This window comes from Lepisosteus oculatus, chromosome 16 (genome assembly GCF_040954835.1).
Source record: "Lepisosteus oculatus isolate fLepOcu1 chromosome 16, fLepOcu1.hap2, whole genome shotgun sequence".
Classification (NCBI taxonomy): domain Eukaryota; kingdom Metazoa; phylum Chordata; class Actinopteri; order Semionotiformes; family Lepisosteidae; genus Lepisosteus; species Lepisosteus oculatus.
The window spans coordinates 18,260,605-18,331,732 of record NC_090711.1 but is presented as its reverse complement, the minus strand read 5'-3'; the positions used below and the strand labels follow the sequence as shown (position 1 = coordinate 18,331,732).

The following is a 71,128-nucleotide window of genomic DNA, read 5'->3' as shown; positions in this document are numbered from 1 at the left end:
CTCTCCTGCCTTTGTGCCTTCCCTTTCCCCTTCCGTCTCAGCCTTCCCACCGTCTGCCACTCGTTCTCCTCCACCCCTTTCCCAGGGCCTCCTTTGGCTTTGGCCTGGCCGTCCTCTCCACCGTCTCCCGCTTCACTGTCCTCTGCCCCGCTCTCCCCTGCTGCCAGGCCTACACCTTCATAGAAATCTTTGTTAAAATTGGCATTCCTACGACGGCAGTCCCGGTACAGATGTCCAGTGACGCCACACAGTGAGCATTCCTTGATTGGGCAGTGCCGTGTCTCATGACCCCGTTTGTTACACTTCCTGCATTCCGTTACCTTGCAGTCGGCCTCCCGGTGCCCATACTCCCGACACTTGCGACAAAAGACCGGCTGATTCCCGTAGTACAAGTACCCCCTACCTGTTCCGATCGCAAAGGTGGCAGGCGGATGGGCGAATCCTCCCGGGGACCTGGGGTCTTTCCGCAACTCGACGCGGTATTGCCTCTTCCCTGTCCAGACCCTACGCCGATCTATAATGAGCTTCGGCGGCTCCAGGACTTCCACATAGCGACTGAGAAAAGTGGTGACATCACAATCCGGCATAAAAGGATCGAACATGTGGAGAATCACCATCCTCTCGTTGTCACTCTGCAACCCCACACACTTATAGTTCTCCAGCTTACCGTCCCTTTGAGCCGCTATTACCTGCTCCGTAGCATGGTGGTGCCCATTCTCCGTCACAAAGGAAAGATCCATGAACCGCAGCACCCGATTCCCCTGTAAACATTTAATCTCCGGAACTTCCAACTGCAAAATACCAAACAGTACCTCTTCCTCGAAGGCGTCCCTTCCCGGCTTCTCCCCATCCGCCTTCCAAATGAAGCGGATGGTCTTGCGGATGTTGGGACCCTCCTCCGCCTTCCTCGCTGTCCCGGGGTCCGCAGCCATCGCAACGCAGCCTTTCCGGCTGCCGAAGCAGCCTACTCACCAAAGCCGGGGTCCAAAAACGTCCAATCCAAAACGCAATCCAACCGTAATCCAAGTGAAATCCAAGGTCCGAAATCCAGGCAATCCAATAGTGCAGTCCTCTCTGGCAGTCTCCTCTCCGGCGTTCTCTTCCACGGTCTTCTGGAGTTCCCTCAGCCGCGGTCAAGCCACGTACCAAGATCGCAGCCAAAAGGCCGAGAAGCGATGCCCACAAAGGCGCAGACCGACGCGCGGGCGTTCCGCTGGCGCACAGTGGCGCAGGCCGACTCCTCTGGAGCCCGGGACCCGCGCAGCTGCCGGCCTCCCTGCAGCCAGAGGCCTGCCGCCGGACTCTGCTCCCCCTCTCTTGCCTGCCTGCCTTCCTGCCAATCCCGTGCAGGGGTCCTGCTCTTTGATATTCTGTCAACGGCCCGACGACGACTGCAGCCGCAGGGGGCGCCAGCCGACCGGCCTCCTTAGCTTAGGCCCCTCCCACCGGCAGCAGCTGTGCCCAACCGCCTGCAAGCGAAAGCCGAGCGCCAGCACCTGCGGGCAGAGGCAAGGGGCAGCTCTCTCTCGGGAGGGAGGGACGGGGACGCACACACGCCTGCCTGCCTGCCGAAAAAAAGGAAAGAAAAAAGGTGGATATACTTAGTTTTTTGGAGGGAAAACGCCCAGCTGTCGAAAGGGGCCCGCCTGCAGGGACGGGCACGCACGCACGCACGCACGCACGCAAGCAAGCCACGCCTGCCTCCCTGGGAAAAGGCTGAAAAAAGTTTTTTGGAGGGAAAATGCACGGGAGCCTAAAAGGGGGCCGGCCTGCTTGCCCAGAGAGTCGAGACGCGGGAAAGCGCACAGAGGGAGCACGGGAACGGAGAGGGCGAGTGAGAGACACACAGATGGACGAGAGACGAGACCCGAGAAGAAGGAGCTCCAGTCCACCTCGCTTGCTTGCTTGCTCGCTCGCTCGCTCGCTAGCTAGCTACGTCTGTCTTTTCACCGCTGAGAGAAGGTGGTGCACCGCTCCCGGAGGCGCTGCAATACCGGGCCGATGCGTGGAGAGGACGGAGCAAGCTCCTGATCCAGCTCCCTGTTCCAAAAATCCGTTTAATATGTGGTCCCCTGATGGGGGACATATCAGATATTAAACTGATAAGAACAGATTTTTTTTTTATTTTATATAAAACTAATCAATAATCAGAACTCACTCACACCGCACTCTCACAGCCCTACACCTAACTCAGTTCCCTAACACAGTTCTTTCCATCGCTCTTTCGCCGCCGCAAATCCCCACTTTCGCACATCCCACTTCACTCTATTCCCTATATCATTCCTCACCCTCCACACCACAGCACCCACTCATCCATGCACACCATGCTTCACCAATTCATTCCTATCTTGCCACACATACGCTTTTACTAAACTAATCAGCAGCCACACCAGAAACCTCTCATTCTGTTTCCTAACACCCTTCACCCCTTTTAGCACCATTGAATAATTTAACCTTTCTGTCGTGAAAAACGAAGACACCCAACGTGCACACTCCCCCCACACCTGTTGCACAAAATCACACTCCCAGAATGCATGCCTCACTGTCTCCTCCTTGTGGCACTGCTGCCGAGGACAAATCATCTGCCTTGTTAAGCCGTGTCTGTATAACTTTTCTCTCACGGCCAATCTATCCCACACACAGCCAGTTTAAATCACACAGTCTGTTATCCAGAGGCTTTGCCTGCGTTCTTATCCAGACTTCTCGGGGCACCCCCGGTACCGCAAGACTGCTATCCTGTCTCAGCATCCGGTACATCAATCTGTGATCCAGCGAGGTAAGGTCTTTCTTCACCGTTGGGTGCACTTTCAGCCAGTGCACTGCATGCCTGTAGTGCAAAGGCAATTTCTCGGCCTTGGGCGTCAGGTTTGTCCATTTCACCAGATGCTTCATTGCGTGGGAGAACCATAACCTAACAAAGAAAAAACAAAGGTGCGCCGGGTCTCCGCGCAGCATCACACAGAGGCTGGCAACAAAAATACAATCCAGTTTCAGGGGGATATCCGGGACTCCTCTTCCCCCATCTTCCACCGGCCTATACATGTCCGATCGTCTTATACATTCATACCTGCCGCCCCACACAAAGGTGAACACGGCACGAACCAGCTCTTTGCGCATTCTAGCCGGCAGGGGATAAACCACCGCCAGATGGATCAGCAAAGGCATGATCTCCGCCTTTAACACGACCACCTTCCCGAGGAAGGACAGGGATCTGTTTCGCCAAAGCCCCAACTTTTGTGTCACCTTCTTCATCTTGGCCACCCAATTAAGGCGGGCAGCTTCTTCGGGGTGAAACAGTACTCCCAGGATCTTAATGGGTTCCTGCACCACCATCAGACCCCCAACCGTGTCGCTCCTGTTTCTCCAAGTACCCCAGTACTTGATTGAGCTCTTATTCCTATTCAGCGTGGCTCCCAGACCGTCTTCAAATTCCTGTGCTACACTGAGCACCCTGGCCAAGCTGAAATCTGAGTTTAAAAACAGGGTGATATCGTCAGCGTAGGCGATTACCTTTACCTGCCTCCCTTTGCTTCCTGGAACTATAACGCCTTCTACTTGTTGGTCCATCCGTATACGCTCCAGGAACGGCTCTATGTACAGATGCAGCCATTCAAAATGGGTGAGGTATTTCACGGCATACCGCGACACGCCCACCGGGTAATCACGCGGTATCACGTGTGTCACGTGACTAGCTATCCGGCGTCGCCTTGTAAAACCGCCAGGGGGAGCTTAACCTCTCATGTACAGCATTCGAGCCTTTAATTTTGAACTGTGTATTACAGCATGTTAATCATCAGTCATTCAAATGTTGGTATATTTTATGAAAGCAAGATTGCTCAGTTGGACAAAAGTACACAACCTACCTTTATCAGAAATATTTATGCATCAAAGCCTTTACTGAAGATATTACTAATAGTATTAATAATGGATGACTTTGGACAAGCTGTATACTCAAAGTATAATTTCTTTAGCACATTTGTACAAGCACTTGGAATCTGTCCAAGCCATACTTTGTCAGGCATTTTGTTTTACTTCAATGGGCATAAAAACTTCCTTGCTTTTAACAGGGCGGTTCATAATTTCTAACTATGAAAATGATTTAAAATGCGACACCTATCACGAAAAGAAAAAAATACACACCAGTATTCCATTTCTCCCTAAACATTTTAAGCTTCGAAGTCTTTAGCTAACGTGATACCGGAGTCAACAAGCATACTTTTAGAATTTGATTAAAAGGGAATATAATATGGAATCGCGTATCTCAAGAATTTAATAACGGTATGATTATATCCGTGTACTGCGGCAGGGCTGTTTCGCCTGCCTGCTTATGCGAGCTGTCTTGTAGCCTACTGGTCTAGGTGCGTGACTACCAACTGGCAGGTTGTGTGTTCGAATCCAGCTGGTGCTGGACCTTTCATTTTTATTTATTTATTTTTTAATCGCGTAACATAAACATATTACCGTATGCAAACTGTACTGTATACAATATGTATATGTATATTTAATGTCTTAACTGTGCCCGTTTAAGTATTGAATATTCATATCTAATTTTACCACTGAAGGGAAATCTTAACATAAACATACAGTATATGGCTGGTCTCGGTACTTTAAAGAAAAAAATACACACCAGTATTCCATTTCTCGCTAAACATTGTAAGCTTCGAATGAAACCACTAAATAAAGACATAAATATAGAAATCTTAAGATTTGTTTTATTTAATGTTGGTAGCAGGATGAACTGTCAGAGTGTATATTTTGTCGCAAAGTTGCTACAAGATGTTAACAGTGAAAAAGGTATTTAGAAATGAGTTATTTCAAGATGAAAAAGAAAACATACACGAAACATGGTTTCATTACGACCAGAATCGGTCTTGAGATATTTTTAACTTGATTTACAGTATTTGAGAGGTATGTCTTAACACCTATACTACAGTGCTTAAGTACTGCTCACGTATATGTTTCTAGGTTTATATTATGCATTTCATACGGTCAAATTACTTTTGAGCAACTAATAAGAAGCGCAAAACGGTATGCGTTTTAGTTTCGTTTTGTGCTGGAACCCGTGGATTGATTAGACATATCAAGTACATACAAGTCATTTTTTTAAATGTTGTAGTTCGTCTTGAAAAAATGTTACGAGTACATCATCTATCAACAATTACACAGGTTCTGTTTCCATATTGTGGATTTTGGTTAGGTATTATCAAATCCAGTGGCGCTGTGTGTTACTTTACTGAGTCCCATGTCACATGGTCTGTGATTGAAACCTGTAAAACTGGTTTAATTCGTCACAGCCAGCACTCTTCAGGTGTGAGGGTCTTCTGCTCAGAATGAAACGCTAAAATGTTTGTGTATATTCTAATGGTAGTGGGGGCAGGGTGTGTGGGAACAGGTTTGGTTGAAATTGCATTGGAGATCTATGTTCTTCACACCTGAAACATTTTCTCTGAAAGGATTTTCTTCGGAGTTTAACCGATCTTGTTACAGCATGTTACAGTTTACTATTATTAACCATATTAATTTTAAGTGCTTAATGTAAAATCTTGTAAAAATATATTTTCATTGTTCAAATATACATTAAGTCTGACTATCATATAATAAGTTAAATACAAAACTAAAGAAAAAATAGGGTTAAATATAATTCAAAATATTTTGCTAACAATGTTAACTGTTTATGAATAATAAAATGTATTAACTAAGGAGTAGGATGGCACAGTTGTTAGTATGTTTTTTGTTTTGTTTCTTTTTCATAAATACAACAGTAGTACCTGATGTCTCAGTGGCTTTCAAAATTAAATTATGCATGCAAACCTGTGAACTAGAAAGATAACTAAGATTTTAATACTAATTAAATAACCGCGGGCACTTCCCATCCCCTCTACATTCTCGGAGTAGAACAGACTAACCTTCTAATGAAAGACGGTCCACCCCCCACGGACAGGAAAAGTGCCCACAGGCACTTAAACTTAATATGGTCAGTAACATGGTAAGAAGGAGCACGTACAAACGTTTTCGAAATAACCACATGTAAGACTCTGATCCTAAAAATGTTTAGGGAGAAAGTGGAATACTGGTGTGTATTTTTTCTTTAAACTACCAATACCAGCCATATACAGTCTGTAACGTAGGGATTTCTATATGTCTTTATTTAGTGTTTACATTAGTGACAAAGGCTAAACTTTTAGCTTCAGTAACGTGTACATATCTCCCCTTTTTATAAAACGACTTGGTTGAAAACTGTTCCAGAGCCACTGTTTCATCAGTGAAAAGTACATCATGAAATGCCTCTCCCTGTTCAATCCACTGGAAAAAAGAAAAGGAGCATAAAGCTTCTGATGGTCATAAACGATATTCATTTAGGAGCAGCATCAGAGGTATGTTTTTAACTGCACTGCATTGGAGAGAATACCATAGTGTATTTTTTTTTTACTCCCTGGTGGAAACTGGCTTCCAGAAGAATCAGTATGGCTCAGAGATTAAATAAAACTTCACAGACATTAACGAAGAGCATAACGCGTGTACTGTATACACTGCAAGTACAACCCAACTCTCTGCAGGAGTGCTGGCTGTGACGAATTGAACCGTTTCACGGGTATTTTCAAAGTAGGAGGCGAGATTTCCAGCGAAAGACACCCCCCCCCCCCCTCAAAAACCCAGTAAATACAGTACTTACTAGTTAAAGGCTAGGCTCCCGACTACGGTGAAAGGAACCCTTCTTTCATTAGAAGACAATGAACATATTTTAGCCCTGAATGAATTAATAGCAAACATGGTTTACATAAAAGACATTTTTCCAAGAAAGTTTAGCCTTTGTCACTAATGAAACCACTAAATAAAGTCATATATAGAAAAATCTTAAGATTTTTAAAAATACATGACTTTGCTAAAATTTATTTGAAAATAAAAACAATTACAACCGCCAGGGGAGAGAGAGAACAGGGGAGGGATGTTGGTTTTGCATAAGGGGCGGGGCTATGGAAAGTAGGTATGTTTGGGAATGTGTAGTTATATGTTCTGGCTGTTTGTGAATTATCGTTGTTGAGTATGGAGTGTTGAGGTATTGATTTTGTGTAATGCTTTATGTTGAAAATTGAGGTGGATTTTGTTTATGATAAACAGGATAAACTGGGATGGGAGAAAGGTTTGGTTTTGCATAAGGGGCGGGATTATGATAATTGGAGGACTTTGCGAGTGTAAAATGGTTTGATATATTTGATTTTGTATTGTGGTTGTTATCTATGTTTTTGGTTGGTATTATGTTTATATGGTTGTTTTTGTTGGTTGGTTGTTATTATGGTTATTAATAATACGATCTATAGTTGAAATCTGAGCCTAAATAAAAAGAAAAAGCAAGTGATTAGGTTTATGAGCAATCTAATTACTTATTCGTTTAAAAAGCTATATAAAATAAAGTTTATTATTAATTTGCTGGACAGAGCGGTGAAGATTATTATGCATAAGACAAAGATAACGATCCTGATCAGTTTAGAAATCTGTGTACGCTGTAAGGTTTTTACTTCTTAAACTTTTAAAATACACGTTTAGAATAGAAAGAAATCCTCTTCCTGGTATAGCAAACCAGCACGTCTTTTTTCTCCAATCAGAGGGGTGTCAGATGGTGTCAGCCAATCACCATTCTGCGTTGGGTAGCAACGGGTGACTGTTCTCAGGTGGAAGATGTAAACAGCTTAATGTTCGTGTTAAATAATTTTTTTAAATTAAAATTCATTCTATACAGCAATCGCATATTTGGGTACCGTTTCATAAAACTTTCATGCTTAAAATGTTTAGGGAGAAATGGAAGACTGGTGTGTATTTTTTCTTTAAACTACCAAGACCAGCCATACACAGTACAGTTTACATACATACAGTAATGTTTTAAATTAATATTGTTTATGACCTTCAGATGCGTTATGCTCCTCTTCTTTTTATGCTCAGCTACTAAAATTTCCCTTAAGTGGTAAAATCCATATAAATATTCAAAACTAAGCGGATTAAAATGTGCACAGTAAAGACATTAAATGATTAAATCTATGCACTACCAACCAATGCACCACGAGTGCCCCTGTCGGTCATTTTGGCCAGCCAATCACTTGCCCTGCGGTACCCTCCGGTGCCCCGCGGTGGCTTGTGGGTAGGTTACCGTACCGCGGGTTTTTACCACGCATTTTGAATGGCTGCATCTGTAAAGGACATAGAGCAAGGGAGACAGAGGGCACCCCTGCCGTACACCACACGTAACCGGAATTTCACCTCCTACCCACCCGTTGATGCTGACGCGTGTCTCCACTGACCTATACAGAGTACGGATCCACTTGATAAACCTTACACTCACCCCCATTCTCGCCAGGATCTCCCACAGAGCCCCGTGGTGGACCCTATCAAAAGCCTTGTTTTGATCCAGATTCACGAGCATCAAAGGCAGTCTTCGTCACTCACCCATCATCTCTTATCATCTCTTATCTCTTATCAGCTGCAGATTCCAGTCCATCCGCCTTCCAGCCACTGCACACGTTTGATCTTCCCGCACCAGGTACGCCATGATGTTCCTTAGTCTCCTGCTCAAAACTCTAGCCAGAATCTTATAATCCGTGCACAATAGCTGTAGGGGTCTCCAATTCTCAAGATTGGCCTTATCGCCCTTATTTTTATAAATTAAGGTCAATACGCCCGTCTTCATTGAGGGGCTCAGCTCACCCAGTTCTAAAATCTCCTTAAAAACCCTCAGCAAAGCAGGCTCCAACTGCTCCCAAAAAGGAATATAAAACTCGACGGACAGACCATCGACACCTGGAACGGTGCCCTTCCGCAGACCCAACATGGCCGCCTTTATTTCTTCAGATGTTAAAGGTTGGTCCAGATCTTTCTCCTCCCAATTTCTGATTCGCACCTGTGCCATCAATCTTCTACGCACCTGTTCGTCCACCTTCTTCTCGGAAAAAAGAGCCTTGTAGTAGTCTGAAGCGCACTCTATCAGGCCGGTAATGTCTTCAGTCACCACCTCATCCCTCCTCACCAGTTTCTCTATATAGATCTTTTTCTGTTCCTTTACACGACTGAAAAACTGGACTGAGCACTGCTCGTCATTCTCTAACTGGGTGCCCCTCAGACGAAACAAAAAATCTTTGGCCCGCCGCAACCATTTCTCCCTCAGCAGTGTACGTACTCTGATAGAGCCCCTCAGATCGAACTCCCCACTCCGGTTAGCCTCCATATAAATCTGATTCAGCTCCTGCTGAAGCCTGGTCAGTTCCTCCCGCTCTGCTCGCCTTCGGGCCGCACAGAAATCAATGGTGACTTTGGCAATGACCCTCTTACAGCTCTCCCACCACCCAACTGCAGTCTTAAACTTCCTCCGCATTCCTACAAGATGACCTAATAGGCGCACAATCCTGACCTGGTATTCTCTGTCATCTAGAACCGTTTTGTTGAGTTTCCAGAAACCAGCTTTAAAGCCATTTTTTTTAACTTTAAAGGTCAGCACCAACAACGCATGGTCCGAAAACCATGTAGGTGTTATAGATCTATTCTGGATCTCCAACCTCAGGCCATGAAAAATGTAATCCAGACACCTCTGCACCCTCGATTATCCCATGTGTAGTGTATAAGCCCATGAAAACCATCTTTTAATTTAAACCCTCTGGTGATTTGTAAAAGTGAGCTGACCCCACCACCCTGTGCGTCCGTCAAATCTATATTAAAATCCCCTCCCACTATCAAACCCCTATTCGTGTAGAGACAAGGCTCTAGATCTTTCAGGAACTCGCTCTGCAGCCTTGTCTCCGGGCACATACACACTCACCAATCTCAACGCCATATCTCTCCATCTGCCATCCACCACCAAAAGTCTGCCAGGGACAATTGTACTGGTATCACTCGCAATAAAATCAGGGGAGCCACAAAGGACACCTATCCCTGATGAGTGGACCCCTCCTACACTCCACCATGATTTTCCTTTTTTCCAATCTTTCTGGAATAGGTCCACATCCCTATTCCCTGCCAAGTGCACCTCTTGGAGAAAACAGATGTCTATCCTTCTTTCAGCTATCTCAGAAAAGACAGCCAACCTCTTTTCTCTGTTTTTCAACCCACGCACGTTAATAGTAGCGATGGTAAACGTCATGATGGGCCGACAAAGCTCTCACCGTCCATTCCATCCGACTCCGACGACAAGCTGATGGACCCAAAGCCATAGCCAGGACTATCAGGCGTCCATGACCCTTGGTAGGCGGCCCCCGCCCCGTCCTCCTGCTCCATCTCTTCTTCCGTTCTTCCTGGCGCGTCTGGTAGACACGAGGCCATAGGGCTCCCGTCCTCCCCAGGCCTGTTTAACACAGAAATCATGCCATACGACTGCGATGGCCTCACCTGCTGTCCTGGTGGCAGGGAACCTTCCGTCCCCTCAAGGTCAGCTTGATCTTCCGGTTCTGACCTTGGACCCTCCGAAGGGGGGATCCCATCAGGGTCACTGCCTCCGCTATCCTCTCCTGCTGGTGCCCCTTCTTTTATTTTTGCCTTCTTACCTTCAGCACTGGCAAGTTCCTCGCCTTCCACCCGCTGTCTTTTGGGGTGAGCTTTCTCCCTATTCGTATCCCCCTCCTCTCCATCCACACGCACCTCAATTGCCTCCGCCTCCTCCATTCTGCCAGATTCTTCCTTTATTCCCTCCGCTTGCTCCTCTACCTGCACCTCCACGTGCTCTTCCAGTGACTCCTCCACCACTCCTGCTGAAGGTGCACCCTGAGGTGCCTCTTTCTCCTGCACCTCTGTATTCCTGGTCTGTACTTCACCTCCTCTCACGTCCTGAGTCACCATACCCTTTCTGCGGTTCTTCCTTCTTTGCTTCCGCGCCTCCCTGCGCCCCAGCTCCCATCCAGAACCTGTTTCCTTTTCCTCCTCTGACTCCCCATCCACTACAATCCCCGAGGCCGGGCCCTTCTTCGCAGCCACATATGCAAGGTCCCTATTCCGGCAAGCCTTATAGAGATGATCGTCCTCCCCACACAGTGAACATACCTTTTTTCTGCAAATCCTCTTCGTATGCCCGTCCTCACCACATCTTGTGCACCGAGTTGTTCTGCAATCCGTTTCTAGATGGCCTACCTCGTGGCATCTCCTGCAGAAAGGGGGCTGATTCCGATAGAACATGTAGCCCCGGCTTGCCCCTAGTGCAAACAACGCCGGGGGATGTGAATAGCCCCCTTCATGATCCCTGTTGGCTTTCAGGGTCACCTGGTACTGCCTCCTCCCTGTCCAGTAACCATTTATATCGTTAATCCTCTTAAGACCATCGACCGACTCGGTGTGCATTTCTAGAAAGGCTGTGACATCATCATCTGAAAGGTACGGGTCATACATATGCAGAATTATCCAGCGCGTATTATCTGAGGCCAGTCCTATGCACTCAAAAGCCTGCATCCATCTCCCATCCTGTTTTTCAACACAATCTGCTGATACTTTCTTGTAAGTCTTCTCGTCCACAAACGAGACATCGAAGTACTTTTCTATCCAATTTCCCTGAACACATTGAACTTCATAGTTTCAAAGTGTCCATCGGAATCCGCTCCACAAGCATATCCCTCCCGGTCATGTCGCAGCTCGCCTTCCAATAAAAACGTATTGTCCACTTCAGGCTTGGCTCTTTTCTAGGCCATCCCGAAGGTGGCCCGGCCCGGGGCCCGCCGTCGCTCGCTGCTCCTTCCGCTCCCTCCGCTCCAGCCACAGAAACCCACTCCGCCACCAACTCCGCTCCAAATCCTCTCCTGGCCAATCCACGAAAAAAGGTATATCCGCTCTCCTCTCCGCTCTCCAGCCGCTCCTCCGCCGCCCTTCTCGTCCTCTGACAAAAAGTCTTGCAGCTGCGGTCAAGCCACATACTACAAGATCTTAGGCCAAAAGGCCGAGAAGCGATGCCCACAAAGGCGCGGACCGACGCGCGGGCGTTCCGCTGGCGCACAGTGGCGCAGGCCGACTCCTCTGGAGCCCGGGACCTGCGCAGCTGCCGGCCTCCCTGCAGCCAGAGGCCTCAAAGCGGGACTCTGCTCCCCCTCTCTCTTGCCTGCATGGCTTCCTTTCCTGCCAGTCCCGCGCGGGGGCCCTGCTCTTTGATCTTCTGTCAACGGCCCGACAACGACCGCAGCCGCAGGGGGCGCCAGCCGCCCGGCCTCCTTAGCTTAGGCCCCTCCCACCGGCAGCAGCTGTGCCCAACTGGCTGCAAGCGAAAGCTGAGCGCCAGCACCTGCGGGCAGAGGCAAGGGGCAGCTCTCTCTCGGGAGGGAGGGACGGGGACGAGCGCGCGCACGCGCACACACGCCTGCCTGCCTGCCTGCCTGCCTGCCGAAAAAAAAGAAAGAAAAGGTGGATATACTAAGTTTTTTGGAGGGAAAACGCACGGGAGCCGAAAAGGGGGCCGGCCTGCTTGCCCAGAGAGTTGAGATGCAGGAAAGCGCACAGAGGGAGCACGGGAACGGAGAGGGTGAGAGAGACAGACACACAGACACAGAGACACACAGATGGACGAGAGACGAGACCTGAGAAGAAGGAGCTCCAGTCCACCTCGCTTGCTTGCTAGCTACGTCTCTTTTCACCGCTGAGAGAAGGTGGTGCATCGCTCCCGGAGGCGCTGCAATACCGGGCCGATGCGTGGAGAGGACGGAGCAAGCTCCTGATCCAGCTCCCTGTTCCAAAAATCCGTTTAATATGTGGTCCCCCAGATGGGGGACGTATCAGATATTAAACTGATAAGAACAGATTTTTTTTTAATGCAAAAGTATAAAACTTAATTCAAAAATCCATAAACAGAGTCCAAGACATTAAACATAACCACCATACATCATTTGAAACAAAAAACAGGACTCAACACAGAATTACACACATAATTCTTACAACAGTACTAAACCCTTCCACCTCTCCCGGGCAGCGTGATATCCCCATCTCTGTGTATCTCTTTTTATTCGGCATTTTATTTCATGTAGCAGTCTCTGGTAGACACTGTGCACCGTTATTACTTTCCCCTTTTTAATCAAAATGTCCCGAGCCGTCCACATCTCTGCTTTAATCATACTTATCAACCATAGTAAAAAGTTGACGCTGCCCACTTTGCCCCCCCCCCCCTTTATGCCATAGAACACAACTGCCATTGAAACACTAAAAGATTCGTCCAACAGCATAAAGAAGCGATTACATTTCTTCCAAACTTTTTGCGCAAAACCACATTCCATTAAAGCATGTTTAATTGCCTCAGGACTCTTACATCCCTCTTTTGGACATGTTGCAGACCTTGTCAATTTGTGCTTATAGAGCACTTCTCTAACCGGCAATCTTCCCCACACAATTCTCCAATTGAGATCAATAAACTTATGGTCCAAACCCCGTGGCTGGATTCGGGACCACACGGCTTCTTTTCCCCTCCGCTCTGCCGGAACCTTAGTTGTCTCTATTATTTGCTGGTATAAGCATCTGTGTTCCAGTAATATTGAGGTGTCCCCCTTGTCCCAATATTTCTTCATCCACCCTGTTGCATGTTTATAATACCAGGGGAGGTCTCCCCCATGTGGCACTGCATTTGACCATGTCACCAACATTCTCATATGCTGTGCCAGCCAAAATCTCACAAAATATTGATAAGCGTGGTTCACTGGTGAGTTCAAAGCAACACACAGGTTAGACACATAGATACAGTCCAACTTCATTGGAAAGTCTGGGACTTCTCTGCCACCCTGTTCTATTTGTCGAACCATATCTACTCTTTTAACGTATTCGTATTTCCCTCCCCATATAAAACGAAACACCTCACCAACTAAAAGACGTCTATACCTTGCCGGCAGTGGGTACACGTAAACCAAATATACTAAAAGCGGTAAAATGTCTACTTTCAAGATTAAAACTTTCCCAACTAGGGTCAGCTTTAACTTGCTCCATAAGCCCAGCTTCTTTCTGACTTCCTTGATTCTAAAGGCCCAGTTACATTGCCCTGATCCCCTCCACAAGAAGTCAAGACCCAAGATCTTGATAGGTCCTGTACATAATCTGAAGCCACTAGCCCACTGTTGTGATATCTCGCTAGAGCCAAAAGCCTTCACCACCGTACTTTTCTCTGCATTTAAACAGGCGCCCGATGCTCTCGCAAAGACTTTAAAAACATCCAAAGCGAAGGTTAGACTAGATGTTGTGCCTGCTAATAAAGTTACATCGTCTGCATACATGGTTAATTTGACTCTTTCGCCTCCGCTCCCAGGCAAGATCAAACCATCTATTCTGTCCTCTCTTCTGATTGCACATGCGAAAGGCTCCATGTAAATCGCAAATAACAAAGGCGAGAGAGGGCAACCTTGCCTCACTCCGGCTTTCTGATTGATAAAATCTCCTATCCAACCATTCACTACCGCTCTGCTACCCACGTCGTTGTATAGGGTTCTGATCCAGCTGATCACAATAGGTCCAAAACCTAAGTTCTCCAAAACCAGCCATAAAAATTTGTGCGAGACCCTGTCAAAAGCCTTCTCCAGATCTAAGTTAGCTAATAATAGAGGAACCTTCCTCTGTTCAGCCCATGATACAGCATCCCTTAATAACTGCAGGTTCCACTTTCCCGACCTCCCTTTCACTCCACTAGTCTGGTCCTTGCCTATTATACTCGGCATCACCTGAGCTACACGATAGACAAGCGCTTTTGCCATTATCGTATAATCGGCGCATAAAAGCGTTAGGGGTCTCCAATTTTTCAAGGACGTACGGTCTCCTTTCTTAAAAATCAGGGTTAAAATGCCTTCCCTCATAGACTTACCCATACGTTCCTTGCTAAAAATCTCTTTTATTAATTCCAAAAGAAAAGGACCTAAAATTCTCCAGAAAGTGCCATAGAACTCTACTGGAATTCCATCGACCCCCGGCACCTTCCCCTTTTTCAGAGACTTCATCGCCTCTTCCAACTCAAGCAGTTCAAAAGGTCTTTCCAACTCAGCTTTCTGTTCTTCTGACAGGGTTGTCTGCAAGTTCCGAAGTATCGTTCCCACTGCTTCCCTTTCACTTACCTTTTCCGAAAAAAGGTTCCCATAAAAACTAGATACTTCTCGAAGCATTCCCTCTTGGTCTTTAATCTGTCCACCACCAGAGTCAGAGACAGCTTGTAATACTCTTTTTCCTGCCTCTTTCGAATCTTATTAAAGAAAAAGGTAGAACATGTCTCATTTTTCTAGAAACTCCACCCTCACTCGGAACAGAAAATCTCTTGCTCTCTTCTCATAATATTCCTTTATCTGTTTGACAAGAGTTGTGACTTTTTCCTCACTAGAGGGCGCTGTTCCATTTCCACTGTTATAGGCTTTCTCCAAATCCCTCTCAAGATTCTCTAATTCCTCCTTCTCCTCTCTCCTCCTCTCCCTACAGTATTTCCTGGAGATCTTTCCTATCAAAGTCTTGGCTTCTTCCCAGATCTCTACCAGAGATTTGTCGTTCGGTCTTTTATACAAAAACCTTATTAAAAACCTTTCCATCTTCTTTATGTACTTCGTTTCTTCCAGGATCGAACAATTTAGTCTCCAGACCCCTCTTCCAAAATTAATTCCAAAATCCACTATCCCAACATTCACAACACAATGGTCAGAGAACCATACTGGAGTGACTTTAACGATTCCCACCTTGATTGTGCTGGATACAAAAACATAGTCTAGTTTTCTGCACACACCCCTTGTGTTGCTCCAAGTACATCCCACTTGGGATGGGTTACTCATTTTATGACTGTCCTTCAGATTGTACATTCTTAAAATATGCTTTAGCTTTCGGGCATCCCCATCCTTCTCATTATCGATATCAATATTAAAATCCCCACCAATCACTACAGTTTTGTTTGTCACACATAAAGGACCCAGATTAGTCAAGAAGTCTCTCCTTTCCCTACTTGCAGCTGGTGCATACACACACACAAACCTACCGTCTATCCCGTTAACCCTCGCATCCACACACAACAACCTTCCCGGCTCACTCACCCTCACCTCTCCGCATTCCGTTTGAGGGTTCCCGAACAGGATCCCTACCCCGGTAGAGTTTACCTTACCAATGCTCCACCTTGAGGGGCCACGGTCCCACAAGGCGGTCAGCATCTCCTTATCTCTTTCGTCCTTGATATGTACCTCCTGTAAAAAACAGTCGGTTTCAAATCTCTGATGTACTCAAAAACAGCCACCCTCTTAGCCCTATCCCGCAGCCCTCGCACATTGATTGTCAATATGCTGCTCATAGGCTAAAAAGGCTAAGTCCAGGCTTTTTGGGCTCTCCCCTCACCCTCTTTGATATAGGCCTGTAATTCTGATCCACATCTAATCACCTCCTCCTTCTTACCTTTGAGACTCATCCCCAGCACTTCCCTTCCACTATGATCAAAAATGGGCTTAACACTGCTGAACTGTCTGAGAATGTCCTTGATTTTTTCAAACCCTTTTGGGTATCTCACCCCCTCCCTGTACCATGTAGTTTGCTTAAGGAAAGCACTGGTGGTCTCGATATCAAGCCTCCAGAGGCTTCCTGTCTGCCACACCTTCCGGCATACCTCCTCATACCTCCGCTGGCGTTCTTTCCTAGCCAAATCCCCCGCCTCTTGGGTCTCCCTATCCTTAATTAGGTCCACCAGAACCTGCTGTGCAGCCATAGCAGACTTCTGATCCCTACTTGTGATCCTAATTAAGTTTTTGCTCTCTACCTCAAAGACCACGCCCTCTTGTATTAATTTAACCAAATTAGGGACAAGTGTAAAATCAATCTGCCCTTCCTCATTTATTTTCTGCTCAGACAGAAAGTCCTCTGTCGCAGCAACTACAAGTCCAAATAAGCCACAGGGTCGTTTAGTGTGGCCCAACAAACTTTGTCTGTTTTCCAGGTGCCATACTTGTCTGAGGAGCCGTGTAAGCAACCACCTCAGGGGTTGAGACCTCCTCTCTACTCCCTCCCGCTTCTAATTTCCTCTTTGTAGTCCCACCAGTTCGTTCGGCCTCTTCTCTGACCCCTATGGTTTGCTCAATGTTACTCGATTTCGATTTTTAAGAACTTTATTTTCTTTTCACAAAAAAATACAGGGCATCACAAATGCTTTACATTAATATACATACTTAAAACAGTATATATGATCACATCTTATTACATTTTGACACGGTACCAGTTACATAGCAACAATTTCTTTTTTCTGAAGCAAATCACATTCTTTACTTAAACATGATAGTGTTTTTCACAGTTTCTTGAGATGTTAAGATATTAGAAAACAGTTCTCGATTTCGATTTTTAAGAACTTTATTTTCTTTTCACAAAAAAATACAGGAAATCACAAATCAGAAAGCTTTACATTAATATACATACTTAAAACAGTATATATGATCACATCTCATTACATTTTGACACGGTAACAGTTACATAGCAACAATTTTCTTTTTTTCTGGTGCAAATCTCATTCTTTATTTAAACATGATAATGTTTTTCACAGTTTCTTGAGAAACTCTCTGGATCCACAACCCGGCCAATCACCGCCTTTCCCCTCGATGTCCCTTCAACACTGATTATAACCTGCTTATCCCTCCCCGGCTGCGCCCCCGAAGGCACTGGCCCTGTCGACGCAGCCTGCGCATATGTCCAAACCTTCCCAGAACACTTGTTGTACATGTGCCCCTGTTCTCCACATAGGTTACACACAGGCTCTTCCTTACAATTTGCCATCACATGCCCCACACCTTCTGCATATTATACTTGAACAATTTGCAACCACATGCCCCTCCTTACCACACCTACGACAGCCACCTGGCTGACCCGGATAAAACAGATACCCACGATTCGCACCAATCATGAAATTCGCAGGAGGATGTACCACGGCCCCCCCCAGTCCAGCACTGGCCCGGAAGCGGACTAAGTACCTCCGCCTGCAGTTCCAATAGCCGCCTGCATCAATAACTTTGTCCTGGACCTTGTACATCAACAAATCTCTTCAAAAAAAATGCCACCTCTTCCTCCGGCACAAAGGGGTTGAACATATGCACTTGCAATGGCCTCAACTCCCTTTCAAACAAAGGTTCCAAATAAAAAACATTCAACGGTTCACAATCTTTGATTGTCAATGCCTTCTCCCAAACCTTCCGACAAATCACAGCTGACGCCAAAGTAAGATCCACTGTACCTTTTCCCACAAAATCCTGAAAACGCAAAACATCCTCCACCTTCAAAGAAAAAGTCTCCACCAAAATCTGACGTGCAAACACCGCTCGATACAAAAATTCCCTTCCGACCTCCACATTCCGCAAAACAAACCTCACGGAGTCCCTCATCCGTCCCTCTCGGGACTGAAGGTTTCCCGCCGCCATTCCGCCACTCCGCTCACTTCTCTCCGTCTTCGCAAGAAAAAAAGGCCGCCAACCAGGTATCCTCCGCCTCTTCTGCTTCCTCCGTTCCCCTCACTCAGCAGTCCTCCGGCCCGGATACACAGCAACTCAGCTTCTCGTCAGCTCCTCACCAGCTCCTCGTCCACTCCTCCCTTCGCCTTCCCTTCCCCTGGCTAAGTCCTTTAGCCGCGGTCAGGCCACGTGCTATCGGATCTTAGCCAAAAGGCCGAGAAGCGATGCCCACAAAATTATAAAAATACAGACAACCACAGAATCTTTATATTCAAACCCACACTCAATCACCTTAATGAAACTAACCCCCTCCAACGTTCTTTTGCTGCTGCAAAACCCCATCTCAAAATATCCCATCTAACCCTCTTAACAATGTCGTACTGAATTTTCCATATAATAATGTCCGGTCGATCACTCTTCCCGTGCTCGACACATTCCCGTCTTGAAACCCATAAAGCCCACTTAACCATGCTGATCACTAGCCACAGAAGGAAATTGTTGTTCCACTTATGTGGTCTCGGGAGACCCTTCAGTATTACCTGGCTAGTTACACTGAAATCCGCTAGCACTCGTGTCAACAACCACTCACCTCGCTCCCACACCCGTTGCGCAAACGTGCAGCCCCAGAACACATGCATAACTGTTTCAACCTCCGAGCAATCCGGGCGGGGACACCGGTTATGACGCAACAGGCCGTGACTATACAGAGTGTCCCGGACCGGCAGGCGGTTCCACCTGGTCAGCCAATTGAGGTCTTTCAGCCTATTATCCAGGCCGGCAGGCTGTATTTGCCGCCAGCCTTCCTCCGAGACCCCTACCACCGCCGTCCCGGCCTTACTAACCACCATGCTGTATAAGGCTTTGTGGTCTAAGGACGCCCTCCCTTCCTTGGCACTGGGGTATTTCCTCAACCACTTGACTGCATGCCTATAGTGCAAAGGCAGCCTTTCAGCTTTGGGCGTCCTGTTAGACCACACCACCAAATGCCGCAGCGTTACGGCTAGCCACAGTTTTACGAAACATACACACAGATGATCGGGGTTCTCAAAGAGGATCTTGCACAAACCGGACACAAAAAGAGTGTCCAGTTTGGCAGGCAAATCTAGAACGGCCCTTCCCCCTTCCTCTACCGGTCTACACATGTGCACTCGAGCGATATATTCGTAGCCCGCGCCCCAGATGAACCGGAAGACAGCACGAGTAAGTTCCTTCCTCAGACAAGCAGGCAACGGAAACACCCCGGCCAGATGCACCAGCAAAGGCAGGATGTCCACCTTAATCACGAGGACCTTCCCTGTATAGGAAAGCGTCCTGCTCTGCCACATACCTAACCTCTGCTTTACTCGTTGCAACTTATCTTCCCAATTCAATCTGGCGGAGTCGCCCGAGTGAAATCGGACGCCCAAGATCTTTAATGGGCCCGGCTCGAGGGGAAGACCCGCGACCTCGTCTCTCCTGTCCTTCCACCTGCCAAAATACTTGATGGAACACTTGGTCCTATTTAAGTAGGACCCGGTGCCGGCTGAGAGGTCCTCCATCAGCTCAAGTACTCGGTACATGCTCCTTTCGGAAGTAAGGAACAGGGAGATGTCGTCGGCATAAGCCGCGACTTTTACCTGCTCACCCCCACTGCCCGGGACCACCACACCCTCAATCAGAGGATCCTTACGAATTGCTTGGAGTAGGGGCTCAGTGTACAGGACGTAAAGGAGGGGAGACAGAGGGCAGCCCTGCCTCACCCCACGGCCGACCGGCACACCAGCTCCCAGCCTCCCATTAATGCACACCCGAGACACCACTCCGTTATACAGAGTCTTGATCCATCTGATGAAAGTGTGACTCACGCCCAGCCGAGCCAATACCTCCCAGAGAAAGCCATGATGGACTCGGTCAAAAGCTTTACTCTGGTCAAGGCTGGCCAGCATGAGCTCTAAGCCCCGATCTTCAACCCATGCTACCGTGTCCCTGATTAAGTGGAGGTTCCAAACCATTTTCCGGCCCTCAACACTGCAGGTCTGGTCTTTGGAGACTAGATCTGGCATAACCTTCCTCAGCCTCCTACCCAGTACTCTTGCTAAGATCTTGTAGTCAGTACAGAGTAACTGAATCGGCCTCCAGTTTTCCAGATCTGTCTTATCCCCTTTTTTTTCATCGACGGCCCCATCTCTCCAGCCTGCAGTAATTCGCCAAAGACCTCCATGAGCATGGGCTGTAAATCATCCCAGAAGACAACGTAGAAGTCTATGGGCAGACCGTCGACCCCAGGGGCAGTTCCCCTGCGCAAGCCAGCCATGGCCTCCTTCAATTCTACGGCCGATAAATCTCCATCCAGGCACAGGGTGTCCTTGGCTCTTCCTTCTAGGCCCGTCAACCACCTCTCCCACCGGCCCGCGTCCACAGATTTCTCTGCAAACAAGGACCTATAATACTCCGAGGCGCATTCCTCCATTTCCAGCCCGTCGCTCGTTATTGAGCCATCTACCTGACGTAGCGCCTTGAAGTTGGTCCTTGCCTGTCGGACACGGACCGCACCGAAGAAGTGGGACGAGCATTTCTCCTCGTTTTCCAGTAGTTCACCCCTAAGCCTGAACAGAAAGTCCCTGGCTCGCGAAGCCCAGATATCAGTGAGCGCATGCCGAAGTTCTGACGCTCTTGTTGCATCAAAAGTACCACCCCGATTAAAGGCCGTGTATAAGGCTTCTAGCTCCTTTTGGAGTTTGGCTAGAGCCTCTCTGCCCACAGACCTCCTGTGCCTACAAGAGCTCATGGAGGCCCTGGCGATGGCCTTCTTACAGGCCTCCCACCAAAGGACCGCTGTTGGAAACCTCCACCGTTTCCTCTGGAAGCTGCGCAGCAGGTCCATTATCCGGGAACGATATTTCTCCTCGGACAGGACGATTTAAGATTTCGATTTTTAAGAACTTTATTTTCTTTTCACAAAAAAATACAGGAAATCACAAATCAGAAAGCTTTACATTAATATACATACTTAAAACAGTATATATGATCACATCTCATTACATTTTGACACGGTAACAGTTACATAGCAACAATTTTCTTTTTTTCTGGTGCAAATCACATTCTTTATTTAAACATGATAATGTTTTTCACAGTTTCTTGAGATGTTGACCTATGCTCTCTATTTCCCACAGATTTTCTGCTTCCTCCCTCCCTTCTCTCCACAGATCTCTGAGGTAATAGTTCTCTCGGGTGATGAACAGGGCCAGGCTACCTGCTGCCTTGACTGGGACCTCGATGCCTTTGAACAGCCCCATGTTCCTCACTCTCCACAGGGCGTCTTTCCCACTGTTCACCACGGCCCAGATCCTGTCAAACACGTCAGGAGGAAGCTTGACAGGAGAGATGCCGTATCTAACGAAAGCAGCGGTCAGGGTAAATTGGGGCGAGAGAGCCTGCAACCAATCTTCAAACTGGGCCCAGAAGGCCTTAGCAAAAAAGCAGGACCACAGGAGATGGGTCACAGTCTCCTCCTCGCCGCAGCCCACCCTAACGCAGCGAGGGCTGGGGGTGAGGCCCCTACGGTACAAGAAAGTTCGTACCGGTAAGCACTGGTGGACGACACTCCAGGCTAAATCTCTGTGAATGTTGCACAGAAATTTAGAGGATGTGTGTTTCCACACCTTCCTTGTTTGGGCTGATGTTAAAATGCCCACAGGGGTCTGCCTATTGTTCTGGGGTGCTACGAAATCTTCCAGTTTTTGGACGCTGACATCTCGGAGGGGAATATGGCCAATTGGGTGAGATCTTAGAAAACTTTTAACTGTCCCATAAATTGCAGGGCATGTGTCAGAGAGTGGGACGTCCAGCTTGGGTCTGACACCCCACACTCTGAACACCTCCCTACCTACCCAGAGTCTGGAAAAATAAGTCCAGGTACGCGCTGCAGGTGCTGTTGCAAAGCCTCTCAGCACAGAGGCCAGGAAAATGCACAGCAGCTTCGTAGCAATATCTGGGACAGACTTCCCCCCTGAGGGTAGCGGCCTGTACATTATTTCCCTTCTGAGTCTTTCCTGCTTCCCACCCCATAGAAATTGAAACATCAATCTCCTCAGCACCGCCGCAACACGGTGTGGGATTGGGAAGGTAGAAGCCAGAAAATTCAAGACAGGCAAGAGCTCGGCTTTGATGACCAGCACCTTCCCTGTCATGGTGAGGTCTCGGTCCTTCCATTGCATCAGTTTTTTGTTTAAGATTGGCAATTTGTTCTGCCAATTTACTGTTCCCATCTCTTCTCCAAAATACACCCCCAGGACCTTAATTCTCTTCTCTTGCAGCCTGAGATCATGTCCTTCTTTTGGCTCCCTCCAGTTCTGATAAAAAATCTCACTCTTAGATGTGTTAATTTTTGCGGAGGAAGCCAAAGAGAACCGATCACAGCACTGCAGAGCTCTGCTAATTGAGGCATTGTCAGAGAGGAGCAGGGTGACGTCATCCATGTATAGAGATGTCTTTACCTCTCCTCCCCCACTTCCAGGCACTGGTATCCCATTAATGGCCTGATCCTGGCGCAAGGCACAGGCTAAGGGCTCCATAGCCAAAACGAATAACAAGGGGGATAATGGGCAGCCCTGCCTCACCCCTGAACAGACTTCAAAGGTGCGTGATCTATTGCCATTAACCATGACTCTGCTGTTGCTACCTGTGTACAGCAGGTTAATCCACTTTCTCATGATGGGGCCAAACTTCATGTGCTCAAGTACCGATGTTAAGTACTGCCGGTTTAGGCGGTCAAAGGCCTTTTCTAGGTCTACACCTAAAATGCACAGAGGGAGGGAGCGATCCTCAGAGTACAGACAGACATCCCTCAACAAGGCCAGGTTGTCGCTCATCAGGCGTCCTGCTATCCCACAAGTCTGTTCTTTCCCTACCAGTGAGGCCACTACATTTTGTAGGCGCAGGAAAAGGGCTTTGGACAGGATCTTAGTGTCCACGCCTAACAGGCTGAGGGGTCTCCAGTTCTTTATGTCATTTTTTGCTCCTTTCTTAAACAAGAGAGAGATAGTGCCTTCTCTTAAGGAGTCAGGCAGCAATTCTGTCTTGTAGCTTTCCTCGAATAGGAGCAGTAGCGGATCCTGAAGCAGATCCCAAAAGGTGCAATAAAATTCTTTAGGGAGCCCGTCAGCACCCGGAGTTTTCCCCTTCTGTAAGCTCTCCATAGCCTGTCTCAGCTCTTCTACTGTCAAATCCCTCTCAAGTACTTCCCTATCTTCTTCACTCAAAATGTTTTCTAGCTTTGAGGTAAAAAAATGAATATCTTCATCCTTTACCTCTGTAGAGCTGTACAGTCTTGAGTAGAAGGCCTCGGTGCAGGAGAGGATAGCACTCGGCTCTGTTCTCTCTCGTCCCTCCTCATCAACTACACTTTCCATGACAGTCTTAGAGCCTACCACTTTCCTGAAAAAGAAGCGAGTACACTTCTCATTTTCTTCCAAGAACTGCACTCTGCTTCTTAACAGCACTCCTTGACTACTTTCTTCGGCTATGCTCCGGATGTCCTTTTTTAAAAGGGCGATATCCTCGAGCACATCGAAGCCACTGTGCAGCATCGTGTAGAGACGCTGCAGCTGCCTCTGTTTCCTGGCTAGCACTCCTCTCCGTCTGGCAGCAGCCTTCCTTCCCTCAGCCATGAAAAAGGCCTTTGTCCTCACCTTCACCTCCTCCCACCACTCTCCTACTGACCCGTACAGACACTGCAAGGACAGCCACTGTGATAGTTTCTCCTTGTAGCGGGATACTACCCCCTCGTTCTCTAGCAGCTTTGTGTTGAGTTTCCAGAGGCCTGGGCCAAAGACAGTCCCGCCCTGGAGTTCCACTCTACACCCTAAAGCCTGATGATCTGAGAAGAAGACAGGCTGAAGAGTGACCCCAACAACTTTCACTCTCTCTGAGACAAAGCAATAGTCAATTCTGGAGCTGCTATTCCTCCCTGACCATGTATATCCTGCTGTTGTGGGATATATACATCTATATGTGTCTGAGAGTTTAAAGTCTTGAACTAAGTTTTGCAGGGCCAGTGAGCTGGAATCCAATTTTATCGGCGAGCTAGACTGCCTGTCTGTGTGCTCTAAGATACAATTAAAATCCCCTCCCACTATCACGTCTATGCTGCATAACAATAGGGGGGAGAGTGCCTTGAGTAGCTCCACCCTTCCTCCTACGTCAGTAGGGCAATACACATTGATTAGCCGCAGGTTAACGGTCCCCCATTCCACATCCACACACAGCAACCTGCCATCTATGACCCTCTGAATACTTTTCAATTTGAATGCCCATCCTTTGAAAAGAATGGCCACGCCAGAGGCTCTGTTGTTATTGTCCCCTGACCAAACAGAAGGCCCTTTATCCCACCTATCTTCAAAACTTTTATACCTCTCTTGATAGGCTAAAGCACACTCCTGCAACATCAACACATCTCCCTCTCTCTGCTGGAGGTAATCAAAGACAGACTGGCATTTAACTCTGTCATTGATACCTCTTGTGTTAAGAGAAATTATGTTAAGAGCCATATTACATAAGAAAGTGGAACCAGTCTTTACAAAACACATTTCTCTTCGGTCTCACCTGTTACCTTTTTCTTTTTCTTTTTCTTCTTACCAATTTCCTGCCAGCCATCCTCTGAATGAGCCTTCATCAGGGTGGCAGCAGTAAAAGCGTTCACAGAGTCCATTTCAAGGAAGGGGGTAGAGGGAGGGGTGGAGAGGTTCCAGCTGTCCCCATCGCCATGCTCTCCTTCCTCCTCGCTCGGGGAGAAAACAGAGTCATTTTTTCTTTTCCTCAAGTCCAGCTCCTGGGAGCACTGAGGGGAAAGGGGTGCAGCCGATGCACCAGTCTCCTCTTCCCCCTCACCCACCAGCTGCTGCAGATCCTCCGTGATGGACTGGATGGAGGAGAGGAGGGCATCTGTAGCACTTGCAGAGTCTGAGAAAAGCAGCTCCGCTGAATCCTGGGTATCCTCGCTGGACCCGCTCCACCGGGGGGCCCCACACTGGCCCTCGTTCTGAGGAGCAGGAGTGGGGGAGGGGTCCTCGCTGTTCTCGGGGGTTTTCAAACCCTCGTGCTTGTCTGGTGCAGTCTGCGGTTGTGGGGGCGTAGTGGATTTCTCTTCCACCAGCCCCGGAGCCACAGCAGGACTGATCCTGGCTGGAGGCTGAGAGTCTTTGTCCAACGAGGGTTCTTTGTTTGACTTGTTGTTTGCTTTGGATTTTCGGGCCGGTTTGGCTGAAACAAGCACTGCCTCATCCTTTCTCATTTTGAGTTTATTGGCGTAGGCGTGAGGGCAGTTCTTAAAAACGTGTCCTTCCGAGCCACATAAATTGCACTTTGGCAGCATTGAACAGTCAGAGGCTAAATGTCCCTGTTTGCCACAGGTCTTGCAGCATTTCACAGTGCAGGACGATGCCAGGTGTCCCACAGCACCACAGCGCCGACACACCTTTGGTTGTCCCACATAAAACACATAGCCATTGCAGGCGCCCAGCCGGATTGTAGAGGGCAGGTGCCTTAAGCCTCCATTTACGCTGTCCGGTAGCAAGCGAACCTCGAATTTCCTTGCTCCTGTTTTTATACCATCAACATCTCTAACCTCAGTTCCATGGTGGACGGTGCAGTACTGGTTAAGCCAGGTGTGAATGTCCTCCGTCTTTGCCAGTTCCGAGAACATAACAACATGCACCGTTTTCCTCTCTCTCTGTGTCAGAGGCTGCAAGTTGATCTTCTCAAGTGCAGGAACTTTGCCTCTTTTTGCCTCAAACACATCCACGCATTGTTCAAACAGAGGATAGGTAGCAAATACAACCTCAAATGCTTTCTGACCTGGGAGAGCGAAGATGAAATCCAAGTGCCGAGGTTCAAAGCCAAGTTCCTTCTGTAACACTTTTCTGCTGAACTGCATACGATCCATGAAGAGGTCATCCAAGAGCTCAAAACGTACAGCATTCTTACGGGATCCAAAGGTTGCCATTTCAAAAACCGCAAATCGAACACTGCTTCCAACAAAAGAAAAACAATCCAACTACTCCACCTACAGGCTGATCAAGGTATCTCCCCTGCCAGGTAAGTATCAGTACCTGGGTGTTCAGCCTCCAGTACTGAGATCTAGATCGGACACCATCAGGAAACACGGTAGCCGACAGTAGGAGGTGGTCAGAAAACCACACTGGAACTACCTGCCTGACCCGGGTCACCCCCTTCAGGGTGGTGAATAAATAGTCTAGCCTCCGAAATGTATCCCGCCCGTTACTCCAGGTGTAAGCCTTGGAGGATGAGCCAAAACCCTCAAAACAGTCATGCAATTTAAACCTTTGTAAAATTTCCCGCAAACCATTCACTCCAGCGCCACTCGTGTCATCGAGGTCGATATTAAAATCACCTCCTAAAAACACCGCCCGATTTGTAAAAAGGACTGGCTCCAGTTCCTTGAGAAAGGTTGCTTGGAGGCGCCTGTCTGCCGGCGCATACACCGCAATCACACGCACAAGCACACAATCCCACACACCATCCACCACCAATAACCGACCGGGAACAACCGACGAGACCTCGCTAGCTACAAAACTTGAAGTCCCACACAGAATTCCAATTCCCGAGGAGTGTACACCGCCCACACTCCACCAGGATTCTCCTTTTTTCCAGTCACCCTTGAACTCCGCGACGTCCTTCTCCGACCCCAAGTGGGCTTCCTGTAAAAAGCAAAAGGAGAAACACCGCTCGGCTAGGTTTTTAAAAACTCCGAGACACTTAACTCTGTCTTTCAACCCTCTCGCGTTGATGGTACAGAGAGTGCAGGCCATCGGTATGAGGGGGAGTTCTCTCCTTCCTTATTATCGGTAAAAGCCCTCATGGTTCACTGGTCCAACAAACCCTCGAAGGCCGCCCTCTCCATCGGGCTGTCCCCACTTGGTGACAAAAAAGACGAGGGGGAGAAGCCGACGACTACGCTCCCCTCCGACTGTGGAACCCCACTTAGTCGTAAAGAAGCATCGGACTCAGAGTCAATTGACCTTTCTGGATGAGGGCTACAGGGCCCTCCCATCGCCCCATCTCCCGGCACCACAACCGGGGAATGTGCGACAATTTCGGGGGCTGTTGCTTCCCCCTTCTCCTCGTCGATGGATTGAGGCTGCTCTCTCATCACCTCATCTACTCCCTCAGCCGGATTGTGTTCTTCTGGGGGGCCTCCAGATGGGTCTTCAATTAGCCCCTCCTCTCTCTCCTCATCAGCCCTTATCACCTGCTCTTCCTCTGATTCGCTGTTAGATCCGGAACTTTCTCCCTCGTCAGGCATCTCAGCGGAGTCGGGGTATTCATTGTCGGATTCCGTTGCCTCATCCTCTGAGGATGGTATTAATTCTTTAGCTCCTTTTCCCGCAGAATCCAGACCGAATCCAGACCGTCCTCCTTCGATGGGATTCTTGGCCTTTTCTGCTGCTTTCTCTTTCTCCCTTTCTCCCTTTCTCTCTTTCTCCCTGTAACAACCTCCCAGCCGGATCCCAGCCGGATCCTGAGGACCTCTAGGTCCTCGCTGATGTATGGCAAGCCGCCAGAGGAGGGGGCCTGACGCTCCCCCTCCACCTCTGTCGCAGTCCCTTGGCCCTCTGTGGTTTGACCCTGCAGCGGTACTCCGTCTACTGCCTCCCGGTCCATCTGGTCTTCGTGTAGGTACGTTTCCTTAACTTGCCTCGCCGACTTACTATCAATTCTTGCTGATGTTTCGGCCTGCTCTTCTCTGCCACCAGAAACGACGGACGCAAAACTATACAGGTGGCCTTGCCCCCCACACAGGTTACATACTGGGTCTTGACGGCAAGACACTGCGGCATGCCCGACCTGCCCGCAGCGCCTACAGACCTGTTCTTTGCACTCTGATACAATGTGACCTTCTTGCCCACATTTTCTGCATGTTTTTGGTTGACCTGCATACACCAAATACCCCCTGTTCGGCCCTATGTAAAAGTTAGCCGGGGGGTGAAGCACACCTCCGGGTGAGGCCTGGCTAGGCCGGAACCTAGACATGAACCTTCGTTTAAAGGTCCATATGTCCTCTTCGTCTCTAATCTTTGTTCCTTCTCCTTGGACATCTACGAATCTTTTCAAAAAGGTGATTGTCAGAATCTGGGACATGAGGATTAAACATATGAACAGTTACAGGTCGCAATTCCCTGGCAAACAGGGGTTCAATGAAAAATTTGGCAAGGGGGTCAATGTCCTTCATTTCATTAGCCTTGTTCCATACCCTGGAGCATTCGCGGTCTGTAGTCAAAGTTAAATCATATATATTCTTCCCTTGAAAGTCTTGAACTCCTAAGATATCGAGCTTCTTGATATTCAGCATTTCAAACAAAATCTTCCTCTCAAATTGTCTTCTAACCATCCACACCCCAGCATCTTCTTCCTTTTTTAAGACGAAGCGCACCGTACACCTCATCTGCCCCTCACGGGACAGAGGGTACACGGGCGCCGAAGCCGAAGGCAACTCACCCGGAGCCGAAGTCATCTGGAAGCCCCACCTTCACCCCCTGGGTTCAACCCAGAGCGATTCCAGTGGTGGCTTGATGTTCTCTGTCGTCGCAGTCCTCCCCGGATTTCCTCCTTACTGGGTGTTGCCTTCAATTGAATGGTCTCCTGCGTGGAGTTTCCCGTCTCCTCATCTTCCTCGCCCTTCTCGTCCTTTTGGGAGTCCACTGACCGCGGTCAGGCCACGTATCAGAAGATCTTGGCCAAAAGGCCGAGAAGCAATGCCCACAAAGGCGCAGACCGACGCGCGGGCGTTCCGCTGGCGCACAGTGGCGCAGGCCGACTCCTCTGGAGCCCGGGACCCGTGCAGCTGCCGGCCTCCCTGCAGCCAGAAGCCTGCCGCCGGACTCTGCTCCCCCTCTCTCTTGCCTGCCTGCCTGCCTGCCTGCCTTCCTGCCAGTCCCGGGCGGGGGCCCTGCTCTTTGATCTTCTGTCAACGGCCCGACAACGGCCGCAGCCGCAGGGGGCGCCAGCCGCCCAGCCTCCTTAGCTTAGGCCCCTCCCACCGGCAGCAGCTGTGCCCAACCGGCTGCAAGCGAAAGCCGAGCGCCAGCACCTGCGGGCAGAGGCAAGGGCAGCTCTCTCTCGGGAGGGAGGGATGGGGACGCACGCGCACGCACACACGCCTGCCTGCCGAAAAAAAAGAAAGAAAAGGTGGATATACTAAGTTTTTTGGAGGGAAAACGCCCAGCTGTCGAAAGGGGCCCGCCTGCAGGGACGGGGACGGACACACACACGCAAGCAAGCAAGCAAGCAAGCAAGCAAGCCACGCCTGCCTCCCTGGGAAAAGGCTGAAAAACCTTTTTTGGAGGGAAAACGCACGGGAGCCGAAAAGGGGGCCGGCCTGCTTGCCCAGAGAGTCGAGAGGCGGGAAAGCGCACAGAGGGAGCACGGGAACGGAGAGGGCGAGAGAGAGAGACAGACACAGAGACACACAGATGGACGAGAGACGGGACCCGAGAAGAAGGAGCTCCAGTCCACCTCGCTTGCTTGCTTGCTCGCTAGCTAGCTACGTCTGTCTTTTCACCGCTGAGAGAAGGTGGTGCACCGCTCCCGGAGGCGCTGCAATACCGGGCCGATGCGTGGAGAGGACGGAGCAAGCTCCTGATCCAGCTCCCTGTTCCAAAAATCCGTTTAATATGTGGTCCCCCGATGGGGGACGTATCAGATATTAAACTGATAAGAACAGATTTTTTTTTTATTATTATAAATTTACAAAACCGCAAACAGCAATCAGCGACAACACCAATACCATATCATACCAGTGAAAATAACCCCTTCTACCTCTCTTTCGCCGCAGCGAATCCCCACCTCAAAGTGTCCCATTTCACTCGACAGATTATATCATGCTTTACTTTGTACACCACAGCAGATGGCGCTCCACTCACTCCATGCTCTGTAAGATCCTTTCGTGAAGCCCAAAGATGGTATTTAACCAAGCTGATTAAAAAACATAAGAAACTTTGACCCCATCTGCGTGGCTTTGGAATGACCTGACTTGTTACATTAAAATCAGATTTCACCTTTTTCAGGACCCCCCCACACTGGTCCCAGACCCTCCGTGCAAACCCACAGTCCCACAACACATGTTGAATTGTTTCTATCTCATAACAATCAGAACGTGGACATCTATTCTGTCTAGAGAGGCTGTGGCGGTGTAGCGGTGTAGCGTCTCTCTGACCGGGAGCCTCTTCCACATGATGAACCAGTTCAGATCTTTCAATTTATTTTCAAGACCTGCAGGTTGATTCTGCCTCCACTCCTCCTCCGTAATACCCACCACTGCTGCTTCCTCTCTGGCTATTGCAAGTTGGTACAATGTTTTGTGATTTACAGCCACCAACCCTTCTTTAGCACCTGGGTACTTCATGTCTGTAGTGCCATGGTAATCTCTCTGCTTTTGGTGTAGTGTTTGTCCAGACCACCAAGTGCTTCACTACAGATGGAAACCACAAACGAGTAAAATAAACACACAGGTGGTCCGGACTCTCATGTAGAAGCTTACACAAACCAGAGACAAACAAGGAGTCTAAATTTACAGGCAAGTCAGGCACCGCTCTGCCTCCCTCTTCCACCGGCCTGCACATGTCCACCCGCTTGATGTATTCGTACCCTCCGCCCCAGATGAAACGGAAGATAGCCCTCACCAGGTCTTTACGAAACCTGGGAGGCAGCGGGAACACCCAGGCCAGGTGAAGGAGCAACGCCAGTACATCCACTTTCACCACCAGCACTTTCCCTATATACGTCAAGGGTCTGCTCTGCCACAACCCCAGTTTTTGCTTTACTTTAGAAAGCTTGTTTTCCCAGTTAAATATGGCAGAGCCACTAGACAGGAAACTAACCCCCAAGATCTTGATGGGACCTGATTCTAGAGTAAGGCCTCCGACCACATCTTGTCTGTCTTTCCATTTACCAAAATATTTCACAGTGCACTTACTTTTATTGAGTAGTGCTCCTGTACCTGCCTTCATCTTGTCCGCAATCTGCAGTACTTGGAGAAGGCTCCTGTCTGAGGTAAGGAGCAGCGTTACATCATCCGCATAGGCGGCAATTTTTGCCTGTGTCCCACCACTGCCTGGAACTACCACCCCTTCCACCCGAGGGTCACTCCGGATTCTTTGCAGGAAGGGCTCCAAGTATAATACATAGAGTAGAGGGGACAAGGGGCACCCCTGCCTCACACCACAACTCACCACAAACCCTGTCCCCAACCTCCCATTTACACTGACCCTGGAAACTACCCTGGTGTATAGTATCTTAATCCATCGGATAAAGCCTTCTCTGATTCCTAAACTTTTTAGGACCTCCCACAGGAAGGGGTGATGGACCCTGTCGAAGGCTTTGCTCTGGTCCAGATTTACGAGCATAAGCTCGAGACCCCTCTCCTCTACCCATTCAATGGATTCCAAACCAGTTTTCTACCTTCGACACTACATGTCTGCTCTCTGCAGACTAAGTCGGGCATCACCTTCCTCAGCCGCCTGCTCAACACCCTGGCCAAGATCTTATAATCGGTGCAGAGCAGTTGGATCGGCCTCCAGTTTTCCAGATCTTCCTTACTTCCTTTTTTATACACCAAAGTTAGGACTCCCATTTTCATAGTCCCAGCGAGTTCCCCGGACACCAAGATCTCCTTAAAAACCTCCAGGAGCATGGGCTGCAAGTTTTCCCAAAACACTAAATAAAAATCTATTGGCAGGCCATCAATACCCGGTGCCGTGCCTTTCCGCAACCCAGATATTGCTTCTTTTAGTTCCTCTTCTGACAAGTCACCCTCCAACTCATTAGTGCGCTCTATCTTTTTCCCTATCCCTGACAATAGTTCTTCCCACAGAGCAATGTTTACCGGTTTTTCCGCAAACAGCTCTCGATAAAAGTCTGACGCACAACTCACCATACTAGAAGGGTCAGAAGTAACGGAGCCGTCTTTCTGCTTTAACCCTTCGATCAATGTCCGTGCTTGCCTGGAGCGCACCGAACTGAAGAAAAGGGCCGAACACTTTTCGTTATTTTCTAATAGGTTACCCTTAACCCTGAACAGAAAATCTCTCGCTCTTGTTGACCACCATTCTTTCATTTTAAATCTAAGTTCAGCAGCCTTCTGAGCATCAAATGCCTTGCCTTGATTGAACGCTTCATACAGACTCTGCAGTTCGCATTGCAGTTGGTCTATCTCTTTCTTTTCCTGCTCTTTCCTGACACGGCAAAATTTAATAGATTCCCTACGCACTGCTCTCTTACACGCCTCCCACCAGTTTACTGCAGATGTAAATTTCCACTTACTGTTGAGGAAATTCTCTAATAACACAGTTATTTGGCTTCTGTATTCAACCTCTGACAATACCTTAGTATTTAATCTCCAGAAGCCTGATCTAGGCCCAGAATTGTCGGAGGTCAGGTAGACAGACAGTAGCATATAATCAGAAAACCACACTGGTGTTACCTGTCCAGCCCGTGACGACCCTTGCATGGTGGTGAAGATGTAATCCAGTCTTCTAAAGCTGTCCCTGCCGTTGCTCCATGTGTAATTTTTAGAGGTTGGGCCAGGGTTGCCGAACCCATCCTGTTACTTGAAGTGAGCTATCAACTCCCTCATAGCTCGTGCCCCTGCCCTATTTGTGTCACTAATGTCAATATTAAAATCTCCGCCCATAATTACCGTTCTATTTGTATAAAGGAGTGGCTCTATTGACTTAACAAAATCCGCCTGTAGGCGTCTTTCTGCCGGCCCGTATACCGCAATCAGGCGTACTTTTAAGCCATCCCACACCCCATCAACAACCAATAACCGCCCCGGAACAACCGAAAGGACATCATTACACACAAAATTCGACAACCCGCACAAAATCCCCACACCTGAAGAGTGCACGCCCCCTATACTCCACCAAGACTGTCCTATTTGCCACTCTTTCTTAAAAGCTCTAATGTCCTCCTGCGAACCCTCTTGGACCTCTTGGAGAAAACAAAAGCCGAACCGACGTCTTCCGAGATCCTCGAAGACGCCCGCCCGCTTCACAGGGCTCCTCAATCCCCTAACGTTAGCCGTGCAAACTAAACAATTCATGGCGGGTCGTGAAGAGCTTGTACCTCCACCTCACCTGCCCGGCTAACCACTGAATTCCCTGACTCCACAGACGCCGAATCACTCTCCTCCTCCCCGGAGTGCTGCGAGCTCTCCTCTCCCGAGGAAGACATCTCACCCACTGGATCCTCGGATTCCTGCGAGTGACCAGATTTCTCTATCTCCACCTTGCCTCCTGGTTCAGCTTCGCTCCCCTCGCTACTTACATTTGGGTCACCTTGCCCAGGCGAGATGGGTTCTTCACTGACCACCACCTCCTCCATTTCTGCAGGGGTGGCCATATCAGCGATTAGTTCACCACTTTCCGCCTCTAGGTTTTCCTCTGGGCCCCTCTTTTGCACTCTAGTTCTTCCTATGGCCTTCTTACATGGTCTCCTAGCCACCCCCCCCTCACCGCCCTCTCTTTCCACTGCTAATTCAGGGGTTATGTCAGATCTTGAAACCATCTCCTCACTACCCTTCTCCTCTATTCCATCAGAGTCACTGCCTGGAGTCTCTATAGGCAGTGCCTGAAACCGATTTTGTGTACTAATTCGAGCCCGGCGCAAATCAGGACCCTTTGACCTTCTCTCTCCCTTCCTTTTAGCGGACCTGCTCAATACTGGAGACCAGCTAGGGGACTCTGACCTCTCCTCAGGGACCATATCTGCCCAAGACCTGGATTTTAAAGGCTCTGAAACCTCTCCACCCGCCCTCTCTACATTTTGCCCCCGACCTCCCTTGTCTCCCTCCTCGGGTTTCCCCTGAGACCCCCGGAAGATTACAGGTCCGCCCGATGGACCCGGTAAGTCCAGCCTCGGGTCTTCAGCGGGGACCTTCACAATGTCTGCAAAACTTTTCCGTTTCCTGGGACATGAACGGTACATATGTCCAGCAGACCCACACAAATCGCAGGTCATTACTTGTTCACAGTTTTTAGCCTCGTGACCTGCCGTACCACACCTCCTGCAGAGTCCCCCCGGACAGTTCGCTGCAATATGTCCCAACTGCAAACACTTTTTACAGGTCAGGGGTTGGCCAGGGTAGAACAGGTAACCCCTGTTTGAGCCAATTCTAAAGAAGGCGGGAGGGTGTAAGACTCCCTCGTCCCCCGATGGCTTCGGTCTGAGCCTGACCATATACCTCCTCCTCCCGGTCCAGACTCCCACCCGATCTATCTCTTTAACTCCTTCCCCCTGAATGTCTACAAATCTTGATAGGAACATCGCAACGTCTCTCTCTGGTAGCAGTGTATTAAACACATGTACGGTGAGAGTCCACAGTTCCCTTGCAAAGAGCGGTTCTATCAGAAAACTCTTCAGCGGAACATAGTCTTTGCCGAATTGGGCCTTACGCCACACGGCCTCACACAGTTTATCCGACTCCATGGTTAAATCGAAGATTCCTTTGTTCACAAAGTCCTGCAAACTGGTAATGTCTTTCACACGAACTCCCAGAGCGCGAAACAACACCTCCTGCTCGAACTTGTCCCTGTTCTTCCAATTCTCCTTCTCTTCAGTGGTCTTCACCACGAAGCGCACTGTGCGCCGCATCTGCCCCTCACGGGACAGAGGGTGCCCAGCCGCCGAGTCGCGGGTCCACTCACCCGCCGCCGCCGTCGCCGCCGCCATCCGGAAGCCCCACTTCGCCCTCTGGGCTCAACCCAGAGCGACTACCCGTGGTAGCTTGTGGATCCCCGGCCTCCTTCCTCCTCCGGTAAGGTTCTCCTCCGTCTCCTGGCTGGCTCTCCTTCTCCCTCCTCGCCGTCATCGCCGTCGTCTTCTTCCCCGCCGTCGTCTTCTCTTCCCCTGACTTAGTCCTCTAGCCGCGGGCATGCCACGTGCTATCAGATCTAAGCCAAAAGGCCGAGAAGCGATGCCCACAAAGGCGCGGACCGACGCGCGGGCGTTCCGCCGGCGCACAGTGGCGCAGGCCGACTCCTCTGGAGCCCGGGACCCGCGCAGCTGCCGGCCTCCCTGCAGCCAGAGGCCTGCCGCCGGACTCTGCTCCCCCTCTCTCTTGCCTGCCTGCCTGCCTTCCTGCCAGTCCCGGGCGGGGGCCCTGCTCTTTGATCTTCTGTCAACGGCCCGACAACGACCGCAGCCGCAGTGGGCGCCAGCCGCCCGGCCTCCTTAGCTTAGGCCCCTCCCACCGGCAGCAGCTGCGCCCAACCGGCTGCAAGCGAAAGCCGAGCGCCAGCACCTGCGGGCAGAGGCAAGGGGCAGCTCTCTCTCGGGAGGGAGGGACGGGGACGCGCGCGCACGCACGCACGCACACACGCCTGCCTGCCTGCCTGCCTGCCTGTCGAAAAAAAAGAAAGAAAAGGTGGATATACTAAGTTTTTTGGAGGGAAAACGCCCAGCTGTCGAAAGGGGCCCGCCTGCAGGGACGGGGACGGACACACACACACACGCAAGCAAGCAAGCAAGCAAGCAAGCCAGCCACACCGGCCTCCCTGGGAAAAGGCTGAAAAACCTAAGTGTTTTGGAGGGAAAACGCACGGGAGCCGAAAAGGGGGCCGGCCTGCTTGCCCAGAGAGTCGAGACGCGGGAAAGCGCACAGAGGGAGCACGGGAACGGAGAGGGCGAGAGAGAGACAGACACAGAGACACACAGATGGACGAGAGACGAGACCCGAGAAGAAGGAGCTCCAGTCCACCTCGCTTGCTTGCTCGCTAGCTAGCTACGTCTGTCTTTTCACCGCTGAGAGAAGGTGGTGCACCACTCCCGGAGGCGTTGCAATACCGGGCCGATGCGTGGAGAGGACGGAGCAAGCTCCTGATCCAGCTCCCTGTTCCAAAAATCCGTTTAATATGTGGTCCCCCGATGGGGGACGTATCAGATATTAAACTGATAAGAACAGATTTTTTTTTATGTTTTTTATTACAAACATAACAAACTTCGACACACCACAGTAAGACAACAACACCCTTCCCCACCATTCAAAACTACTCAAACTAAACAAATCAACCTCCCTCTGTAATCACTAGCAACAACCCTTATACTATTACACTCAACAATCAGAAACACAAATCAAACGGTCATGAAATTATTAATACAACAGTATTAATATTGATTCATTCCGAAAAAAAAACCACAAGAAAACAATCATCAAAACCATAAACACAAAACCTTTGCATTCCCATAATCCCGCCCTGTATGCAAAAAAGATCCCTCCTCCATCCCCAACGTTCCTTATATTATTATTAAAACAAAACCTATACACCGAAACCAAATTAACACCCCAAAGAAATTAACCCCTTCCACCTTTCTTTGGCTGCAGAAAAACCCCACCGTAAGATGTCCCACCGAACACGCCTGTTGACATCAATTTTGGCTTTCCTAAATACCGTTAAGGCTGGAGCACTACTGCCATGCTCCACCACCTCCCTCCTAGCTGCCCATATGTAAGATTTGACCAAACTAATTATAAACCATATCAAGAATTCTTTATTCCATTTTCTCGCCCCACTTACTCCACGAATCACCACCCGACTCGTTAAAACAAAATCACCAGAGACTTTCTGTAATAATTCAGCACAGTAACCCCACACCCTTTGGGCGAAAACGCAGCCCCAGAAAACGTGAAGCAGGGTTTCGACCTCAGAACAGTCAGGCTGCGGGCACTTATCCTGTCTGGACAACCCATGTCTGTGGAGCGTGTCCCTCACCGGCAACCTGTTCCAGAGAGCCCGCCAGTTTAGGTCCTTGAGTCTGTTTTCTAGACCCACCGGCTGGATCTGCCGCCACTCCTCCTCCGACACCCCCACCACTGCAGGTTCCCCCTTCTCCATGATAGTCCTATACATCTGTTTGTGGTCCGTAGCACCCAAGCCCTTTCTGAACTCTGGGTGCTTCTGTAACCACACCACCGCATGTCTATAATGCCAGGGCAGTTTTTGCGCCTTCGGCGTCGTATTAGTCCAGACAACTAGGTGCTTCATCGTATTCGCAAACCACAAACGGATAAAACATACGCAGAGGTGATCCGGATCTTCGTATAGCGTTTTACACAAATTTGCGACGAATAGGGTGTCTAGTTTCAGCGGGAAGTCTGGAACAGACCTACCACCCTCCTCCACTGGCCTGCACATATCCGCTCTCCTGATGTACTCATGCCCCCCACTCCAAACAAAGTGGAAGACCGCCCTCACCAGGTTTCGACGCAGCCGAGCAGGCAGGGGGAACACACATGCCAAATGAAGCAGCAATGGCAGTATGTCCACCTTTAAGACTAGTACTTTCCCCGTGTACGTCAGCGAACTATTCAACCACAGACCGATCTTTTGATTTACCTTCCCCAGCCTCAGGTCCCAGTTGATCCTGGCGGAGTCCTGTGTATGGAAAAGAACTCCCAGAATTTTAACCGGTCCCGTCACCAAGGTAAGACCGCCCGCCACATCTTGTCTTTCTTTCCATTTACCGAAGTATTTAACCGTACACTTTGATTTATTCAAAAAAGCACCTGTCCCTTTGGTCATACTATCTACTATCTGTAATACTTGTCGAAGGCTTCTGTCAGTGCTAAGAAACAGCGAAATATCGTCTGCATAGGCTGCTATTTTCGCCTGTGCTCCCCCACTCCCCGGAACTACCACCCCTTCCACTCGAGGATCCCCACGAATCAGATGCAGAAAGGGTTCTATGTACAGCACATATAATAAGGGAGACAGAGGGCATCCCTGCCTCACCCCACACCTGACCGGGATACCCATGCCGAGCATACCGTTGATACATACCCTTGAGATGACATTATTATACAAAACCTTAATCCATCTGATGAGACCTTCGTCCAGCCCCACTCTTCTCATCACCTCCCAAATTAAAGAGTGATGCACCCGGTCAAAAGCCTTATTTTGATCTAGGCTCACAAGCATCATCTCAAGGTTCCTGTCTTCCACCCATTCTATCACATCCCTAATCAACTGCAGGTTCCACTTTACGTTTCTGCCCTCCACACTGCAGGTTTGGTCTTTACTTATCAGATCCGGCATCACCTTCCTTAGCCGTCTCCCCAATACTCTGGCCAAGATCTTATAATCAGAACAGAGTAATTGGATCGGCCTCCAGTTCTCCAGATCTTCCTTGTCCCCTTTCTTATGCACCAGAGACAAGATACCTGTCCTCATCGTTTTTCCGAGCTCACCCTCCCTCAGGACTTCGTCATAGACCTCCAACAACACCGGTAGTAACCTTTCCCGAAAGGTTACATAAAATTCTGTCGGGAGGCCGTCAATCCCCGGGGTGGTACCTCTACGCAGGCCACCAATGGCTTCTCCAATCTCTGTTATTGTTAGGTCCTCACCCACACACTCCATACCCTCAGTCTTCCTGTCAAAACCTATCAACCACTCATCCCACAAACTCTCATCCACTGGTTTCTCTGAAAATAAAAGCCTGTAAAAATTAGTTGCACACCTCACCATGCCTTCTATGTCTCTGACACTGGACCCATCTTCTCTCCTCAGACCCTCAAAGAGAGTTCTCTTCTGTCTGGCTCGGACCGAGCCAAAGAACTGGGCTGAGCACCTCTCCTCCCCCTCAATCAGGTTACCCTTCAACCTAAACAAAAAATCCTTAGCTCTCTCTAACCAAAGTTCTTTCAGTCTGAGTTTGAGCTCAGAAACTTTTGTCATGTCAAAAGCACCGCCCTGGTTGGAAACCACGTACTGCTCTTCAAGTTCCTGCTGCAATCTCACAAGCTCTCTTCTCTCTGCTACCTTCTTTTGGCAACAGTATGAGATAGACGCCTTGGAGATAGCCCTTTTACAGGCTTCCCACCACAGCACCGCTGTCTGGTACCGCCCCCTCTGTAACTGGAAACGATCCAAAAGCGCAACTATCAAACTCTGATAATCAGCTTCCAATAACACTTTCGTGTTCAGTTTCCAGTAGTTTGATTTAGGGTCCATACCATCTGGTATCAAATCAATCGACAGCAACAGATGATCTGAAAACCATACCGGGGTAACCGTTGCCGCCCGTGTCAACCCACGTAGGGTGGTGAAGACATAATCAAGTCTTCTAAAAACACCCCTACCATTACTCCATGTGTGCATTCTCTGTCCCTGACTATAGTCCTTATGACCATCTTTTAGGTGAAACCGTGATATTAATTCCTTTAGACCACTCACACTCACACCACTTGCATCACACACATCAATATTAAAATCCCCTCCCATCACCACCACTCTATTGGTGAATAAAAGTGGCTCAAGGTCCTTCAAAAACGCCGCCTGGAGCCGCCTTTCGGCAGGCCTGTAGACAGCTATCAAACGTACCTGCAATCCTTCCCATGCCCCGTCTACAACCAGAAGCCTTCCTGGGACTATGCTGTTAACGTCGCTCGCCGTGAAATTCGGTGTTCCACATAGGATCCCGATTCCGGATGAGTGCACTCCCCCTACACTCCACCAGGACTCCCCTTTTTACCCAGTCTCTCTTAAAGGTGGCAATATCACCTTTTGTGCCTAAGTGTACCTCCTGCAAAAAACAAAAGCCGAAATGGCGTGCTTCTAGCCATTTGAAGACGCCAATCCGCTTACTATGATTTTTAAGCCCTCTGGCGTTAACAGAACATACGGTACGACTCATGTTGGATCAAAGGGAGTCTGCAGCTGTAACCCGTCTCCCAAACTAAAAGCACTTTCTATTCCAATAGGACTAAGGGCATTTTCCACACCCATAACCTGCGGGGACCCCTCCCCCAGGGATGATGGACTTACCCCAGGATCATCGGAGGTCAGGAGGTGGATACCGCCGTCTTTCCCCGACTGTTCTGAGGTCTCTGAAACAAAATCCTCCTGTTCCACCACTATATCGCCCTGGCCCGGGGGTATGGGGTCATCGAGGGTACTGACCTCAGCTGAGGCCTCCAAGGGGTCAGCCTCCTCTCCCTGCTCTCCACCCCTTCCTCCTTCCTACCCCCTTTCTTACACTCCCCCCTCGCCCTCTTTACAGCAATCGCCTTTTTCCGTCTCGGCATTCTCTGTCCACTCTCTCCGTCTTCTTCCTTCTCTGCCTCGACGTCGCTGTTCCCCGAGTCCTCCTCAAAAGCTAGGACCTGGAAACGGTTAGCCACAGTCTCGAACAAGCACTCATCAGACCTCATTCTTCTCTTCTCTGCCGCCGACTTCCTCTTTGCAGCCCTGCTAGGCTGGGTAGCCCACTCCGGCGACTCCGACTCTGCCCTGTCCATCACTTCCGCCCACGATGAGGTCCCCGGACGCGCCTCTTCAGGTACCTTGGTCGTCTTTGGCATCCCCTCTGGTCTGTCGTCTCTTTCCTCTCTTGCGTCTGCTTGTGGCCTCTGGGTGGTCGCGGTCTTCTGCTGTGGTCTGCTCTCCTCTCCCCTCGGGCCCTCTGCCGAAGTCCGCACCACGTCTGCAAAACTTCGACTCTTCATTGGACAGACCCTGTAGACATGGCCTTCTGCCCCACACAGGTCGCAAGTTAAGACCTTAGTACAGTCCTTAGTTTCGTGAGTTGTAGCCTTACACTTTCGGCACACACCGCCAGGACAGTTTGCGGCTACATGACCCCTCTGAAAACACTTCTTGCACGTCACAGGTTGGCCTGGATAGAAGAGGTAGCCTCTATTAGGCCCAATCGTGAAATAAGCCGGGGGATGTACCACACCCTCACCCTCCGATGGCTTAGGTTTTAGCCGCACCGTGTATCTTCTTTTACCGGTCCACACTCTGAGGGCATCTAAATCTTTTTGACCTTCTCCCTGCACATCCACAAATCTGGATAAAAAGGTGATTATGTCTCTTTCTGGGACCCGGTGATTAAACAAATGAATTGTCAAAGTCCTGAGCTCCCTGGCAAACAACGGCTCTATTAGGAAAACATTAAGCGGTACCACATCTCTTCCTTCACACACTTTTTCCCAGGCCTTCTCACAAAGTTCATCCGACGCAAGCGACAGGTCGTATATCCCTCTAACTGGGAAATCTTGTAAACAATCAATGTCCTTCAACTTAATCCCTAGAGCCTTCATCAGGACTACTCTTTCAAACCGCTCACGGTTCATCCATTCCTTCTTCTTCTCCGCCTCCTTCACAACAAAGCGCACTGTGCACCGCATCTGCCCCTTACGGGACAGAGGGTGCACAGCCGCCGAACCGCGGGCCCACTCACCACCTTCGACCGCTGTCATCTTGGAGGCCCCACTTCGCCCCCTGGGCTCAACCCAGGGCGACTACCCGTGGTGGCCTTGGTGGACTTCTGCTTCGGTCTTCTGATGGTAAGGTTCCGCCCGTCTGGTCTGGTTCCGTTGTCCGCTGTCTTCTCCTTCTCCTCTTCGCCTTCGTCGTCTTCACCTCTTGTCAAGTCCTCAGACCGCGGTCATGCCACGTATCTTTAGATCTTGGCCAAAAGGCCGAGAAGCGATGCCCACAAAGGCGCGGACCGAAGCGCGGGCGGACCGACGCGCGGGCGTTCCGCCGGCGCACAGTGGCGCAGGCCGACTCCTCTGGAGCCCGGGACCCGCGCAGCTGCCGGCCTCCCTGCAGCCAGAGGCCTGCCGCCGGACTCTGCTCCCCCTCTCTCTTGCCTGCCTGCCTGCCTTCCTGCCAGTCCCGGGCGGGGGCCCTGCTCTTTGATCTTCTGTCAACGGCCCGACAACGACCGCAGCCGCAGGGGGCGCCAGCCGCCCGGCCTCCTTAGCTTAGGCCCCTCCCACCGGCAGCAGCTGCGCCCAACCGGCTGCAAGCGAAAGCCGAGCGCCAGTACCTGCGGGCAGAGGCAAGGGGCAGCTCTCTCTCTCGGGAGGGAGGGACGGGGACGCGCGCGCACGCATGCACGCACACACGCCTGCCTGCCTGCCTGCCGAAAAAAAAGAAAGAAAAGGTGGATATACTAAGTTTTTTGGAGGGAAAACGCCCAGCTGTCGAAAGGGGCCCGCCTGCAGGGACGGGGACGGACACACACACGCAAGCAAGCAAGCAAGCAAGCCAGCCACACCGGCCTCCCTGGGAAAAGGCTGAAAAAACTAAGTTTTTTGGAGGGAAAACGCACGGGAGCCGAAAAGGGGGCCGGCCTGCTTGCCCAGAGAGTCGAGACGCGGGAAAGCGCACAGAGGGAGCACGGGAACGGAGAGGGCGAGAGAGAGACAGACACAGAGACACACAGATGGACGAGAGACGAGACCCGAGAAGAAGGAGCTCCAGTCCACCTCGCTTGCTTGCTCGCTAGCTAGCTATGTCTGTCTTTTCACCGTTGAGAGAAGGTGGTGCACCGCTCCCGTAGGCGCTGCAATACCGGGCCGATGCGTGGAGAGGACGGAGCAAGCTCCTGATCCAGCTCCCTGTTCCAAAAATCCGTTTAATATGTGGTCTCCCGATGGGGGACGTATCAGATATTAAACTGATAAGAACAGATTTTTTTTTATTAGAAAAACAGTTCAAACCATGGTGTCATAAAAAACCAGTCCTATACCAACACCCCCCTAATGTCCCGTGCACAAGTCCTTCCACCGCTCTCTTGCGGCATCAAACCCCCATTTCTGTATGTCCCATTGTACCCTACTGGCCACTTCCTCCTTCACCCTCTTCAAAATCCCAGACGCGGGCTTCTCCACTCCATTCCTCACCAGATCCGTCCGGGTATCCCACAGGAAAGCCTTGACCAGGCTGATCAATAGCCACAAGAGAAACCTCCGGTTCCTGGCTCGGATGCCAGATATCCCTTTCAGGATGGCCGCTTGCGAAATCGGGAAATCGGAGCTTACCTGCGCAAACAAGGTCCCACACGATCTCCACACCCTCTGGGCGAAGGCACACTCCCAGAAAACGTGGCTCACCGTCTCTTCTCCTGCACAGCCGTGTCGCGGGCACAGGCTCTGTTTGGAGAGCCCGTGCGCATGCATCACGGCCCTGACTGTCATACGACCCCACACGCAGAGCCAGTTCAAGTCTTTGAGTTTATTGTCCAGACCTTTCGGCTGGACCTGCTGCCAGATGGTACTGGACACACCCGGGATCGCTGGTCTCTCTGTCGTCATCACTATCTTGTAGCTCAACCTGTGGTTCAGGGAGCACAGTCCCTCCTTCACCTCCGGATGTGCCCGCAGCCACCGCACCGCATGGCGGTAGTGCAATGGCAGCCGCTCGGCTTTAGGGGTCGTGTTGGACCAGACAGTCAGGTGTCGCATGCTTGCCGCGAGCCAAAGGCTCACAAACCGACTGCACAGATGGGGTGGGTTCTCGTGCAGGACCGTACATAGGCTCGCCACGAAGGCACAGTCCAACTTCGCCGGGAAATCGAGGACCGCTCGTCCTCCTTCGGCCAGAGGCCTGTACATGTCGGTCCTCTTGATCCTCTCGTATGTATGTCCCCAGACGAAGCTGAAAATAGCCCTTACCAGTTCTTTCCTCCGCCTGATAGGTAGGGGGTACACTACCGCCAGGTGGAGTAGCAGGGGCAGGATCTCTGACTTCAGCACCAGCGCTTTCCCAATCCAGGTTAGTGATCTTGATTGCCAAAGGCCCAGCTTCCGGTTGGTTTTCCTGAACCTGGCCTCCCAGTTGAGACTCACGGGGTCCTCAGTGTGGAAGCTGACCCCCAAGATCTTCACCGGTCCATCTGTCAAGGTCAGCCCACCAAAGTCCCTCGGTGCGCTCGGCCAGGTCCCAAATACCTTCACTAGGCTTTTGGCCCTGTTCAGTCGAGCGCCGGTGCCCTTGGAGAAATCCTCCACGATGCTGAGAGCTCTCCCCAAGCCCCTCTCGGAATCAGGAAGAGCGTGACGTCATCAGCATACGCGGCGATCTTCGCCACCTGCCCACCTCCACCTGGCACTGGGATCCCGTCCACCTCCGGATCTCTCCTCAGCCGGTCTAGGAGGAGCTCTATAAAAATGACATATAACAAGGGCGAGAGAGGACAGCCCTGTCGCACACCACACCGCACTGGAATGCGCTCACCTAGGGCTCCGTTGACACATACCCGGGATGTCACGCCGTTGTAAAGGGTCTGAATCCAGCCGACAAACTGGTCCGGCAGACCCTTCCTCTTCAGGAGTGCCCACAGAATTCCGTGATGAACCCGGTCAAAGGCCTTGGTCTGGTCCAGGCTCACCAGCAGGAGTGGCAGGCCTCTATCTTCCACCCAAGCAATAACATCACGGATCAGCTGCAGGGTCCAGCTGATCTTACGGCCTGCCACACCACACGTCTGGTCAGCCTTCACCAAGGCCGGCATCACTGCTCTCAGGCGGCCGCCCAGCACCCTGGCCAAGAGCTTGTAATCGGTGCACAGGAGCTGAATCGGCCGCCAGTTGCCCAGATCTGTCTTGTCTCCTCCCTTGTGGATCAGGGAGATGATGCCGATCTCCATAGTAGGCCCGAGTCCATCACGGTCCAACACCTCGTTGAACACCTGCACCAGGAACGTCTCCAGATGGTCCCAAAAGGCGAGGTAGAATTCCGTCGGCAGACCGTCGATGCCAGGGACCGTGCCCTTCCTCATACCCAGCAAGGCAGATCTGATCTCTGCCCCTGACACTGCCCCGCACACTGCAGCGGGGTCGTCTACCGCCTTCTCCACCCCGCCTAGGATCCCATTCCTGATGCTGGGGTCAGTCTTCTTTTCGTCAAACAAGGCATTGTAGTACTCTGTGGCGCACTCCAACATCCCGGGTATGTCAGTGGCTACAGACCCGTCTGCCTTCCGGACGCCTTCAAAGAAGCTGCGCTCTTGCTGCCTCCTCACGGTGCCGAAGAACTGGGCTGAGCAACTTTCGTCACTTTCCCTCCAGACTCCCCGCAATCTGAAAAGGAAATCTCTGGCCCACTGCAGCCACTTACCCCTAAGCAGGCTCCTGATCTGAGCGACCCGCTCGCCGTTGAAAGCGCCCCCCTGGTTCAGTTGTGCGTATAGCGCTTCCAGCTCTTCCTGAAGTTTAGTGCACTGGTGTTCGTCTAAGCTTCGGCGGATCTTACAGTACCTCTTCGTCACGACCGAGATGGTACGCTTACACGACTCCCACCAGTACACTGCCGAGCTGAAGGACTTCCTCCTCTCCTCATAGTCACTGAGCACTGTAATGATCTTCCTCCGATATCTCGCCTCCTGTAGAACTTGCCTGTTCAGCTTCCAGTAGCCTGCCTGGAAGCGGGGGTCCTCGACACCGAAGGAGACCATTAGCACATGATGACATTTTTGGAAGGTGCTCTACCCCTGTTGTACTTCCCAAGCTTTCGCTGTCTGACCGCTGGGACCGGGCTCACGCCTGGGCCCATGCAAAAGCTCGGGTCGGGGTCGGGTCTCAGACTCGGGTCATAGGCAGGCCCAGGGTCTAAATCGGGCCCGGGGTCGGGATCAAGGCCAGTGTCAAGGACAAGGCCGGGCGTACTAGGCTCACAGATCGTCATCGGGCTCCCCTCATCCTCAGTAGTTTGTAGGGCAGGGAGTGAGCCCCAAGCCACTATCCCGGCTCCCTGCCCCAGGGGGAGGGTACCTGCGCTGCTCTCTGGCTCCTGGTCACTCTGGACTGGCTCCGGCTCAGCTTCCTCTTCCATCTCCTCCTGGCCCTCCACAAACTCCTGGTCCACCACCACCTCCGGGCGGCGGCCCCCGGACCTCTTCTTCTTCTTGTCCTCCGATTCCGACTGCCCCTTACCAGCCTGTGTCCGTTTCCTCGATCGTCCCATCGTCACAGCTGCCCGATATGTCGTCCCTTCCCCATCCGCCGGCTCCGGTGCTGCAGATGTCCCAGCTTCCGCCGGAACAGGTCCTCCCTTCACGACGTCTGCCCAGGTCCCTGTAACGCGCTCCATATCCCGCGATGGTCCTTCCTGTGGATCCTCCTCGCTCTCCTGTCTTCGCGCCTTCCCTTTCCCCTTCCGTCTCGGTCTTCCCACCGTCTGCCACTCGTTCTCCTCCACCCCTTTCCCAGGGCCTCCTTTGGCTTTGGCCTGGCCGTCCTCTCTACCGTCTCCCGCTTCGCTGTCCTCTGCCCCGCTCTCTCCTGCTGCCAGGCCTACACCTTCATAAAAATCCTTGTTAAAATCAGCATTCCTGCGACGGCAGTCCCGGTACAGATGTCCCGTGGCGCCACACAGCGAGCATTCTTTAATTGGGCAATGTCGCGTTTCATGGCCCCGTTTGTTGCACTTCCTGCACTCAGTCACCTTACAATCGGCCTCCCGGTGCCCATACTCCCGACACTTGCGACAAAAGACCGGCTGATTCCCGTAGTACAAGTACCCCCTACCTGTTCCAATTGCGAAGGTGGCAGGCGGGTGGGCGAGTCCTCCCGGGGACCTTGGGTCCTTCCGCAGCTCAACGCGGTATTGCCTCTTCCCTGTCCAGACCCTACGCCGATCTATAATGAGCTTCGGCGGCTCCTGGACTTCCACATAGCGACGGAGAAAGGTGGTGACATCACAATCCGGCATAAAGGGGTCGAACATGTGTAGGATCACCATCCTCTCGTTGTCACTCTGCAACCCCACACACTTATAGTTCTCCAGTTTACCATCCCTTTGAGCTGCTATTACCTGCTCCGTAGCATGGTGGTGCCCCTTCTCCGTCACAAAGGAGAGATCCATGAACCGCAGCACCCGATTCCCCTGTAAACATTAAATTTCCGCGACGTCTAGCTGCAGAATACCGAACAGTACCTCTTCCTCGAAGGCATCCCTTCCCGGCATCTCACCATCCGCCGTCCAAATGAAGCGGATGGTTTTCCGGATGTTGGGACCCTCCTCCGCCTTCCTCGCTGCCCCAGGGTCCGCAGCCATCGCAACGCAGCTTTTTCGGCTGCCAAAGCAGCCTACTCACCAAAGCCGGGGTCCAAAAACGTCCAATCCAAATCGCAATCCAACCGTAATCCAAGTGAAGTCCAAGGTCCGAAATCCAGGCATTCCAATAGCGCAGTCCTCTCTGGCAGTCTCCTCTCCGGCGTTCTCTTCCACGGTCTTCTGGAGTTCCCTCGGCCGCGGTCAAGCCACGTACCAAGATCGCAGCCAAAAGGCCGAGAAGCGATGCCCACAAAGGCGCGGACCGACGCGCGGGCGTTCCGCCGGCGCACAGTGGCGCAGGCCGACTCCTCTGGAGCCCGAGACCCGCGCAGCTGCCGGCCTCCCTGCAGCCAGAGGCCTACCGCCGGACTCTGCTCCCCCTCTCTCTTGCCTGCCTGCCTGCCTTCCTGCCAGTCCCGGGCGGGGGCCCTGCTCTTTGATCTTCTGTCAACGGCCCGACAACGACCGCAGCCGCAGGGGGCGCCAGCCGCCCGGCCTCCTTAGCTTAGGCCCCTCCCACCGGCAGCAGCTGTGCCCAACCGGCTGCGAGCGAAAGCCGAGCGCCAGCACCTGCGGGCAGAGGCAAGGGGCAGCTCTCTCTCCGGAGGGAGGGACGGGGACACGCACGCACGCACGCACGCACGCACGCACGCACGCACGCACGCACGCACGCACGCCTGCCTGCCTGCCTGCCGAAAAAAAAGAAAGAAAAGGTGGATATACTAAGTTTTTTGGAGGGAAAACGCCCAGCTGTCGAAAGGGGCCCGCCTGCAGGGACGGGGACGGACACACACACACGCAAGCAAGTAAGCAAGCAAGCCAGCCACACCGGCCTCCCTGGGAAAAGGCTGAAAAAACTAAGTTTTTTGGAGGGAAAACGCACGGGAGCCGAAAAGGGGGCCGGCCTGCTTGCCCAGAGAGTCGAGACGCGGGAAAGCGCACAGAGGGAGCACGGGAACGGAGAGGGCGAGAGAGAGACAGACACAGAGACACACAGATGGACGAGAGACGAGACCCGAGAAGAAGGAGCTCCAGTCCACTTCGCTTGCTTGCTCGCTAGCTAGCTACATCTGTCTTTTCACCGCTGAGAGAAGGTGGTGCACTGCTCCCGGAGGCGCTGCAATACCGGGCCGATGCGTGGAGAGGACGGAGCAAGCTCCTGATCCAGCTCCCTGTTCCAAAAATCCGTTTAATATGTGGTCCCACGATGGGGGACGTATCAGATATTAAACTGATAAGAACAGATTTTTTTTGTTTTTTATTATGAAAATACAAAAACAAAATCAAGTACGGGGGTCAATACATAGAACACCAAACAAACCAATCAGTGTACATCCGAGTTAGAACCTAACGAAATCAAACCTTTCCATTTATCTTTAGCTTCGTGGAACTTCCATCTTAAAATGTCTCTTTTAACCCGGGCTTTTAATTCACTATAGATTCCCCAATATACATCTCGATCTCTCTTTTTCATACCATCCCTAATTTGAGCACATCTTGCAGACCACAAAAAATGTTTAATGATACTAATCACCAGCCATAACACCCAATCTACTGTTCCTTTCCGTTCTGTACCTTTCCACGCAAACGTGACTTTCTCACTGGTTAATAAAAACCCCGGTTGTATACACGTCAGGAATTGTTGACATTTATCCCATACTTGTTTCGCTGTCACACATTCCCAGAACACATGCTTTATTGTTTCAGTTTCTTCACACTCTGAATATGGGCAATGTTTGGTTTTGGTGAGTTTATGTCTAAACATCACCTCCCTTACTGGGAGGCGATTCCACACACACAACCAATTTAAATCTTTGTAACTGTAATCCAATTCTTTTGGCTGGACCCTTATCCAATTCTCTTTCTTCTTCCCTATCAAAGCCATGCCTGGTTGCTCATTGACCAGATTGTAAAGGGCCTTTTGCTGTATCACAAATGATCTCATCTTTCCCCTCTGGGTGGTTTTTCAGCCATTTCCCTGCATGATTATAATACCAGGGAGTTACGTCAGCTTTGGGACCTGTGTTACTTATTGGTCGTAGTCGTGGCATAGTCCAACTAAACCATAGCCGAACAAAATATTGGCTCTTGTGCATCACATCCGTTTTTAAAGCTCTACACAAACAGGAAACAAAGATAGCATCTAATTTAAGGGGGATGTTGGGTACATCCCGCCCTCCCTCCTCTATTTTCCTATACATGTCAACCCTACGGATATACTCGTTCTTATTGCTCCAGATGAAGGTAAACACAGATCTTATTACCTCTTTCCTAAGTGATGGAGGTAACGGAAAGACATACGCTAAAAACACTAGAGCCGATAAGCCATCTGATTTTACCACCATTATCTTACTCGAGTAAGACAATTGTACATTTTTCCAACGACCCAATTTAATCTTTAAAAAATTTATTTTCTCCTTCCAGTTCAAATGTCCCGATCCACGTATAGCGAAATTCACCCCCAATATCTTAATTGGCCCGGGCACTAACGTCAGCCCACCAATTGTTTCCTTCCGAGTCTTCCAAATTCCGAAATATTTCATTTTACTTTTGGTGGTATTAATCTTAGCCCCCGTTACTTGCCCAAAAGAATTACAAGCCTCGATCGCTCTTAAAAGTCCCATGTCTGAATCCAGCATCAAGACTACGTCGTCAGCATAGGCAGCTAGCTTCGCTTGCTGGCCCCTACTGCCTGGGATCATTATACCGTTTATTTCTTTGTGCTTACGAATCATCTCTAACAAAGGCTCCAGATAGATTACATATAATAACGGGGACAGGGGACAGCGGACATCCTTGTCTCACCCCCTTCCTTATGTCGATAAAATCCCCTAGAAAGCCATTGATATTGACACGGGTACCAACATGAGAATACAACTGTCGCAACCAACCAATAAATTTGCCTCCAAACCCGAACCTTCCCAGAACTTTCCATAAAAACTCATGGCTTACCCTGTCAAAAGCCTTCTCTTGATCAAGGCTTACTAAAATCAGGGGCAAGTGTCTATCCTCTACCCAACTAATCGGGTCTCTGATTAGGTGTAAATTACATAACAAAGACCTTCCCTTCACACCACATGTCTGATCATTTTCGATAATTTCAACTAAAACCTCACGTAATCTTAAACAAAGAATTTTAGCTAAGATCTTATAATCTGTTGTCAAAAGTTGAATTGGTCTCCAATTCCCTAAGCAGGTCTTATCCCCTTTATTATGTAACAGAGACAAAACACCGGTCTTCATTGTTGGTCCTAGATCGTCCCCACCCAGTATACCTTTGTAAACCACCAACAATGCGTTCTTGATTAAGGGCCAAAAGGTTTCATAGAATTCAACCGGAAGTCCATCTAGTCCGGGAACTTTATTCCTCCCTAAGCTATGAAGTGCTATCTCAACTTCCTCAAGAGTCAAATTCTCTTCTAATTTCATCCTACTCCCTTCTGAGATCTTAACCTGTAATACGATCAAAACATCATCTATGTTTCCTGAGACTGGTTCTTCCCTAAAAAATTCTTTATAAAATTTAGTGGCTTCCTCCACCATCTCCCTAGCCCCCATAGTGACACCACCGTCTTTTCTCTGAATGCCATCAAATACCATCTTTTTTTGGTCCTTCCGGACCATTTTGAAAAGGCACGACAGATTCCCTTCGCTGCAATCAAAAGAGAAATTCTTTAATCTAAATAGGAAGCTTCTGGCTTTCTCCATATACTGAGTTTTTAACTCACACTTAAGTTTGCGAATTCCCTCCCTGTCTATTCCCATCCCACTACCCCTCTTTTCGTACATATCTTCCAATTTGTGTTGTAAGTTAGAAATTCCTTCCCTCTTTTTCTTCCTCCTACGCCTGCAATACCTAATTGTTTCCCTCTTTAAACGTCTTTTAACATCCTCCCACCAGTCTATAATATTATCATAGAGAAACCTTCTCACCTCCCACTTTTTCCAACACGAAGTAATCAATTGTTTATAGTCATCCTCTGATAAAATCTTAGTATTCAGTTTCCAAAACCCAGAACCATAACAAACCTTGTCGCCCTTAAAAACCACCTTAACCAGATCGTGGTCTGAAAACCAAACTGGAATGACTGAAGATGAAATAACTTCCAAACTTCTTGATAGGAAAACATAATCAAGCCTTTTATTTATGCCTTGGCTGTTGCTCCAAGTCGGTCTTTTATCTTCTCCACAGCCTTGCTTAACACTGTCTATGAGATCGGAATTAGAAAACAAAGAACAAATTTTCCTTGTCCCCACCGACTTAGTACAAGAAAGATCCACATTCAAATCACCACCCAAGATAATCTTCTTATTAGTCATTAATAAAGGCTCTAGTACTGTGAAAAAATCTTTCCTTAACCTTCTTTGTGCAGGAGCATACACGTTGATTAATCTCAAACTATCCCTCCCTATTTGTCCATCCACCACTAGCACTCTACCTGGGATAACAACAAAAGAATTAATCAAATTAAAACCTTCATTCCCAATAAGTATTCCTAGTCCGGCCGAATGAACTCTGCCAGAGCTCCACTTTGAGGCCTTCTCTCCCCACATTTTGGAGAGACGTTTACCAGTTCATTGCTGTCCAGGGCCTCATTGAAGACCTGCACCAGAAAAGGCTCTAGTTGATCCCAGAAGGTCCGATAGAATTCCGCTGGTAGGCCGTCGACTCCGGGGACGGTCCCCTTCTTCAATCCAAACAATGCTGTTTTTATTTCCGCCCCCGTCACAGGCCCAACCAGCGAGGCGGGATCGTCTACCGCCTTCTCCACACCCTCCAGGAGCCTCTCCTTGATGCTGGCGTCGATCTCCTTCTCCTGGAACAAGGCTGTATAGAACCCTGTGGCACACTCCAGCATCCCGGGTAAGTCCGTGACTGCAGTCCCATCCTCGCGCCGTATACTTTCGAAGCAGCAGCGCTCCTGCTGCTTTCTCTCGGCGCTGAAGAATTGGGGTGAGCACTGTTCTTCTCCCTCCTTCCAAACTCCCCGCAGCCTGAAAAGAAAGTTCTTTGCTCTCTGCAGCCACTTTTCCCTAAGCAGGCTCCTGACGTTGGCGATCTTCTCACCATTGAAAGCGCCCCCCTGGTTCAGCTGCTCATACAGTGCTTCCAGCTCTTCTTGGAGCTGGGCGCACTGACGTTCCTCCAGACTCCGCCGGATCCAGCAGTATCGCCTGGTGACCATTGCGAGAGTCTGTTTGCACGATTCCCACCAGTGCACCGCAGAGCTAAAGAGCTCCCTTCTCTTTTCCAGGTTTTTCAGCGCTGCCTCGATCTTCCTTCGGTATCTCTCCTCATGAAGAACTTGTTTGTTCAGCTTCCAGTACCCAGCCTGGAAGCGCGGGTCCTCAACACCGAAGGAGACCGTGAGCAGCCGATGGTCCGAGAACCAGGTAGGGGTCACTTGCCTGCATAGCGTTGTCCACTTCACAGTAGAGAGGATGTAGTCGAGGCGTCGAAAACTCCCTCTTCCATTGTCCCAGGTGTGGTGTGCAACGTTCTTAAACCCATCTCGAAGGCCGAAATCCGCGATCAAGGACCTCAACAGATGAACTCCCTGGCCGTGCGGGTCTCCCAGGTCGATGTTAAAGTCGCCGCCTACAATCAGCTCTCTGTTGGTGTACAGCACGGGCTCCAGGTCTTTCAAAAAGGAGCCCTGCTGCCTTCTGTCTGCTGGGGCGTACACGTTGACCAGCCTTATCTTCACTCCCCTCCAGGTTCCGTCCACCACCAGCAGACGTCCGGGAATTACTGAGCTGACTGTTTGGGCGGCGAACCCTGGCAAACCGCACAGGATACCCACACCAGAGGAGTTCACCCCTCCGACGCTCCACCACGAAGGACCCCTCCTCCACTCCCTCTGAAGGGTCCTCACGTCGTCGAGGTCCTTGAGATGGACTTCCTGCAAAAAAGTCACATCCAGATACCTTCGAGACAGGTAGGAAAACACTGCCACTCTTTTTTCCTGCTTCCTCAGACCCCTCACGTTAGCCGTTGCAACTGTGAGGGTCATGGTGGGTCTTGAGGGAGGCTGTCACTCTCCATTCCCTCCGATCGGCTGGAATCAGGTGAGCTCGCCGTCCCTGCTGTACTCTCCGAGCTGCCATCCTCTGTGTCCATGTAGTGGTCCAAGGGGCTGTCCGGGGACTCTCCTTCCGGAGTTGGTGTTTCAGGCCGGCAGGAAACTACGGGGCTGCCATCGTCCGTTACGTTGGCCGACACCGAGTAGACGGCCAGCGTTGCCGCCCCTGACCCCTGCCCTGGGGGGAGAGATTCTGAGGTGCTTTCGGCCTCGGAGTCACTCGAGGCCGACAAAACTCCCTCCTCCTCTTCCATCCCCTCAGAGTCTGCGAAGTCTCCCGGGTCTTCCTCCTGGCTTTCCTCCTCGGCCGTCCTCTTCTTCTTCTCCTGCGTCTCCTGTTGGCGCCTTTCCGCCCTCCGCCTCTTCGACCTCCTCTTCTTCCCTGCGCCCTGCAGGATTACCATCCCTTCCTCCTCCGTTGGCGTTGGTGCCGGTGCCGCAGTTCTTCCCCCGCCCTTCAGGGGGCGCCCCTTCCTCACCACCTCCTCCCAGGTTCCGGTCCCTCCGTCTGCTCCTCGTGATGTTCCAGGACGTTCACCGTCCTCTCCCTGCGCTGTCTCCAGTTGCTCCACGTCGGAGCCCCACGTCGCTCCTCTCTTTCCTGTCTTCCTCCCTTCTTCTTCCCCTTACCGGGGGGCCTGCTACCCGTCGGTCGGCTTTCCCCCTCACTGTCTTCGTCCGCCTGCCTGACCCATTCTCTGACCGCCTCCTCCATGCTCACCTTCTCGGTGGCCGCCTTCTCCGCGGCCGCCTCCTCCATGGCCGTGCCCCTCTTATTGCACTGCCGGAACAGGTGGCCTCTATCCCCGCACAAGGAGCACTCTTTCACCTTGCACTCTCGGGTTTGGTGTCCCTGGCAGCCGCACTTGCCACATTTCTCCGCCGTACATGCCCCCTCTCGGTGCCCGAAGGTCCGGCACCTCCTGCAAAAGTCAGGCTGGTCCCAATAAAACATGTACCCCCTACCTCCTCCTATGGCGAATGTGCCTGGTGGGTGGCTGTATCCGTCCTTTGATGTTTTGTCCTGCCGCAACTCCACCAGATACCGACGTTTTCCCGTCCACACAGTACGTGTGTCCTTGAGCCCCAAGGGACCCGTCTTCACATCCACGTACCTGCTTAGGAAGGTAGTCACGTCGGCGTCTTTCACAAACGGATCAAACATGTGCAAAACCACCCACCTCTTGCTGTCGCTCTGCAGTCCCCCACACTCATACTCCGGAAATCCGCCGTTCTTAATGATCTCGATGCATTTCCCTACCATTTTCTTGTGGATATCGGCGCTGATAAAGGTGGCGTCGATGAATTTCTGTGGCTGGTTCCCCTGCACACACAAGATCTCTGCTGCCTTCAGCCCCAAAGCTCCAAACAGAACGTCATCCTCAAACTTTTCCCTTCCAGGTGGTGCTGTCTCCGGTTTCCAGCGGAAGCGGAGAGTCCACTTAATGCTGGGGTCCTTCCCAGCCCTCCTCGCCTCTCCAGGCCCTGCAGCCATGGTTGGAACAGCCTTTCGGCCGCAAAAACAGCCACGAAATGCACAGCCGGGTGGAAAAAAACAAAGTTCCGACGTCCGAAAAGCAAAATCGTTGTCCAAGGCAATCCGGGTCCAAATCCAGGCAATCCAAACGTGTCTCCGCAAAACGCTGTCCTCTCGATCCTCTCTCCCTCGACCTCTGACCTTAGCCAAAAGGCCGAGAAGCGATGCCCACAAAGGGACGGACCGACGCGCGGGCGTTCCGCTGGCGCACAGTGGCGCAGGCCGACTCCTCTGGAGCCCGGGACCCGCGCAGCTGCCGGCCTCCCTGCAGCCAGAGGCCTCAAAGCGGGACTCTGCTCCCCCTCTCTCTTGCCTGCCCGGCTGCCTTCCTGCCAGTCCCGGGCGGGGGCCCTGCTCTTTGATCTTCTGTCAACGGGCCGACAACGACCGCGGGGCAGGGGGCGCCAGCCGCCCGGCCTCCTTAGCTTAGGCCCCTCCCACCGGCAGCAGCTGTGCCCAACCGGCTGCAAGCGAAAGCCGAGCGCCAGCACCTGTGGGCAGAGGCAAGGGGCAGCTCTCTCTCCGGAGGGAGGGACGGGGACGCACGCACGCACGCACACACACACACACGCCTGCCTGCCTGCCTGCCTGCCTGCCGAAAAAAAAGAAAGAAAAGGTGGATATACTCAGTTTTTTGGAGGGAAAACGCCCAGCTGTCGAAAGGGGCCCGCCTGCAGGGACGGGGACGGGGACGGACACACACGCAAGCAAGCAAGCAAGCAAGCAAGCAAGCAAGCAAGCAAGCAAGCAAGCCACGCCTGCCTCCCTGGGAAAAGGCTGAAAAACCTAAGTTTTTTGGAGGGAAAACGCACGGGAGCCAAAAGGGGGGCCGGCCTGCTTGCCCAGAGAGTCGAGACGCGGGAAAGCGCACAGAGGGAGCACGGGAACGGAGAGGGCGAGAGAGAGACGGACACAGAGACACACAGATGGACGAGAGACGAGAGACGAGACCCGAGAAGAAGGAGCTCCAGTCCACTTCGCTCGCTTGCTCGCTCGCTAGCTAGCTAGCTACGTCTGTCTTTTCACCGCTGAGAGAAGGTGGTGCACCGCTCCCGGAGGCGCTGCAATACCGGGCCGATGCATGGAGAGGACGGAGCAAGCTCCTGATCCAGCTCCCTGTTCCAAAAATCCGTTTAATATGTGGTCCCCCGATGGGGGACGTATCAGATATTAAACTGATAAGAACAGATTTTTTTTTTTGTTTTTTATTATGAAAATACAAAACTGACTCATAATTCAGACCATACCATTCACAAAACCACAATCAAGACGTGTTTAACTCAGGAAAACACAGAAATAGTCCCTTCCATTTGTCTTTCGCCGCATGGAATTTCCATCTCAGTATGTCTCTTTTCATTCTTCTTTTGAGTTCATGACGTACTCCCCAAATGATTTCTCTATCTCTTCTTTTCACATCCCCTTTAACCTGGGCACATCTTGCATTCCAAATAAAATGCTTTATCACACTTATAACCATCCACAAAACCCAATCTGTTGTCATCTTCTTTTCCGTTCCCTTCCAGGCATTCATTATTTACCAGTTAAGGTCTATGTACTGTCCCTCCAAACCTTGTGGTTGAACCCTCACCCAGTGCTCCCTTTTTTTCCCCACTACTGCACTGTCAGATCTTGTATTTATTTTCTTATACAGTGCTTTGTGCTGTAAACACTCCGGCATCTCTTTCCCTTCTGGGTGTTGTTTAAGCCATGTTCTGGCATGTTCATAATGCCAAGGTAAATCTTCTGCTTTTGGGGTTAAATTTGACACAGCTCTCAAATGTGGCATGACCCAATTAAACCAAAGTATTCCAAAATATTGACTCTTGTGTGCAAACTCAGAATGCAATGCTTTGCATAAACTAGTCACAAAGAAAACATCCAATTTAAGGGGGATGTTAGGTACATCTCTCCCTCCCTCTTCCACTGGCCTATACATGTCAACCCTTTTAATATATTCATATTTATTGTTCCAAATAAAATTAAAAACCATTCTGACCAGCTCTTTTCTGAAAGTCGGAGGCAACGGAAAAACATATGCTAGAAAAATCAAGTTCGAAAGAATATCCGTCTTAACTACAATCTTACTCATATAAGACAATTGTATACTTTTCCACAAACCTAATTTCCTTTTTAAGAGTTTCAGTTTTATACTCCAATTCAAATGCGCCGATCCCTGTGTGTCAAAACTTACCCCTAATACCTTAATAGGTCCCGACTCTAATGTTAGCCCTCCTTGAGTTTCTGTCCTATGTTCCCAAATTCCAAAATATTTTATTTTACTTTTCTTTATGTTGAGTTTTGAACCTGATACTTGCCCAAAAAGATCACAGACCTCCAGTGCCCTCAGTACCCCTCTGTCTGAATCTAACAGCAAAACTAAATCGTCTGCGTAAGCAGCGACTTTGGCTTGTTGACCCCTGCTACCAGGAATTGTAATCCCTGTTATCTCCATATTTGACCGGATTGCTTCTAACAGAGGTTCTAGACAAAGTACATATAACAGAGGTGACAGCGGACACCCCTGCCTGACTCCTTTCTCTAAAGCGATCGACTCCCCTATAAATCCATTTATATTGACTCGGGTTCCAACATTTGTGTACAATTGTCTTAGCCATCCAATAAACTTCCCTCCAAACCCAAACCGTTCTAAAACCTGCCACAAAAAGTTGTGATCTACCCGATCAAACGCTTTTTCTTGATCCAGACTTAGTAAAATAAGCGGTAGGTGTCTCTTTTCCACCCAGCTTATAGTGTCTCTAATCAAGAACAAATTCCAAATTAAAGTTCGTCCCTTAACTCCACATGTCTGGTCATCTCTAATAACCTCAGCTAATACATTCCTTAGTCTCATACAAAGGACCTTCGCTAAAACCTTATAGTCCATTGTTAACAACTGGACCGGCCTCCAGTTTCCAAGGCAAGTTTTATCCCCTTTCTTGTACAACAAGGACAATACCCCGGTCCTCATGGTTACACCCAATTGTCCCCCTTCAAGAATTTCCTTATAAACATCAAAGAGAGCATACTTAATTAAAGGCCAAAAGGTCTCGTAAAATTCTTTTGGGAGTCCATCAATTCCTGGCACTTTTTTTTTATTCAAGCTAAATAAAGCCTGCTCTACCTCTTCTAAAGTTAATTCCTTTTCTAAACCCTCTCTACTTCCTTCTCCTATTCTTAATTGAAGTTTATTTAAGAACCCTTCAGTGTTCCCCACTATTAAGTCTTTCTTAAAGAGATCTTTGTAATAACTGGTAGCCTCCCTTACCATCTCCAGTGGGTCCTCAGTGATACTCCCGTCATTCCCCCGTACACCATCAAAGTTCATCTTCTTTTGGTCTTTCCTTATTGCTTTAAATAAGGCTGAGGAGTTACCCTCCCCCATCTCTAAGACATCACACTTTGATTTAAACAAAAACCTTTTTGCTTTTTCCTTATACAAGCACTTCAAATCATTTTTAGCTTTTAAAATTTCCACTCTCTCCACATGCATGCCACCATTCTTCCTTTCATACAAATCATTCAATCTTTGTTGTAATTTAACAAACTCCTCCTTCTCTATTCCTTCTTTTCCTGCAATATCGGATTGATATGCTCTTTATCCTTTTTTTTGTATTCTCCCACCATCTTATTGCTGATTCAAACAAGCATTTCCTGGCTTCCCATTTTTTCCAATTGGTCTCTATTAAGTTTTTATACTCCTCTTCCACCAGAATTTCAGCGTTTAATTTCCAAAACCCTGGCCCAAAACTAATCTTTCCACCATCCAGCTCTACTTTAACCACCTCATGGTCCGAGAACCATGCTGGTATGATCTTCAATATGCTCACTTTAAAATAAGGAGATAGCAAGATGTAATCTAGCCTTTTCTCTTACCTTGGCTATTACTCCACGTGGGACGCCCTCTTCCACCGTCGACCTGCTTTGCGCTATCTTTCAAGTCGTAGTTTTCAAAAAGAGAAAGGAGCTTCTTGGCTCCTTTCGTCTTACACCCATCCAAGTCTTCATTAAGATCTCCCCCTAAAATAATTTTTTTGTTTGTCATAAACCAGGGCTCTAACTCCTGAAAAAAATCCCTTCTCAACCTTTTTTGCGCTGGGGCATATACATTAATTAGTCTTAGTTTTTCCTTCCCTAACTGGCCATCTACTACAAGTATTCTTCCGGGCGTTACCACAAAATGATTCGTTAGTTTAAAAAAACTATTACTAATAAGAATACCCACTCCTGCGGAGTGTACTCCTCCTATACTCCATTTTGAGAAACCTTCCCCCCATTCCTTGGTAAATCTCTTACTATCCTCCTCACTTTTCACATGGGCCTCCTGTAAAAAGTAGAAATCTGCCTTTAAACTTTTGAGGAAATCAAAGACAGCAATCCTCTTGCTGTGCCCTCTCAGACCTCTTACATTTATGGTGCATACAGATAAATTATCCATTTGGACTGTTTAATGTATCTACCTCACTAAAACCTTCTGCCTCGAAAACTGGTTCTGGAGTTTGACCCTCTACTGAACTAATTGGACTCATATTAATAAAGGAAGAGATACCTAATCCTTCCAGAGAATGTGTCTCTAAACTTGTCTCTTCTACAAAGGATCTGGATAGCTCCTCCCCCTCCCCTCCTCCCTTGTCTTCCTCCCCCTCATTAACCTTATCCCATTCTAACCCCTTCTCCTCCCCCTTGTCCCCTTCCTTAGCTAAACCGCCGATTGCCTCACCTTGAACATTAACAGTTTGGAGGGATGAGTCGAAATCAATAAGCCAGGCCATCTCCTCCTCCTTGCTTCTTTTCCCTTCAATAAAATCACTGTCCTCACTAGAGACTGGTCTTTCACGTTTCTGAGCGTCCCCTGTGGGCTCAGGAATCTTTGGCCTCTGGGACACCTTCTTTTTCTTTCTGCCCTTTCCTTTTTCTTGTATGTTTTTGGTCCTGTCTTTGTTAGCTTTCCCAGCCACCACACCAGACACACCGCAATCACTCTCACTACCATCTCCATCCTCACTCATCACACCCTCACCTTCGTCCGCCCCCCCACCTGGTAACCTTCTCATAACATTACTACACACCTCCCCCTCATCAAGATCTACAAGAGCACTGTACCTATTTTCTTGACACAATTTTACTCCCCCCAAACCCCTCCCAGTCAATCTTTTCCTCCGAGTCTGCATTATTGTCCAGCCCTCCTGTTCCGCTTGTCCTTTAGCCACTGTTCTGCCATTTTCTTCCGGGATGCGTGATTCACCTGCTCCGTGGGATGTTGATGGGTCGTCATCTCTCGTTGCTCTTACGGCTGGTCTAATCATCTGCTCCTTTCCCGCAGGTCTTCCTCCCTCTTGGGGTCCCCCAGACCGTCGCCAGGCATCTGCCGCACCACCACCTGTGTCCTTGGCAGGTAAGTTTTTCTCTTTGACTATATCAGCAAAACTTCTGGCTCTTTTTGGACAGTCTTTAAATACATGCCCTGTAGCCCCACAAAGATTACACATTAGGGCGCTATTACAATCCTTCGCCAGGTGGCCCATCTTTCTGCACCTCCTACATGCTACTTCTCTGCATTCAGTCTGAAAATGTCCGTGCCCGCCACAGTTCCGACACGTTAATGGTTGACCGGGATAATACATGGAACCACGGTTTGCCCCAATGGAGAAGAAGGCGGGCGGATGTAACAGTCCCCCTTCTGCCCCGGGGTTAGACCTCAGGCGCACTGCATATGATCTTTTCCCTGTCCAGTATCCTTCGGCGTCGATTATCTTCCTGCCTGCCCCCTGTACGTCAACAAACCGCCTCAAAAAAGTCATAATGTCCTCCTCAAGCACACGAGGGTTGAACAAATGCACAGTCAGAGTGCGTAATTCTCTTGCAAATAGTGGCTCAATATGAAACTTATCAAGAGGTGCCTGATCTTTTAAACTTTGAGTCTTGGCCCAAAACTCGTCGCAAAGATTACTAGAATGCAGAGTAATATCGTACGTGCCTTTCCAGTAAAAATCCTGCAGGCATAACACGTTCTCCTTCTTCACGCCCAAGATCTTGCCCAAAATGGCCTTCTCGAAGACACTCCTGACCATCCAACCTTCTCTATCTCCTTCCTCTTTCAAGACAAAGCGCACCGTGTCCTTCATTTGTCCCTCACGGGACAATGAAGGTCCGGTCGCCATCCTCGACGCCATCCTACCGGTTGTAGATGTCATCTGGGAGCCCCACCTTCACCCCCTGGGCTCAACCCAGAGCGATTCCAGTGGTGGCTCGATGGTGTTCCCCGCTGATGTTCCTCCAAAGACTGGACTCCTCCACCGGTAGCGTCTCCTTCCCTCCAAGTCCTCTCCCCAGCAACCGTCCACCGCTCCGCCGCCGCCGCCGCCCTTCCCGTACTTCTGGCAAGCCGTCAGACCGCGGTCAAGCCACGTATCCTCAGATCTTGGCCAAAAGGCCGAGAAGCGATGCCCACAAAGGCGCGGAGCGACGCGCGGGCGTTCCGCTGGCGCACAGTGGCGCAGGCCGACTCCTCTGGAGCCCGGGACCCGCGCAGCTGCCGGCCTCCCTGCAGCCAGAGGCCTCAAAGCGGGACTCTGCTCCCCCTCTCTCTTGCCTGCCTGGCTGCCTTCCTGCCAGTCCCGGGCGGGGGCCCTGCTCTTTGATCTTCTGTCAACGGCCCGACAACGACCGCAGCCGCAGGGGGCGCCAGCCGCAGGGGGCGCCAGCCGCCCGGCCTCCTTAGCTTAGGCCCCTCCCACCGGCAGCAGCTGTGCCCAACCGGCTGCAAGCGAAAGCCGAGCGCCAGCACCTGCGGGCAGAGGCAAGGGGCAGCTCTCTCTCCGGAGGGAGGGACGGGGACGCGCGCGCACGCACACACGCCTGCCTGCCTGCCTGCCTGCCTGCCTGCCTGCCTGCCGAAAAAAAAAGAAAGAAAATGTGGATATACTAAGTTTTTTGGAGGGAAAACGCCCAGCTGTCGAAAAGGGCCCGCCTGCAGGGACGGACACGGACACGCACGCACGCAAGCAAGCAAGCAAGCAAGCAAGCAAGCCACGCCTGCCTCCCTGGGAAAAGGCTGAAAAACCTAAGTTTTTTGGAGGGAAAACGCACGGCAGCCGAAAAGGGGGCCGGCCTGCTTGCCCAGAGAGTCGAGACGCGGGAAAGCGCACAGAGGGAGCACGGGAACGGAGAGGGCGAGAGAGAGGCGGACACAGAGACACACAGATGGACGACGGACGAGAGACGAGACCCGAGAAGAAGGAGCTCCAGTCCACTTCGCTCGCTCGCTCGCTCGCTCGCTAGCTACGTCTGTCTTTTCACCGCTGAGAGAAGGTGGTGCACCGCTCCCGGAGGCGCTGCAATACCGGGCCGATGCGTGGAGAGGACGGAGCAAGCTCCTGATCCAGCTCCCTGTTCCAAAAATCCGTTTAATATGTGGTCCCCCGATGGGGGACGTATCAGATATTAAACTGATAAGAACAGATTTTTTTTTGTTTTTAATGCAAAAATAGAAAAACAGAAAACAAATCAATCATAACAGAAAAGACAAGAAACAAAAACGTCCATTTACATTATTCACAAGATCAAACCCAACACAAATACTCATGAAAAACGTTAAAGCAAAACCAAACCCTTCCACCTTTCCCGGGCCGCATGATAGCCCCATCTTTGCACGTCCCTCTGTATGCGCCCTTTAATGTCATTCAGCACCTTCTGGTAAACCCCTTGCGCTGATCTTTCTTTCCCCTTTTTAATTAAAACATCCCGCGCCTCCCACGCCTCCGATTTGACAAGGCTTATTAACAGCCAAAACAAAAACTGAAGACTGCCCTTCTTGGCCCCCCCTTTAATCCCGTACAAAACAACCGATGCTGTGACTCTGAAAGATCCGTCTAAAAGATAAAAAAAACGCTGACATTTCATCCATACCTTTTGCACAAAGACACAATCGATAAAAACATGTCTTATTGACTCTGTAGCCTTACATCCTTCTCGCGGACATGTATAGGTTTTTGTCAGCTTGTGCTTATAAAGTACCTCTCTCACCGGTAGCCTACCCCATGCCACCTTCCAGTTGAGGTCAATCAGTCTGTGATCCAAGCCTCGCGGCTGGATCCTGGTCCACACGTCTGCTTTCTTTCTCTGTTCAGGAGGGGATTTAGTGGTCTCTATCAGTTGTTGGTATAATTTTCTATGGCTCAGCACTGTTGTTGTGTCCTGCCGGTCCCAGTACTTTGCCACCCACAGTTTAGCATGTCTATAATACCAGGGCAGATCGTTTCCATGCGGCACTGAGTTAGACCATGTTGTCAAAACTGTCATAAACTGTGCAAACCAGAAGCGTACAAAGTACTGGTATGCGTGTTCTATAGGGGAACCCAAAGCTAGACATAAGTTGGAAACATATATACAATCAAGCTTCAATGGAAAGTCTGGAACTTCCCTACCCCCCTGCTCCAGCCTCCGGACCATATCCACACGCTTGACATACTCGTATCTGCCACCCCATACAAACCGGAAGACTTCGCCGACCAGAAGTCGTCTGTACCTTGGCGGCAAGGGGTACACGTACACCAAGTAGACGAAAAGAGGCAGTATGTCTACTTTTAATACTAAAATTTTACCCACCAAGGTCAATTTTAGCTTGGTCCACAGCCCCATCTTCCTCCTTGCCTTCTCTATCCTGGAACCCCAGTTGTGGCCTCCTGAACCTCTTCGCAAAAAGTCCACTCCCAGGACTTTAAAAGGTCCTGTGCACAGTTTAAAACCCCCAAACCATTGTTGCGTCGCATCCCAGGGGCCGAAGGTCTTGACTAGACTTTTGCTCGCATTAAGAGCTGCCCCAGATGCCCTCGCAAAGGTTTTAAAAACTTCCAAGGCAACTTTTAGGCTGAAAGTTGAGTCCACTACAAGGGTCACGTCGTCTGCATACATTGTCAATTTAACCCTCTCTCCCCCACTGCCTGGCAGTATCAAACCATCTATTCCCTTTTCAGCTCGAATGGCCGCCGCAAAAGGCTCCATATAAATTGCAAACAACAAAGGGGAGAGAGGGCAGCCCTGTCTCACCCCCGCCTTCTGACTCACTAGGTTGCCCAGCCAACCATTTATAACAGCCCTACTGCCCACCTCGCTGTACAAGGTCTTTAGCCAGTCAATCATGATCGGCCCAAACCCCATCTTCTCCAAAATCAGCCACAAAAAATCATGGGACACCCTATCAAATGCTTTTTCCAAATCTAAATTGACAAGCATTAATGGTACCTTCCTTTGCTCCGCCCATGCGATGATGTCTCTCAATAATTGCAGCGTCCACCTCCCTGATCTTCCTCTGACTCCGCATGTCTGGTCCCTGCCGATTATAGTAGCCATCACACTCGAAAGTCTGTGAACAAGCAATTTAGCCATGATCTTATAGTCCACACACAACAAGGTTAAGGGTCTCCAATTTTTAAGCTCGGTTCGGTCTCCTTTTTTAAAGACCAGCGTTAAAATACCCTCCCTCATTGATTTTCCCATGCTCTTCTTACTGAAAATCTCCCCCATCACCTCCAAGAGGAAGGGTCCTAAAATCGGCCAGAAGGTCCTGTAAAACTCTACAGGGATCCCATCCACCCCCGGCACTTTCCCCTTTTTCAAGGATCTCATTGCTGCCTCTAACTCTGACAGCTCAAAGGGCCTTTCCAAGTTTTCTCTCTCTTCCTCCGTCAGGGTTGCTTGCAGGGTCTGAAGGACCTCTTCTGCAGCTTCCCTCTCACATACCTTCTCAGCGAAAAGCTCTTCGTAAAACCTAGCCGCTTCTCTGAGCATCCCCTCCCGGTCCGTTACCTGCTTCCCGCTGGTAGCTAGGATGGAATGAAAAACCCTTTTCTCTTGTCTTCCTCGGATCCTGTTAAAAAAATATTTGGAGCACGTCTCATAGTGATCTAAAAACTCCACAAGCGCCCGAAACAGGAACTCCCTCGCCCTTCGCTCGTGGTGCTTCCTAATTTGTTTCAGTAAGGTAGCTACCTGGTTTTCGCTTGAAGGAGTCCCATCCTCTCCACCCCTAAAAGCCACTTCCAACTCCTTCTCTAGGCTTTCAAGCTCTTTCCTTTCCCTCCTCCTCCTTTCCCTACAGTACTTTCTAGAAGCCTTCCCTATTATTTCTTTGGTTTTCTCCCAGATCTCCAGCAGAGACCTATCTCCCACTCCGTTATTTAAGCACCGCACTAAAAGTCTCTCCATCATCTTCAAGTACGCCTTCTCCTCCAGAACGACGCAGTTCAATCTCCACACCCCCCTGCCAAATTCAGTCCCAGATCTTGCTACTCGAACCTCTGCCATACAGTGGTCAGAAAACCACACTGGAGTGATCTTAACCGTCTCCACTACCACTGAACTAGAGGTAAAAATGTAATCCAGCCTTTTAACTACACCTCTGGTGTTGCTCCAGGTGTATCCCCCCCGCTGCGGATGAGCCTCTTTGTAACAGTCTTTTAGGTTATACATTTTTAACATGTCTCTGACCACTCTGGCATCCCCCTCCTTCTCCTTATCAATGTCTATATTAAAATCGCCTCCAATCACCACTACTCTATTTGTGACACACAATGTGCCCAAATGAGTTAAAAAATCCCTCCTCTCCCTCATTGCTGCTGGCGCATACACACACACAAATCTAAAATCAATCCCATCCATTCTTGCATCGACACTCAACAATCTTCCCGGCACGCTCACTCTCACCTCCCCACACTCTGTTTGAGGGTCCCCGAAAAGGATCCCTACTCCAGAGGAGTGCACACCTCTAGTACTCCACCTTGAGGGACCACGGTCCCACAAAGCAGTCAGTTCCTCCACATCCTTTCCATCTTTAAGGTGGACCTCCTGCAAAAAACACACACTAGACCTTAGGTCTTTTAAAGCCGCAAAAACAGCTACCCTCTTGGACTTATCCCGTAGCCCTCGCACATTCAAGGTCAAGTAGCTGCTGGTCATTTAGGCCCAGGATTTCTGGACTTTACCTTCTCCCTCTTTGATGTAGGTCTGGAGCTCGTATGCGCACCGCACCACGTCCTCCTTCTTCTTTCCCTCGAGACCCATTCCCAGCACTTCCCTTCCGCTGTGATCAAAACTAGGCTTGACACTGCCAAATTGCCTCAGGATTTCTTTAATTTTCTCAAAACCCTTGGGGTATCTCACCCCTTCTCGATACCAAGTGGAATGCTTCAGGAAAGCACTGGAGGTCTCGAGGTCAAGTCTGTAGAGGCTCCCTGACTGTCGCACCCTACGGCGTAAGTCATCGTACCGTCTTTGGCGGCCTCTTTTGGCCATGTCCCCTGCCTTTTGATGTTCCCTGTCCTTAAGTATATCTAGCAACGCTCGTTGTGCATCCGTTGCTATGTTAAGGTCCCTACACGTGATCTTAATGAGGTTTCTACCCTCCAACTCAAAAATAACCCCCTCCTGTACTAATGCAGACAAACCGGGGCAAGAGGACAGATCAATCTGCCCCTCTTCATCTATCTTTTGCTCTTCTAGAAAATCTTCCGTCACCGCGGCCATTACCACTACAGCCCCACAGGGCCGCTTGCTATGCCCCGACTCCCCTTCCGCCTGCTTATCAGGCTCAGAACTAGTCTGAAGGGCTGTCTCTGCTACCACCTCCGGGGTAGAGTCCTCCTCGCTGCTCTCCCCCCCTTCCAATTTCCTCTTAGCGGTCCCGCCCGACCAATCCATTCCCCCTTCCTTTTCCCCCATAGTCTGTTGGAGAGTGTTCATAATGTCCTGCATGGTCTCCAAATTTCTAGCAGTCCGGGCAGCAATTTCCTCCACCCCTGTGGAACCCTCCTCCAAGTCTACCTCCGGGCTCAAAGCAGGCCCTCTGTCCTCAGCTTCTTGGTCTGCCACCGGTTTCTGCCTGTCGTCATCTGTCGATCCCCCAGACGTTCCTTCTTCCATTTCCCCCGTCTCCCTGGTCTCCTCCTCCCTGTCTTCTGCACCTGAAACAGAAATGGCCGAGGAAGGCCCAGCAGCCTCAGGCACGCCCCCTGCCGCTCCCCTACTTACCGGATCATGGCTCAAGGGGCAGTCCTTATACAAATGATCTTCCGCCCCGCACAGGTTGCAGGTCCTCACCGCCTTGCACTCAGCACCCTGGTGTCCCGGCCTGCCACATCGCTTGCAGACTGTTTCCCTGCAGTTGGCTGCAAAATGTCCTTCTCCTCCACATCTCCTGCAGGTTAGCGGCTGTCCCGGGTAGTTGACATAACCCCGGTTAGCCCCAATAAAAAACATTGCAGGAGGATGCAGGTAGCCATCCTCTTGGGCACTGAGGGTCCTCAAACGCACAAAATATCGGAACTTCCCCGACCAATAGCCGTTCCTGTCATTTATTCTTACGCCCTTTGCTGTTATATCCACAAAACGTTTCAGGAACACCTCTATGTCTTCTTCCGGCACGTATGGGTTGAACATCTGAACTACTAAGGGCCTGTTTTCTCTTACAAACAAAGGCTCAATGATGTAATCGCTCAGGGGCTTCTCATTTCTCTTAGCCTTCGCCATCTCCCACACTCTGTGGCAGACCACTCTACTCGCAAGAAACAAGTCATACGTTTTCTTTCCCAGAAAGTCTTGTAAACAAACATCAGTGGGGCTTAGACCGAAGACTCCACGAACTATGTCGTCCCCGAAGATTCCCCTGTCTCTCAAGGCCCGTTCCCCCAATTCTGCTTTTTGCACAAACCGAATTGTGTGCCGAAACTGACCTTCCCTGCTGCCAGCGCCCTCTGATGATCTCCCCGCTGAACTTCTCGCTGAAGCAGCAGCAGCCGCATAGCTTCTCCCACCTTCCTTCACCGGTCCTTTTCCAGGTCTTCCTTCTCTGCTATCAGCGGCCTCTACTGACCTTGCCACCACACTGCTCCCCGAAGCTGCAACTGCCACATCAACTCTCCTTCCTTCTTCCTCAGATCCTCTTCCAGGTCTTCTAAATTCTTCTCCGGCCAGGGTCCTCCCTGCCGTAGCAAAAGCACCATCAGGAGCCGGCTCCATCCCTCCGTCCTCTCCGCTCCGCCGCTCCCTCTGGTAAGTCGCAGAAAAAAAGGCTTCCGCCGCCGTTGCCGCCGATGCTCCCCTCTCTCCTCTCCGTCGCTGCTATCTCGTCCCCCAGCCCAGTCTTCAAGTCGCGGGCATGCCACGTACTTTCAGATCTGAGCCAAAAGGCCGAGAAGCGATGCCCACAAAGGCGCGGAGCGACGCGCGGGCGTTCCGCTGGCGCACAGTGGCGCAGGCCGACTCCTCTGGAGCCCAGGACCCGCGCAGCTGCCGGCCTCCCTGCAGCCAGAGGCCTCAAAGCGGGACTCTGCTCCCCCTCTCTCTTGCCTGCCTGGCTGCCTTCCTGCCAGTCCCGGGCGGGGGCCCTGCTCTTTGATCTTCTGTCAACGGCCCGACAACGACCGCAGCCGCAGGGGGCGCCAGCCGCCCGGCCTCCTTAGCTTAGGCCCCTCCCACCGGCAGCAGCTGTGCCCAACCGGCTGCGAGCGAAAGCCGAGCGCCAGCACCTGCGGGCAGAGGCAAGGGGCAGCTCTCTCTCCGGAGGGAGGGACGGGGACGCGCGCGCACGCACACACGCCTGCCTGCCTGCCTGCCTGCCTGCCTGCCTGCCGAAAAAAAAAGAAAGAAAATGTGGATATACTAAGTTTTTTGGAGGGAAAACGCCCAGCTGTCGAAAGGGGCCCGCCTGCAGGGACGGGCACGGACACGCACGCACGCAAGCAAGCAAGCAAGCCACGCCTGCCTCCCTGGGAAAAGGCTGAAAAACCTAAGTTTTTTGGAGGGAAAACGCACGGCAGCCGAAAAGGGGGCCGGCCTGCTTGCCCAGAGAGTCGAGACGCGGGAAAGCGCACAGAGGGAGCACGGGAACGGAGAGGGCGAGAGAGAGGCGGACACAGAGACACACAGATGGACGAGGGACGAGAGACGAGACCCGAGAAGAAGGAGCTCCAGTCCACTTCGCTCGCTCGCTCGCTCGCTAGCTACGTCTGTCTTTTCACCGCTGAGAGAAGGTGGTGCACCGCTCCCGGAGGCGCTGCAATACCGGGCCGATGCGTGGAGAGGACGGAGCAAGCTCCTGATCCAGCTCCCTGTTCCAAAAATCCGTTTAATATGTGGTCCCCCGATGGGGGACGTATCAGATATTAAACTGATAAGAACAGATTTTTTTTTCTTATAAAATATACTTTATTCGGAAAAAAAAACACATCTCAAAAGGAAAACATCTCATACAATAACACTCCACAAGTTAAAACAACGGCGGAACGGCGGTGATTGTCCGTTTTCAATCCTTGCAAGGGTGGGCGGATTTGCGCTATTATGAGTGTCCCTCAAAACCCTACCGCTTGCTGTAAACCATTAATCCCTGTACAGGGTCCATAGGCCTTTCCAGCGCTCCTTTGCCGTGGGGAAACCCCATTTAGCAACGTCGCGCTTCATCCTCCTCCTGAGGTCCGCCAGGATCCTCTCCTCCAGCTCCCTCGCTCCCCACTCGATGTTGTGCCGGATGAGATTGTTCCTCGCGTCCCACAGGCTTTTCTTTGTGAGGGACAGCAGCAGCCACAACAGGAACTGCGTCCCCCTGTCCAGTCCGGTAGGTGCCAGCCCCAGCAGAACGTACTGGTAACTGAGCACCACACCCGTCCCCAGGAGTTGCATGGTGTTGTCCATTCTGCCCCACACCGCCTTGGCGAAGGGCGTGACGAAACACGTGTCCCGGGGGCAATGCGGATTCCTGGTAAGCGAGTGTCTGTAGAGGACCTCTCTGGTAGCCAGTCTCTTGTGTACGGCCATCCAGTTGAGGTCCTTCAGTTCGTTGTCCAGTTCTTTAGGCTGCGTCCTTTCCCAGACTTGTCTGGGAATTCGCAGCCTTTCGTCGGCGACCAGATGCCCCCTCACCTCTTTGTACAGAGCTCTGTGGTTGGTGCAGAGCTCTGGCTGTCTCGTGGCCTCGTACCTCCTGCTCCACTTGACAGCGTGGGTGTAGAACTTTGGTCGCCTCTCTGCCTTGGGCCCAGTGTTTGACCACTGGACCAAGTGCCTCATCGGGATGGAGAGCCACAGCCTGACAAAGTACTGGTACTTGTGGCCGATGGGCTCCCGCAGCGCCCGACAGAGGTTGCAGTAAAAGATGCAGTCGAGTTTCAGGGGGAAATGTGGGACATCTCGACCCCCTTCCTCGACCGGCTGACACATCCGGTTTCTCGTGATGTACTCGTACCTGCCGCCCCAGACGAAGCCGAAGATCATCCCTTGCAGCGCTCGTCTGAGTCTGGCCGGCAGCGGGTACACCACCGCCAGGTAAACCAAAGCCGGCAGGACGTCTGCTTTCAACACCGTCACTTTCCCTGTGTAGGACAGCGACCGCGTTTTCCACAGACCCAGCTTCGCGTTCACCTTGGCGATCCTCTCAGTCCAGTTGTTGGTCTCGTTGTCCTGGCTCTGGAAGGAAACCCCCAGTATTCTGAGGGGCTCCGTGCAGAGCTCGAGACCCTCCGGCGCCGTCGTCCTGTGCTTCCAGGGTCCGAAGAACTTCAGTTTGCTCTTTCGGCGGTTGAGCTTCGACCCCGAGGCTCTGGAGTATTGCTCCATGACCTGCAGGGCCCTCCTCAACCCCCTGTCCGACCTCAGGAACAGCGTCGTGTCGTCGGCGTACTGGGAGATCTTCAGGGTTTCCCCCGCGCCTCCCGGTATCTCCAGGCCGTCGATGACGGGGTCCCGTCTCACCGCCTCTGCTAAGGGCTCTGTGAAGAGAACATAGAGAAGGGGTGAAAGGGGGCAGCCCTGTCGTACTCCGGATTCCTGGGGAATGAAATCCCCCAGGTTTCCGTTCACGTTCACTCTGCTGCCCACGTCAGAGTACAGAATCTGAATCCAGCGGCTGAAACTCTCTCCGAAACCGAAGCGTTCCAGCACCCTGAACAGATAGCTGTGGTTCACTCTGTCGAAGGCTTTCTCCTGGTCCAGGCTGACCACCATCATGGGCACGTTCCGGTCCTCGGCCCAGGCGATGGCGTCTCTGGTCAGCTGGAGGTTCCTGATAAGAACTGATTTTTTTTTTTTTTTTATTATCAAAAAATAACAACAAACAAGTTCACAGAAACCTCGTCAATCACCAAAATCAAACATATAGACACACAAATAACTCAAACAAAATACTGCATAAACCAATCAAAACATGGGATTACAATAAACAAAACCATCAATAGTTAGATATTGGCCAATACTTTCCACTTTTCTTTAACAGCGTGGAAACTCAACTTCCTTTTATCATTGGCCACCATACAT

The 71,128-nt window shown here is 50.5% G+C and overlaps 7 non-coding genes and 2 pseudogenes across 7 annotated transcripts; all 9 read right to left on the bottom strand.

The window, feature by feature from the left end:
* Positions 1–1,960: 1,960 nt before the first annotated feature.
* LOC138223441 (U2 spliceosomal RNA) lies at positions 1,961–2,147 on the bottom strand. Its single transcript, XR_011181870.1, has one exon. It is a non-coding gene; the product is annotated as a U2 spliceosomal RNA (small nuclear RNA).
* Positions 2,148–12,597: 10,450 nt separating this feature from the next.
* On the bottom strand, positions 12,598–12,783 carry LOC138223431 (U2 spliceosomal RNA). Its single transcript, XR_011181864.1, has one exon. It is a non-coding gene; the product is annotated as a U2 spliceosomal RNA (small nuclear RNA).
* A 17,152-nt stretch (positions 12,784–29,935) lies between these two features.
* Positions 29,936–30,125, bottom strand: LOC138223421 (U2 spliceosomal RNA). The gene has a single exon (XR_011181859.1). It is a non-coding gene; the product is annotated as a U2 spliceosomal RNA (small nuclear RNA).
* Positions 30,126–36,172: 6,047 nt separating this feature from the next.
* Positions 36,173–36,360, bottom strand: LOC138223446 (U2 spliceosomal RNA). Its single transcript, XR_011181875.1, has one exon. It is a non-coding gene; the product is annotated as a U2 spliceosomal RNA (small nuclear RNA).
* A 6,331-nt stretch (positions 36,361–42,691) lies between these two features.
* Positions 42,692–42,867, bottom strand: LOC138223487 (U2 spliceosomal RNA; annotated as a pseudogene).
* Positions 42,868–48,301: 5,434 nt separating this feature from the next.
* LOC138223452 (U2 spliceosomal RNA) lies at positions 48,302–48,491 on the bottom strand. The gene has a single exon (XR_011181881.1). It is a non-coding gene; the product is annotated as a U2 spliceosomal RNA (small nuclear RNA).
* A 7,374-nt stretch (positions 48,492–55,865) lies between these two features.
* LOC138223394 (U2 spliceosomal RNA) lies at positions 55,866–56,058 on the bottom strand. The gene has a single exon (XR_011181838.1). It is a non-coding gene; the product is annotated as a U2 spliceosomal RNA (small nuclear RNA).
* Positions 56,059–62,135: 6,077 nt separating this feature from the next.
* LOC138223367 (U2 spliceosomal RNA) lies at positions 62,136–62,325 on the bottom strand. The gene has a single exon (XR_011181815.1). It is a non-coding gene; the product is annotated as a U2 spliceosomal RNA (small nuclear RNA).
* A 6,526-nt stretch (positions 62,326–68,851) lies between these two features.
* Positions 68,852–69,025, bottom strand: LOC138223430 (U2 spliceosomal RNA; annotated as a pseudogene).
* Between the last annotated feature and the right edge of the window lie 2,103 nt (positions 69,026–71,128).